Source organism: Cyanistes caeruleus, chromosome Z (genome assembly GCF_971803275.1).
Source record: "Cyanistes caeruleus chromosome Z, bCyaCae1.hap1.1, whole genome shotgun sequence".
Taxonomy (NCBI): Eukaryota; Metazoa; Chordata; class Aves; order Passeriformes; family Paridae; genus Cyanistes; species Cyanistes caeruleus.
Window position 1 is genome coordinate 79,433,092 of NC_141732.1, and position 62,453 is coordinate 79,495,544.

The 62,453-nt window shown below is 47.6% G+C and overlaps 1 protein-coding gene and 1 long non-coding RNA gene across 2 annotated transcripts in view; one reads left to right on the top strand and one right to left on the bottom strand.

Annotated features, from left to right (window-relative positions):
- SKOR2 (SKI family transcriptional corepressor 2) overlaps positions 1-3,812 on the bottom strand; it is a 26,686-nt gene extending 22,874 nt beyond the window's left edge. The window contains exons 1-3 of the mRNA XM_023943931.2: positions 1,583-3,812; positions 652-712; positions 259-333 (exon numbers count right to left, since the gene is read on the bottom strand). Coding sequence (XP_023799699.2) covers positions 259-333; positions 652-712; positions 1,583-3,787 — 2,341 coding nt within the window. The 5' untranslated portion in view covers positions 3,788-3,812. The remainder of the gene's footprint in view (positions 1-258; positions 334-651; positions 713-1,582) is intronic.
- A 30,395-nt stretch (positions 3,813-34,207) lies between these two features.
- Positions 34,208-46,767, top strand: LOC111940964 (uncharacterized). The gene is made up of 3 exons (XR_002869794.2): positions 34,208-34,372; positions 38,498-38,614; positions 46,696-46,767. It is a non-coding gene; the product is annotated as an uncharacterized LOC111940964 (long non-coding RNA).
- The last annotated feature ends 15,686 nt before the right edge of the window (positions 46,768-62,453 follow it).

A 62,453-nucleotide genomic window follows, 5' to 3' on the forward strand; every position in this document is an offset into this window, starting at 1 on the left:
CATTTCAATTATTGTCATTTTATGCTTTTCCAGCCTGTTTCATTGTGTAACCTGATACATTTCAGAAATTTCTGCTGAAATATGCCCAGCAATTAATAATCTTATTCCTATTAATGTCACCGCTTTCCACCTATTTGCATTTCTCTCAGTTATATTTGCTTGGAATTGTTTTTATCTTTACCCTTGTACTAAATATTCAGACATTTGATTATGAATTGAAGCCTCTGTCTCCTTTTCCTCTACTTCTTCTGAGCCTACCTGCTATATCTCTCCAGAAGTCTCCTCCTGAAGGCTCTGAATCTGTGATGAAAAAATTATGCTCCTTGTTCTTATCTGAAATCCAAACAAAACACAGTGTTTAAAATGCTTTTACCACCAGGAAACCTCAAACCAAAATCAGTATAAGAATCCAAGGGAAAAAAGTAAATATATATTGGTACACTCACCCGGCACAGAGAAGCATTTCGGATGCGAATTAATATAATGCTAGATTACCACCATAGAGAGACTATTAGAATGTTTAATGGATTTTTTTAATTGAAATCACGGAAGTGATTTATTTTTGTTTAAGCCAAGCCATAGAGAGCAAACCCACTCAGCTCACAGGACTCCCACCTCGAGGTGAGCGGGCAGATCCGCATCTCTGCTCACCTGAGAAGGCGTCCTCCTTCGTAGGCAAGATGACCTGATTACCCTCCTTGCTCTTCTGATTCTAGAAAAACAGAAAATGGCGAAAACCATGAGATCAGTGTGGAAAATTACAAGGAGCAGTGGGGCAGCGGTTTATCTCAGAAGAGGGGTACATTCCATAGGAGCACAAACAGTGCCCAGGGAAAGGGCACGGGAAATCCCACTGTGGGCACCTTCCACAGCCACTTCAAGGAGCAGCCCCACCGTGGCCTCTTCCAGAGCCACCTTTATGGAGGGTGCATGCATCCTGCTGGAAACTTGCAGGAAACGTGCAGGGTTGGGTTAGGGCACCCATCCCAGAGGAGGGGTTGGATTACTTTCTCCCATGTGTTAATCTGGGTTGAAGGGGTCAGGACATGGAGCAACACCCGGCAGACATTGCCAACGCTCTGCTGGGAAAGGCACACACCAAATGAATTTGACATTTTTGCTAGCTTCCAGGGCTGGTCTGTGGATGGAGCATGCAGGCCTGGCATGCTTGGCACGCTGTACAGCAGTGCCACCACAGAAGCAACGTCCTGTGGGAGTGGGTGTCCCTGGGATGCTTACCTAATTGGGCAAAAGGATTTGGGACACCCTGATTTTGGGAGTGAGGTGAGCCTCTTAACCAGGAGGCCATGGTGGGCCATGTCTGACTGTGGCCCACCAAGGCCAGCTTGGTCTGAGAGGTCACTGGGGACCTATAATCTGACACGGGTGTGGAGGGTACCCAGTTCCCGACCCGCTAGTGGGGGATTTACAGTGCCTGACATGGAGCCAGGGGGTACAGAGTGCCTGACGTGGTGGTGAGGGGTTACAGCCGTCCACGTCCTCGCCCAGGGGGCCCCCTCCCGCCCCGGGGTGGGGGTGTCAGTGGCCACAGACAGGGGAAGGGGCCTGCCAGAGCATTTACATCCTTATAGAGGGGCTGCTCCTCCGGTGTCGGGTGATGCGCTGGGCTGCTGCCGCCGCTGCCCGCCCGCGGGGCCCCGGCAGGCGGCTGCGGTGGGGCTTGACCATCCCCCGGCTTCTCCTCGACGGGCGGACGGGGGAAGGGGCCGGCGGCGGGGCGCTCCCGGCCTCCCTTCTCCGGCAGCCCCCGGGCGGGTGGAAAGCGGCCGCCGGCCGCCAAGGGGTCTCCGCCGCGGGGCTCTTCCTCGCCCTCCTCCTCCTCTTCCTCTTCCTCCTCCTCGGGGGGCTTGTGCCCCTCGACGTCCACCTCGGGCTCGTCTTCCTCCTCCTCGTCCTCCTCCTCCTCGCTGCTCTCTTCGCTGGCGAAGCTGCAGCTAGTGCCTCCGGGGGAGAGGAGGCGGTGCGCGGCGTGCGGAGGATGCGGGTGCCTCTCGCACCCCGCATCCTCGGGGGCCGGCGGCGGCGGCGGCGGCAGCAGCAGCTGCAGCGGCGAGGCGGAGCGCGGGGGGCCGCCGCCGCCGCCGCCGTGCAGCTTGGCCAGGCTCTCCGAGTCCTCCTTGCCGCCCACCGGGCGGAAGGCGCTGGAGTGGTGGTACCCTCCGCCCGCCTTGCGCCCGCCCGCCGCCTCCAGCAGGTGCGGGTGGTGCGGGGGGACCCGCCCGCCCCCGCCGCCGCTGCCCCCGTCGGAAGCGGCGGGCGAGGCGGGCTCGGCGCTGCCACCGGGGGGCGACTCGAACAGCGGGTCCCGGGCGGCGGCGGCGGCGGCGGGCGCGGACGGGGGCGCGGCGGCGGGCGGCGTCCCCAGCCCCGCCGGCCCCGTCCCCAGCCCCGCCGGCCCCGCCTCGCCGCCGGGTTCCGACAGGTCCAGGAAAGCCTGGCGCAGCAGGCCCGCCCCGTCCCCCCCCAGCGAGCATCCCAGGGCGCCGGGGGGCTGCGGAGGCGGCTGCAGGTAGGTGGGTACCGGCAGCCCGCCCGGGGTGCGCGGCGGCCAAAACATGCAGAAGGGCGGGTAGAAGGCGGCGTCCTTCCTGCCCGGCCAGAAGAGCCCCGAGAGCCCGCCGCCCGCCGCCGCCGCCCCGCCGGCCTTGTGCGCGGCCGCCCCGGCGAGGGCGTCGCCGCCGCCGCCCTCCTCCTTCTTGTGGCAGAGCCCGAAGGCGGCGGCGGGGAAGCCGTAGGGGTGCGGGAAGAGCCCGCCGCAGCCGGGGAACTTCTGGAGCATGCCGCCGAAGGAGCCCTTGCTGGGCACCGGGATAACGGGGTAGCTCCGCGGGCTTTTGCCGCCGTGCGCCGCCGCCACCGCCTCCTGCAGCTCCTCGTCCTCCTCGAAGCGCGGCCGCTTCTGGTGCAGGTCGGGCGGGGCGGCCAGGAGGTGCGGGCTCAGCAGTCCGCCGCCCACCACCGCCGCCGCCTTCACCGAGCCCAGCGGATGGCAGGCGGCGGGGGCGGCGGCGGCGGGGGCCGGCGGGGCGGGCGGCAGGGCGCGCTTGCGGCTGCCGCCGTTGAACATGGCCTTGACATCCTCCCAGGCGAAGACCAGCTCATCCTGGGGGCTCTTGTCGGTCAGCTTCAGGTGGCGGCGCCAGGAGTTGAAGTTGGCGGCGTCGGGCTGGGTGTACTTGGCGTCGGGGGTGCGGTGGGAGTGGAAGATGAACTTGTTGGGCGAGAAGTACATGCTGCAGTAGCTGCACTTGATGCACTTGGCCCGGGAGCTGTTGTAGCGGGCCGGGATGAAGCTCCCGCGGCATCCCCAGGCGCACTCGTGGGATACGTCGAAGGCGAAGTTATCCGGCAATTTGGGGGGCCGGTTCTCCCCCAAGAAGGACTTGCAGAGCCGCTCCGCCTCCCTCTTGGTGATCATGCCGCAGCGGCGGGAGGAGATGGGCATGGCCCCGGCCCGCCGCAGGATCTCCAGCTGCACCGGCGTGCACTGCACGCAGGTGATGCCCAGGGCCACCCGCCGGTTGTGGATCTCGTTGTAGCTGAAGTTTTTGAGGAGGGTGTTGGAGATCTGCGCCAGGCACAGCCGCTCCTGCCCGTCGATGACCAGGGAGACGATCGGGATGCCGTAGAGGATCACCTGCCCCACCTGGTTGGGCTTCATGGCGGCGTGGCCGGCCCTCGGCTGGTTCATGGGGTCCGGCGGGTAGGCGCTGGACGGCGACGGCAGCAAGATATCGGTGGGGCCGGGCAGCGGGCTGGTCGCCATCGTCTCAGCGCCGGGGGGGCTGCTCTGCTCTAGCTGCGGGAGGGGAGGGGGACAGAGACACAGCGCCGTCAGCCGAGCGCTCCCAGGGATGGGGGTTCCCCCCCGCACGCACTGCCCCGTCCTGCCCCCGCTGCTCCGGTCTGCCGGCGTGGGGAGGCGCTACCCGTGGGGAGGTTTGCTCAACGACCCCGACTCCCCCAGATCTCCTCCGTCTCCGCCGGGGGTGTCCCCGGAGCTGTCCGCCCCCGCGCATCCCGGCTCTCCGACGCGCGCATCCCGCCGCGGGTGTGGACGTGACGGTACACGGGCGAACCGTCCACGCTTGGAAGAATCCCCGACCCACGGGCGCTTCCGCCCCAAACACGCAGCAGAGACGCGTGTCCGTCTCCCCGTCCTGGAAACCCGCCGCCACCCGGGAGGACTCCCCGCGGAGCCTCCGCGGGCACACGGCGACCGAGGTGGGGTTCCCTCTCCTCACGCCGCGGGATGGGGAAAGCACGGCAGAGAGGAACGGAAAAAACCCCAAAGTTTCGGTGCTCCCCGCGGCTGCCCGGGCATCCTCCCTCCCCGCCCGTTACCTCCGCGCTCCAGCCGTGCCGCCGCCGGACCTTCCTCCTCCTCCTCCTCCTCCTCGTCCTCCAGCAGCCGCCGGGAGGGAGGGAAGCGCATCCCCGCTCCCGCCGCCGCGGAGCCGCGCGGCCGGACAGAGCCCCCCGCCCCCGGTGCGGCGGCCCCCGTGGGCGCGCTGACGTCAGCGGCCCGGGGGGGCGGACGGGGCCGGAGCCACCGCACGGCCCCCCCCAGACGGTGGGTGGTGAGCGGGGATGGGGGCGGCTCCCCCATCCCTCTCGTCCTCCCTCTCTCCCTCCCCGCACCGGGAGGGGATGCGGGCGCCCCGTCGGGGCCCGGCCTCCCGCCGCCGCCCCCGAGCGCTGCCCCGCTCCGCGCACGGTTTCCCGGCAAGAGGCCGGAACGGTGGAAGGTGGAAGGCGCTTTGGCTTTTTTTTTTATTATTATTATTATATTTTTTTATATATATTTTTTTTTATTTTTGCCTTTTTTCGCCTTTCCCTCCTCCCTCCGCCCCTTCACGGTCTGAGACAAACCGCTTCCAGGAAAAACTGAATATTCTCCTTATGTACCCCGCGTCTTTTCAGAAACGGTATTTTTTTAAGGGATCGGGAGAAATTACAGCGCAGGGGAGGAGAAAGGGAGAAAAAGTTGATTACTCGCCACAACCGTGTCCTCAGGAGCACGGACATCTCCCCTGTCCTCAGTGCCATTCCCAAATACACCGGAGTCATTCACTAGAACCACTTTCACAAGCACCTGGACCCACATTCTCGCTCCCGCAAACACCAATACGGCTCAAATATGTTCTGCTTGGCTTTTTTTAACTTCTCCCCCTTCCCCTCAAAAGGTTTATGCCCCCAGCTAAGGAAAAAAGAAAACAAACAAACAAACAAAAAAACCACCCAGCAAATAGACTGCAGCACCGTTGGGGTTTCTGCCTTTTTTTTTTTTTTTTTTTTTTTTAAGTGAATACAGTGAACTGAAAATGTACATTTTTTTTACACGATTCACCTCCTAAAGGTTGTGGGTCCCAGCTGCCTTTCTCCGCAGCGCTGGGAGAGGACGGGGCGACCCCGCAGCGACCCCCCCGCCCCAAGGCAGAAAGCCAATACTGCTCAACGCTGCTGCTTTCCAGGGAGGAAAACTGCAGAAAAACGGCTAAAACACGGGAAAATTAAAAACTCATTCCTAGCCAAAACGAGAAGACAACTGGACCACCAAGTGTTTCCTAATACCCTTCTGATTTATTTTCCTGTCACAAAAATATTTGTATCTCGCTTTTTCTCTCCATGCACATGACCAGTACTTGGTATTTCTGCTCATTTAGCGACGTAAACTTGGTGATTTTTTGAGTTGTTGTTGTTTCTCTGGTTTTTCTCTCGGGCATCACATATCCAGATGGAAATCTCTACATCGACCTTTCCCAGAACATCCACACTAAAGCTCACATCTTGTGTCCTCTATCCGAGTATTGCTCGGGTCCTCGCTAAATAAAATAGTAATAGTAATAGTAATAGTAATAGTAATAGTAATAGTAATAGTAATAATGATGATGATGATGATGATGATGATGATGATGATGATAATAATAATAATAATAATAATAATAATAATAATAAATCTCTCCTTATTACTTCTGTCACTTCTTATTAAACCTTGCTCTTCCCTGTCTCGCAACTGTCATAGGGAGACTTCCCCCTTTCCCCTCCCTCCTACTTTTTCCCGATCCTGTTTTGCACGGAGCCTGCTGCTTTCGTGTGAGCAATGGCTATAAGCCTCACATTGGTGACATTTTAATCAATGCTTCCTAGCCAGACTGACATGAATTTTACACTTCAAAACTCTCCTCCGTCAGCTAATTGATTCAAATTGTTTTATTGGTTAAACCCGTGTCACACATTGTATGATCTATTACCACGCCTCGGAGAAAATCTCCCCTCCTGTCTTGGCTCCCAGGTCGGCACCAGGAGGGTCGGGGGCTTTTAGGGAGAAGCCGCTTGCTCCTGCGGATGCTCAGTGCCTGCATCCCCGCAGCGGCCAGACCTCTCCCCTCTGTCGTGGTCACCTCGGCTTTTCCCCGACAGCTCCCGGGAGCACCGGGGATGGGCAAATTCGCCCCAGGCTCTGAGCCCGGCGCTGGAAGAGGACGAGAAGCGGTTGCAGGAGGCGAAAGGGATGAGAGGGTTTTGCAAAACACCTTCAGCGAAGGGAGAGGCGGAAAACTCAGGCTCGGGACAGGGTCATCGCTAGCCAGCGATTACGTTTTATTTTGTGGTGACTAAACGAAAAATAAAACTAAACTGCTATTATTATTATTATTAATTATTATTATTATTATTATTATTATTATTATTATTATTATTATTATTATTATTATTATTATTATTATTTTATTATTTTATTATTTTATTATTTTATTATTTTATTATTATTATTTTTTGTCACCTGCTTGGTGCTCTTGACCCTCCTGAATTCTGTTGTAAAAGCGGAGTAGCTTCCTCCATTCCCTTTAAAGGGAAAACTCAAACCCACGGGTCGGGATGTCTTAGTTCCCGCGGAGGGAGGAAGTGCCAGGGCCACCGAATTTGGGACAGAGACTGACCCACGCCAGCACCGTGGAGAAGCGGGGCAAGAATGCACCATTCCCTACTTTTTCTGACTTAAGCCTGTTGGGAAACCTCACGGGGTAGCACAACCTCACTACGGGCACGGCGAGGGTGGTCTGGCAGAGAAAGGCTGGCCCACGCAGTGGCCGGGAGCATCCCGCAGGTGTCCCCGGGCGGGCGAGGCCCGGCGGGGCTGCTCCGGCCCCGCCGATCCCACCGGGGTCTCCGCGGGTCGGATGAAGCCCACCCTGACCACGACGAGGGGCGGAAGGGAATCCCCGCTGGAGGTGGGGTGTCCACACTCCCCCTCATGGGTAGGTGCAGGTCTGGGCTCCTGTCCTGATGGCGACCCCAATTTCCCCCTCTCGTTTCGTTGTTTGCTGTTGCCGGTTGGCTTGGAGTCCCCTCTCAGCAGAGGTGTGGAAAAGGTAGATAGGCTTCTCACAGAAGCCTGGAAGGGCTAAGCAGGAGTTCCTGGCTCCTTTTCCATCTTTCCTTCTCTGTCGCGATTCTGCCTCGGAGCTGCGACAGCAGCTCGTTCTCCCGCCGCGGATCGCTCGGTGTGGAAACGAGCAGCAGCGAAAAGCGACCAAGTTTAAACCACCTCAACCCACCCTCATGGCCTTTATTTGCTTCCAGAGAGCTTAAATATTGTAGCAGAGAGGCCACGAGGAGCAAGATAACCTTGGTGCGTTTAAAAAACCACAAAGAAAACCACCCCCCAACGCGAATCCATTCCCTCCTCCCCTCCACATCCCATTGAAACTTCCAGCCGTGTAAGTAGCAGGCACACAAGGTATTGTTATAAAACCTCTTCTCCTAACAAAATTTGGACAGCAAAGTTTGTTTTTTTTAAAAAAGGCACTTTTGTGTAGATGTCGCTTGCATCGCCTTGTCTAGACCGAAGCTCTTTTCTAAGTAGGTTTTTTGCTTTGTTTTTTATTTTAATCGCACTTTATTATATTAAGCAGAAAGGGCATTTGGAATAGAGGTGGTCCCATCTGGAAAACCCCGGAGCTCATTTAGATCACATCACTTCGGGCTTTTGTCTCTGCTCTTGAATAACCCAGCTAGACACAACAAAAGGGCAGAGATCTCTCTACGTGGAGTTTTTTCAGTAGCAAAAGGACGCCTCGGAAAGATGCTTCTATATTCATAATAATGAGGGGGGAAACGACTCAACGGGATCTTCTCTTGGCTCTCGAAAGACACCAGGAGAGTTCAGGGATGGGGCATTTTTGGATAGTTTTTTTACCCCATCGGTGGCTGAAAACCAGCACGCCGGCTAAAGGGAAGGAACAGAGAACGGCACCTTTTGTCTGATGGAGGTCTCTTAAATTCTCAGTTTAATATGCTCGGAGCGATCCAAACGCGAGGTGGTCCTCGCCGAAGGTACGTGCAGAGCTTAGCCGGGAGGCGCGGATACCCCCGCGGGGGGAAGGCTGCCCACCAACCCCCCCGGCATCACTCACCCGATAGAAACAGCACCTCGGAAAAAAAAAAAAAAAAAAAGCGATTTATCATTTAATTTTTTCCTACGGGAAGGGAAGGGACTGGCAGCCCGGGAGGAGATGGGCGCTCCCTAACCCTCTATTCAGCTCTTCAAAACACGAGGGTGGTTATTTCTGTTCTGCCTGAGGATGGGGTGGCAGGGAGGAAGAGAGCTGCAAGTTTAGGTGTACATGAAGTATCACCCCAGGGGGTGGTGGACTGTGGCGGGGGGGAAAGATCCCAAACGAAAAAAGCCGCCTCAGCTATTGAATTATTTTTTTTTTTTTCCCCAAATGCATAAAGAGCTCTGAACATCTTGCATCAGAAATGTGCCTGCTCCGAAGTGTTTAAACGAGCAACAAATTTCCACGGTGGCGAAGCAGGGCCCCAGTCGGGCTGTGATGGGGAGCAGCGATCCCAAACTTCCAAGAGAAACGTGACGAAGAGTCATCACGTCAGTAAATAATTCAATTTTGCGTCTTTCAGAACCCAGTAACCTTGGGTGTCTTAGAAAGCAGATTGTACAAACAGGCAATTAAGATGAGCACAGAGACTTTCAGAGGAGATATAATGAACCAGCTTTAATTACTATCTTGAAATTAAAAATGTAATATACAGATTTAAATTTATTTTCACCTAAATTGTGTATAAAATTATATGGCGTTCTCCACCCCCCCTTCCCTTTTTCCCAGGCTAAGAAACGAATTGCCACCAAGCTTGTCACTAAAAAGTCTGAAGTACTTTCCAAACCCTGCTCCCCAACACGCAGTAATAATGATACATTTATCATTACTGATGACCGCCCACTGGTTTATTATTGCTTTGTTGCAACTATTACAATCAAGAGATTTCTTTATTTACTGTTAACATTCACTTAAAGCTGAATGTTAATGACTCTTCTGAATTCACCGAAGACTTTTCCGTTATATTTCAGGAGTAGTTACGGTTTGGGTTTCAGAAACGGCAGAAAAGGAGGAGAGATGCTGGGTGGTGGTTTGCTCCTGGTTTTTATTTATTTATTTTTTTCCCCCTCTTAAAAGGCTGTTTAAGAGGATTTATCTAAGTCGGATTTTCAACAAAGAGTTGCAAAAGCCCTGGCATAATGTACGTACTTGACTGCAGCTAATTATGAGTGTATTTTATTACAGGAGATTCATTCATTATTGATAAATGTTTGCAGTAACTTCCTGCTATGTAGAGTTGTATTTTACGAGGAATAAACAACCTATGGGGATTGGGAGTGTTTGGCTTTTACGCTTCTGCACTCTTTGACAGTTCCCATTACCCACTTCGGGGTCTGGCTTGTCACCTTCCCTCTCTCTACACCCAAAAAGCAACTTCTTTCCTCTTCCCTCACCGCCGCATTCCTCTCATTCCCTTACTCCTTGCCATGATTATCATTTAAAAAATATAAAATAATAAAAAAAAAAGTGATTTGTGTAGCGCAGGTTTTACCATAGGCACTCTTCCCTAAAGCCAGGTCCATATGGATGCCTCCAAAGGGTTTTACAGACCGGGATGAGCTCCTGTTTCGGGCCAGCCGATGGGCAGGAGCTGTGCAACAAGCAGCCAACGCGCAGGAAGGGTTGGAGGGCGGGGAAAAGGGTTTCCCCGAGGGCTCCCCGCTTCGGCTGCAGCTCTCGGACCCCCAAAGCTTTGGTGTTGCAGACAGTAAAACAATACTAACTAATAATAATTTAAAATATTATCATTTCCCCCCCTTTTTAACATCGGAGCCGCTGCTTGAGCGGCGTAGACGCCTCTCACAAGCTGGTGGTCGCCTCTTATCCCGCCTCTCCCTCAAAACCAGCCCCTTCCCAGACAAGGAGGGTCGTTCCAGTGGGGAAAAGCCGAGCTGTCCGGGGCAGAGGCGCAGCGCTGCGCACACACACCCACGTTCCCCCGCTCCATCCCGCTGCCGCAGGACGCGCAGCGCTGCGCGGGCGCCCGGAGCTCCGTGCCCTCCCCTCCCCAAGGCGCCTGCAGGTCCCCGCTTCGGACCCGGGGAGCTCTGCTCGTCCCTTCCGATCTCCAGGCCTGGCCCAAAGCTCACGATTTGTAAGGAAAATTAAAAACTATATGTAAAAGTACGCACATGTGTAAGAGACGCGGGAACGAGGAGCCGCGCATCCGGAGGGGATGAGCGGCGCGGCTCCAAACCCTTCCCTCCGCCGCAGCCCAAACTTGCGGGGGGCTCCTCTTTCCCATCGGCGCTCTCCCAGCCAGATCCCACCAGGCACCGAACAGCCGCCTTCCACTCCCCTCCCCGCGACGGCCACCACGACCCTGCGACCTATCGCGACAGCGAGCGACGTCGCTATTTACCCCTGGAAGGGATGGTTACACCCAAATCAAAAGGTTCCCACTGACCCCATGGGGCCCCAGCCCCACGCTTACCTGGACAGCCGGGCTCCATGGGCTCTCCGGGGCTGCGGCCGGCTCGGGGCCGCTCTCGCTCCGCGGCAGCTCCGCGGTGCCCAAGTTTGGCTGCCGCGTCTGCCGCGGCGGCTGTGCCGCGGGTGGGTCGGGTCTCGGACGCCTTCTAGCAGCCAGGCAGCGCCTTGCAAGCGGTGCGGGGAAGCCGCCCCCTTCCCCGGCCCCCTCCCCTCGCTGGGGGGAGAACCGCGGCCGCCCCCGCCCCGCCGCTACCCCGGGGCAGGTCCGCCCCGACGGCTGGGGAGGATGGGAGGAGGGTACCCCCCACATTCTCCCCGCCGGGAGGGGGGGCAAAAGGGACCCTGTTGCAGGGGCGGACTCTGCTTCCCCAAGCTCCCCCCACCCCAAACTTTCCCCCTCTTCCCCCAAAATTTCCTTTGCTTCTTCCCTGCTTTCACGGCAAAAAGGGAACGTGGGCGAGCCCCCCGGTCCCCCAAATTGTGAGCGCTTTGAGGGACAGCGGGAAGGGTGAACCCACAAGCCCCTGAGGGAAATTAAGGGGTGGGGGGGCACTGCCACCTCCTCCAAGCCCTCGGACTCCCGCAGAGTCCCCGTCCCCAGCAAAACGCTTCCCGCAGATCGCTCGACGTGCGGAACAAGGCGGCTTCTTAAAAACACAAAGCCGGAGCCCTAATGAGTTCAATTACAATGTGGTAAACACATTGCCTCTACGCTTTAATTAAGCCGGCTGTCCAATTTTAACTCATTAGTAATTCATTAAGAGAACAGCCTTTAGCTGGCTGCGAGGAGTTCCGAAGCTGGTGCGGTTACGCGCCGTGCACATCCCAACGTGCTTGAGGATGGGAGAGCGGTGTGTGTCCGTCCTCCCCCAGAAAAGAGGACTCCTGGACCCCAAAGGGAGATCAGCTGTTGTCCCAGCTGCTGTGGGACACCCTTGTAGGGGAAGGGGGCGCGACGGTGCCGGGCAGGGATGGAGGAAAGGAGTACTGATGTTATCCGGGACCCCCCGTCCCTCTTCCCTGGGAAGAGTCCCTCGGACTGATTTACGGGCAAGCGGAGGGAGGCACTAGGGACTGCAGAGTCCCCGCGCCCCGTCTTAACAACAACAACAGCAAAACAACCCAAAAACCCCCCCCACAAAACAAAAAAAAAAAAAAATCAAAAAACAAACAAAAAAAAACTAGCCGGCCCCAAAACGTCCCCCCACAAAAAACCAAGAAAGTGTTTGAATCATATCTGGGCCAAGAAACAGGTCAAATTTGCCCAAGAAGCAAATTTGGTTTGATGAGTGAACCCAGGGGTCTGCGGAGCCGGGTCTCGCCTCTCCTCCCCGCGGAGCTGGAGGGGAGCCGGGGCTCTGCGAGGTGCCGGGAGCGGGCGTGGGAGATACCCCCAAAAATATCCGCCTGGAAGCTCTCGCTGGCTCCGCTCGATGCGGCGGCTGCTGCGGGGGACACCGCAGCAAAACGGGCTGGGGGAGCCCGCGTTTCCCTTCGCTTTTCTTCCGAGGAGCGGCGAGCCGCAGTGCCCCGCATGTCCCGGGGATGACGGTGGCGGTGCGGGGATTTAGGGGTTCCCGCTGCAGCTATTGCCCCGTTGAGGATTAAAGCATTTTCCCTTCAAATTGCAATGCTTGGGGCGGCTCTGAGGCTGTCTGGGCTTGACACCCCCAAACCTTCCCCAAATTCCATCCGACTAGAATCGCTGCTTCCTAAGTGTTTGCATTATGAGCGTAGTTACCATTTTAGCACAGTTCCAATAGGCAGGAGGTTGTATTTATTTTTCTAGATCTATTGAAAGTTTCTTTTCCTTTCTTCGTTTTTTGTTATCTTTCACATTTGAAATCTGAATATGCAAAAGTATTTAGCAGACAGGAGGAGGCTTGGTCCCATCCCCCTTCACTACTGCCAGGTGCTGCAGAGAAACACACACAACACTACAAAAAAAATCTCGCAGAAATAAGTTTGGGTGGGTTGTTCATTGTTTGAGGTTTCATTTTTTTTATTTGTTTGCTTGACCACAGGCATTTGTTTGATCCCAGACAGATTCAGAAGTCTTTATTTTTACTTGCCTCCCTGCTTGGCTGGGCTCCTTGCAGTGTCCCTAGCCTAACACAGGCACTTGTCACCTCTGCTGTCCCCTCTGCCCAAGCCCAGCTCCAGTTCAGTAGAAGAAAGCAGGTTCAGGACCTCTGAGCTACCAAGCAGTAAAAAGGGGGGCTTCAAACTCCAGATCTGAGTTGTAAACGACTAAATCCCTTCTGAAGAAGCCTTTAGGCAGACATCTCAAGAAGAAACCCTTAATAAGAGTTGCCTCCTTTGGGGAGTAGATTTGGAGCAGTTATCTCTTTAAAGCAGTTTTCCCTTTTTCACATCGTGGGCCCTCTCTGCCATAGTCTTGATTTTCATTTGGCTCCAGGCTTGCAAAATCGGATTGTCTGGAATTAAGAGATTTGAATATTGTTCCTCTTGATGTCAAAGAATTTTTTTTTTCCCCGCCAAGAAAGAATATCATACGTACAGGATCAAGCCCCAGTGACAGGCAAGTCTGTGGGCACCCTACTCAGGGCTCAAAAGCAGAGATATTTAACCTGTTGCTGTGTTGCCTTTGTCACCTTCTTTTTATTAGCAGATCTTTTAAAAAAAAAAAATACTCTGGAAGCTATAAGAATATTGCCTATCTATTTCCAGAGAGGTCTTCCACTCCTTTGTCTTGACTAGCAAAGCACTGGCTCCTGGACACCCAGGGGACAATCTTCCTCAAGAGCCTCCTGGTATAAATCTAAAAATAATCTTGAAGCCAGTGGGCTACAATTCATTTTATTACCCCAGTGTTAATCTAGAATAGGTACATAAAAACTGTTAGGACAATTAATCTGAATTAATTTCCAAAGTGAATTCAATTAAATTGAATGAAGACCACCTGAATTCTGAATAAGAACAACCTTCACAGGGGTTTCACGCAGTTTAATTAATCCACTTTTATATTCTCACCTTCAGCTAATTTGGGTTATTTTCCTGAGTGTCCCCACGTAGGCAAAATCTTAGAGGTAAACGTGGCTCAGGGGAATTCCTCTGGATTTACCCAGATGTAATTTAGAACAGAAATGTATCCTCTAATACTCTTTGACCACGGCACAGAAATGATGCAGAAATGAGAGATATATAAATTGTGCTGCTGCATGGAGCTCAGCTTTACGAAGGAAACCTTTCCCAAAAGTAGGTGGATTTTTTTTGGGTTTTTTTTTTTTTTCAATTGTTTTACTGTCTGCTGTCTCCCCGTACCTCTGTGTGTATAAACGCAGGTATGTGTGTATGCAGATGTGCACATCACGGATGTGTGCTCTCTTTGACTTTGCTCTATTTGTTTAATCCATTAAAGCTTCTCCTCTGTGCACCTGGGACTCCCATTGAAGTTAAAGTGGGAGCTAAAGGAACAGCAGGATCAGCTGGCTGGGAGAGAGCTCAGCACTGCACCTTCACAGCTGAAATAGGACGGCAAACCCAAAACCCACAGCCACACAGGGCCCAGCAATCTAGGACAGATTTACAAAAGCAAGGTTGTCTTTCAAGGAGCAAAGCCCCTTCTAGAGGCTGAGGAAGTGTCAGCTTTACAAGGGTTGTGGTTGCAGGGAGTATTGTTGCGATATTTATCACGACATCGCAATATTGCTGAGATAATGGTTGTCTGCTTTTAGTGGTGCTTGGTGAATTGAGGAGAGCAACTGGAGCAGGCACAGGAAGGTCTCAATTCTCTCCTCCTTCCAGCATGTAAGGTAGCTGTACCAGGTGCCTGCTTTTATTTTAAATAGCTATTTTAAAGATCAAGGGAATTATTTTTCCTTCTAAAATCAGTGGCTGTAGGACTCAAGGCTTAAAGCTCCCTATGTTGCATTTCATGACCAATACTATAGAAACATAGAGTGGTTTGGTTTGGAAAGGACCTAAAAGACCACCTATTTCTAACCCCTCTGAGATGGGCAGGGATGTCAAGAGTGGCTCCCTGGTACCTCTGAGGTGAGATTCCACAGGTCAGAGAGTATCTTCTCTGGCACAAGTATCTCTTGAGCAGATACTTGTGCCAAACATCCCAGATTGTCACAATAACAGAATCTCTGAACTAAATCTCAAATAACCCTATCAGTGGGGTAAGGTGTAGCGGTATGATTGTGCCAGAGCACATCCAGAAACCTGGAATTTTACTCCTTACCACAATGAATTACAGCATGACCTTGCAGAGAGCCATTTATAGACCAACGTTTTAAAGATAAGCTCTCAAATAAGAGTGCCCTGTGAGTAATCTGGTGTGCTGCTCATCTGTCCAGACTGAGCATTTCTGAAAATCAATCTCCTTTGGATTGGGATTTCTCAGTTGACATACCTAAGTTGGAAAAATACGACCTCTTCTTCAAGCCTCAATTTATGCACCTGGAAAGGATGTGTGCGTGTGTGAATGTGTTTAGGGAACATCACTCATCTACCAGCATCTCAGAGAGGTTTTATAAAATGTAGTTGAGTTAAAAAACTCAAACGTACCCTAGCCTTCTTTCTCACTTTTTCACAAGGCAGTTGAAAATAGATAAATAAATAACCAAATGCCACAGCTAAAATCATCTCTGGAAAAATCATCTGCATAAAATGAAAGATTCCCAAGAATTTAGAAACTATGGAGTAAACTTCATAGTTTGTTCCAGGTATTCCCAGACTCATCAGGAGATGAGTCAGTCATTCTCCCTTGCCACCCAAATTTTAATTTCATGCACCACAAGATCAATCCACTTTCTGACACATTCCTTTCATAAATTTGGATGCATTTTGGAAAAATTCAAGGCCAGGTTGGATGAGGCTTTGATCAACCTGGTCTAGTAGAAAGTGTCCCTGCCCAAGGCAGGGTGTAGAAATAAGATGGTCTTTAATGTCTCTTTCTTCTGTGATTCAAAGGAAAACACTCCTACCATTCTGTCAATTTTAAAAAAAACATTGCAACAACCCACTGGAGCAAATCTTTACAATGGACATGGGAGGTTTTCAAAACAGGCATCAGCAGCAATTTTTTTGGCACCTACACTTAATACAAAAGCTGAGGATATGGCCTCAAGTTGTGCCAGAGGAAGTTTAGATGGGATGACAGGGAAAATTCCTTCATGGAAAGGGTTGTCCAGCCCCAAAGGCTGCCCAGGGCAGCGGTGGAGTCCCCATCCCTGGAGTGATTGGCACTTGAGGACGTGGATTAATGGTGAGCTCGGCAGTGCTGGGGAAACAATTGGACTCGATGAACTTAAGAGATCTCCTTCAACACAAATGTTTCTGTGATTCTTCTGCCTGATGCTCCCACCTCCTCCTGCTGGGGTTGGGGTCACTCACTTAGGCAAGCTGATGGCTTCTGCCCTAACATCAGCTCACTTAATCACCTCTGTTCCTACCTTGCTAATTCTTTTGTTGCTGCCATCCCCATAATTATAATTTAGGCATTTCCAGAGCCCTGGACTTCACTGGTGTAATAGAGTTTTCAAGGGCTAGTGAAACTTCACCAGTGGAACTTTCATTCCCTTTCCTTGTGTCCTGCCTGCTTTTCCAGCCCACTTATTATGGTTCAGCTTCCTTCTATTTGTGATAATCCTTCTGTCTACAGGGTCACCTTTCAGCCTCAAGTAGTGAAATGCAGCTCAGAAAACAAAATTTTCTACCTCCACAAGAGGGGTGGTCCTCATCACAACAGAAAAATACTGAGAAAAGGCTTACAAATAACTTTAGCTGATTCTGACATCAAGAAAAAAAAAAATTATAAGAATTTGTCCCTGGCATAAACTTGTGAGTAAGTCCCTATATCAGGTACCTTTAAAAAGGACTTTTATTTCACAGCAATGCTAGCACACTTTGATGAGTTGATGTTTAGAAATCAAGCAAGCACAAAACTAATTTCAAAGAAGCACCATTGCAGATTAGTTTGGCCCAGAAATTAAAGTCCTTCCTATCTGCTTTTGCTCATGATTGTTAATTAATTGGTAGGTAATAAACACAGACACCAGTTTTGCAGGAGTAGAAACATGATGATATCATGGACTAGTTTTCCTGCTGTTAATTCCTGTTATTAAGTCACAGTCCAATTTTCAGCAAAAAAAACAACAAACAGAGGAGACATGAGAGGTGTTTTTGAAGAGGTGCCTACAAGCCATCTGCAGCCCAGCTGCTTTTCATACAGCACCGTGCTCTCCTTTGGGGCCTGACCTTGCTGGTTTATCTCTCTCACAGCTGCAGCCCCAAGGTGGGGTGGATGGTTGAAGGCCTTGGCCAGTCTTGGGGTGCACACCAGACCTGCAGGGCAGCTTGATTCAATTCCTTTCTTTGCTACCAGCTGCTGCTCATGGCTGTGTGTGAGACATCCAAGTGGTTTCATCTCTCTTTATGAATTCATAGAATGGTAGAATGTTTTGGGCGGGATGGGACCTTCATAATCACCCAGTCCCACCCCCTGCCATGGGCAGGGACACCTTCCACTGTCCCAGTTTATTCCAAGCCCTGTCCAACCTGACCTTGGACACTTCCAGGGATCCAGGGGCAGCCACAGCTGTGATGGGCACCCTGTACAGGAGCAGCCCATCCTCACAGACAGGAATTCCTTCCCAATGCCCAATCAAAACCTACTTCCTTTCAGTTTAAAATTATTCCTAACTTTCCTACCATCTTCTTCCCAGGACAAACCTAAGTGTCCACAGCTCATCACTGTAAGGCTTAAGGAGGCATCTCTGGTTCTGGATTAGGTAACCAGACCTGTCCATGAATAAATTTGGGGGATATGTATTAATCCATAGGACAAATCCTCAAGATAATATTTTGAAATACGGTAACTATTTTGGAGGACCAGTGTCTTAATTCCACTCCACTGCAGTCACACCAAGTGCACTAATAAGTGAGTAACCAATTAATAGTGATTATAAAGAAGCAGAAAATGCAATAAAAGCTACTGGGACACTGAGATGCAGTGAAAATAGAGGTGCATGGACCACACACTGTGCTTTTAGCCCACAGATTCCTGTCTCAGGAAATAAACCTCAGATATTGCCTGACACCCTTGCACACCAAACTCACCATTCCCAAAATCTCCAGTCCCCACTCTGCCAAGTCCCATTTCTGCTGCAGGGAAGGCAGACACTTGTTCCCCTCAGGGAGGCAGGACAGGTGAGTGCCAGTCCCACGGGGACAAGCTCAGAGACAATCTTCTGGACATGCAGTCAGCCTCCTCTCACTTGAAGGGGTGTCAGTTTCCCAAACCTCATTAGCTGAAGCAACACTATAAATGTTTGGCTGAGTTTTAGGGAGGGAGGAGTTAGAGCATCAACTTTGCCTATTTATATTTGCTGCTGCCAAAGGCCATTAGCAACCCTGCTGGTCTTTCAGCATTGGAACTAAACACCTTTAGCCCCAGAGGGCTTCACAGCAGTAGGAAAAACCTCACACTTGTAAGGTCTCCAGCCCTTTATTACTTTTTTCCATCGTGATTACCTTGGCTCCAGAAAGTTTTAATACCATTCAAAATTCAATCCAGTTTTATTGACAGCTCCTAGTTTTGCCAAACAGTTAAACTGAAGCAGACGGCATGAATTTCAGTCAATCAATATTCATTTAAAACTGGACACCCATATGTAAGCATACTCTCTCCTTGGCAATGAGTAGGGAGGCTAAACAATCAATCCACACTTGTATTTAAACTCGGCAACTGCATTTTCAAAACCCCTCACATAAGGCAAAATTGAATGGTTGAATAAGGCAACATGTGATTTCTGTTATGTTATTATTAATAATTAATAATTCACTTAATAACACAGCAGGAGCCTAATCCAAAACCCACTGATGTCAATAGATTTCTTTCCAGTGTACTCGGTAGCACAAAGCAGAGAAAAAAGCTCAGGTTTTTAACAGCAGTTAAGCACCTACATCCTGTGCTGGACTCAGACACCTTCTGCTTCACGGCCTCTGGGCTCAGAACAAGGCAGTGAAGTGGTGGAGATATGGTACAGTAAATAATGGAGTGTGGTGGATGTATGGTGACTAACAGAGAGCAGATCAAGAGCTGCCCAGGTAATGTGGCAGGGCTGCATTTAAATTTTGGCCTCACAGCACTGGCTGAGTATGCCCACCTCTTCTGTTATGGGTACAGAACATATAAGACTGACATTTATTCTGTTGTACTTCAGTATAACAAGCAGATTGCATCCATTATTGACAGGATGAGAGAGCTGGGGCTGCTCCCCTGCACAAGTATTCAGGCTCCAGGGAGAGCTGAGAGCCCCTGGCAGGGCCTAAAGGGGCTCCAGGAGAGCTGCCCAGGGACTGGGGACAAGGCCTGCAGGGCCAGCACCCAGGCAATGGCTTGCCAGTGCCAGAGGGCAGGCCCAGCTGGGATATTGGCAAGGAATTGCTGGCTGGGAGGGTGGGCAGGCCCTGGCACAGGGTGCCCAGAGCAGCTGGGGCTGCCCCTGCATCCCTGCAGTGCCCAAGGCCAGGCTGGACAGGGCTCAGAGCAGCCTGGGACAGTGGAAGGTGTCCCATGGCAGAGGGTTGAAAAAAAATGGTGGTGAGGGTCCCTTGGAGCCCAAACTGTTTTGTGATCCTATGATTAACAGCTGTCATACATTATCTCCATCCCTGTTTTAGGCTCTGGCTGCATGCAGTCTGATGTGTAAAAGATAAAAAGATTAAACAGCAAGCTGTTAAGTTTACTTAAAACTTTCACTGGCCTTTTCCTGGCTGCCATCAACATCTTTAAGGCAGCTTCTGAGAAGTGCTGTGGCAGCCAGACACCCAGGCCTTGGACATCTGGACCTTAAAGCTAATATTACAGTTGTTATTATTACCATTTTGCCTCCCTAATTAACCAGTTGGGCACTTGCCAGCTCTTTCTCTCTGCATTGCAAGGATTGTTTCCATTGGGTTTAGGCAGACAGTCTTACTTTAAGATCCCTATTGATCAGCTGCCATTCTCACATGGTTAAAGCACTCCTCTTGGGGAACTCTCCAGTGTTTTAAGTGCACACAGTTACTCTCATGACTGGCTTGTAAACAGGTTTTAATGGGGCTATTAGTGTAAAAGGACAGGAAACTTTCAAAAACAGCCTTTTAAATATTCATGAAGATGTTTAATCTGGTGCTTAATCACCACTGTTTGCATATCAGAAAAGCGGGGGGCAGCAGTGCCTCGCTGTTGACTTCAACAGGACATTAATAAACACTCTTAGACCCACGACTAATGCCAAAATGGCAGCCAAACTCTTAAAAAAGCATTCCCCACCTTCTGCAGAAGAGCTTCCCCAAACTGTTGGCCAAAGAGAGTGTTAGCTCCAAGGAGAGGAGGTTCAGGGCCAGGCTCTGCTCTTGCCCATGCTGAGCATGGCATGACCTGTCCGTGTCCCTTTGGGTCACAGGGGCATCAGAGGGGACTTTTCTACCTGAGTGGAGGGTTCAGAGCCCCAGGGGAACTCACAAAAGGTCCCTTTTGAGCTGTACTCAGGTGGGATGTGCTGTGTCCTGTGTCTGTCCCTCACGGTCGCTGGATGGGCCCCCCAGGAGACACCAGTATCTCCCCACTCCCAATGGTGGGTTCATTCACTCTTCTTCCCATTCCAGCAAAGCTCTGGCTCAGACTTTCAGCTGGTCTATGCTGACTGGGCATGAAAGACCCCCTGTTTAAGTGGTTTAAGCAGTGATTTTATCCCGGTGCCCCATTCTCTGAAACCCATACTGACATTTCCTGGCCATTCATGTGGTCATACCTATTCACTCTCTGCTCTGAAACCGCCCCAGGAGCCTCACGACTTGGGTAAAGGCAGAGTGAGCTAGACACAGAATTCTGTGCTGCTTTGGGTATGGATTTTATCCACTTCTTTGGTAATTTTTGTAATACATGTTTTAGTTTCATTTAAAAAGTAAAGGCGGAAAGGATAGTATTTCCCCAGTGGGAGAGACTTCATGCAATTTTAAAAACGTGCATTATTTAATCCAGCAGGCATTAAGATGCCTTGAGCTGTTAACACCTGTTGTGGAAATCCATAATACACTGGCTTAAAAAACCAACAACCCTGAGAGACCCATAAAGGTTCCTGCAGAGCTGTTGTCACCTCTTGTGTCAATGAGTACTTAAGGGCCCTGAAATCTGTGGCTGAACTCACTTACTGAGCACATGCTTTCTCTTCAGCTTGAAAAAAAAAAAAAAAAATCCTTAGGATAATTTCATTGAAGAAAAAAAAAAAATAAAAAAGAATAATGAATATGAAACACCAGTGAACTGCATTTCTTACACAAACCTCTCATGCATTTTTCATACATTTCCTCACCCAGGCGCCTAAATGCACCAGCTTATAGTCTATGTTACTGCCTTGTAAAACTCCATGTAAAACTTCAGCCAACATATTTTTTAGTGCTTTGACATACTGTCATTTAACATATGTCAAACCCAGGTAGCCTGGCCTCAGCTGGGGAGATCACCACTGTCTTCCACAGAAGCAGGTAAAAAAAATCATATTCCCAATAGGAAATGCAAGGGTAAAGCAAAACTCCCTGGGGAAAGTGTGGAAGAAACTCTTAGTGTGATTTCACATTAGCAACACCTGTGCTCACTTCATCTTCATAATCAGCAGAAACCAGTTGTGCTGTGAAGTCCTGGCTGTGCTGGAGCTAGGGGAAGTTTTCCCATTTAAACAACAGGACCCCTCTGATGAGACTAATGTGACCACCTAAAAAATGTAGGTAGCTGCCTTCAACAAGGAGCTGAGAGTCTGGTGCCACTTAAGCCCCTCCAGGGTGAGCTTCTTGGCCTGTCACATACCTTGTTGACCCATGTCAGACTTTTGATCCCACAGGGATGCTTCTCCCATCCTGGGGTGTCTGGGAAGTCCTGGGTGACAGGAAAAAGGGAAAAATAATACCCATCTTTAAAAAGGGGAGAAAATAGCACCCTGGGAATTACCCCCCTGTCAACCTGACCTCTGTGCCTGGGAAGATCATGGAACAGAAGCTGTGCTAAGGGACATGGAGGACGGGGAGGTGGTTTGAGATAGCAGGGCTGTACCAGGGAAAAATCCTGTCTGAGTTAATGCAGTGGCTTTTTTTGAAGTAACTACATCACTGGATCAGGGAAGAGTTACAGATGTTATTTATCTGGACCTCTGTAAAGCCTTTGACATGGCTTTACATCCCACCCTCCGCACTGGAGAGTGATGGATTCCATGGGTGAGCTATTAGATTGATGAGGAAATGGTTGGATGGTCACATCCAGGGGGTTGTGGTCAAAGGTCAGGGTCCCAGTGGACATCAGGGACAGGTGGTGTCCCTCAGGGGTCCATATGGGCACCAGAGTCACTGAATATCTTCATTAATGACACAGACAGAGGCATCAGGGGCAGCCTCAGGGAATCTGCAGATGGCACCAAGCTGAGAGGTGCAGCTGACACACCTGGAGCATGGGATGACATCCAGAGGGACCTGGACAGGCTGGAGATGTGGAACCTCTGAGTTTTAACAAGGCCAAGTGCTGGAGCTGCAGCTGGGTCAGGGCAGCCCCTGGGATCAATCCAGGCTGGGGATGAGCAGAGGGAGCAGCCCTGGGAGAAGGACCTGGGGGTGCTGGGGGGGGAGAGCTGGACCTGCCCCAGCCCTGAGCCCCCTGCCCTGGGCTGATCCCCCAGTGTGGGCAGCAGGGGAGGGGGGATTGTGCCCCTGTGCCCCTGTGCTCAGGTGAGACCCCACCTGCAGAGCTGCCCCAGCCCTGGGCAACACCAGCACAAGGACGTGGAGCTGCTGGAGCCAGCCCAGAGGAGGCCATGGAGATGCTCTGAGGGGTGGAAACACCTATGAAGTAAGGCTGAGAGAACTGGCATTGTTCATCCTGGAGAAGACAATCTCTGGAGTCATCTAACCGCAGCCTTCCAGCACCTGAAGAGAACTTACAGGCAAGATGGGATAAGACTGTTTACAAGGGCCTGGAGTGACAGGACAAGGGGGAATGTCTTCAAGCTGAAAGAGTTTTATCTGATTTATATAATATAAAGATAAAATCTGATTTATATCAGATATTAGGAAAAAAAAGTCTCCCCTGTGAGGATGAGGAAGCCCTGGCACAGGTTTCCCAGAGCAGCTGTGGCTGCCCCATCCCTGGAAGTTCCAAGGCCAGGTTGGATGGGGCTTGGAACACCCTGGGACAGTGGAAAGTGTCACTGGGAGTTTGGACAACATGACACTTAAAAGTCCCTGTCTAATACAAACCATTCCATGATTCTGTGATTTTATGATTCTATGATTCTTTCTATGTGTCCTGGGGGCTGGAGGCACTCCTGTGTCCCAGCTCCCAGCAGAGCCTGGAGGCTGAGCTGGATCAAGCAACTGACCTGTGAGATAAAACATAAATACCTATTGCCATGTGAGGTGTCCAGGGCTATCTGGAGTATCACATATGAGAGGATTGTGAGGGGACAGTAACCTTCTGGAGGAAGAGTTAATGCCAGCTGAGATGACCAGGGTCCCCTCAGACGTGTCTGGATTTCATGGTGTGGTTCATGGGGATGTTCTGTGCAGGGCCAGGAGCTTGTGGGTCCCTTCCAGGGCAGGATACTCCATGATTCCATGATTCTGTGACCTGTTTTAAGGCAGCTGGATTGAATCCTGCGTGTTTGCACCAAAATCCACCCCCCCACCCCCCATGGCAAATTCTACACAGCCTCAGCTACAGGAGACAGGTCCCACCTTGCTGCGGGGTAAGACAAATCCTACAGCTGCAGGAGAGTTTTATCACAGGGATAATTAGAAACTTTCCTACCTGCCATTATTAACTAAATAATTTTATAATTAGTTTGCAGCACTCAAGCCATTTCAGCAGCAGGCACAGAAATCTCTGAGGAAGGCAGGGAATACCAAGATTGTTTATTCATGGATCCTAGGAAATTTTTCACCATGGCTGTCTCCTATGGTGGACTCCTTGGGGACAAGTGAGAATCTCAATCAAGCAATTTTATGAAACTTACTTAACACTCTATCAATGTTCAGATGAGGAGAACAGAAGGCAGGAAGACAGGTGACAACATCCTGAAGAAAGTCAGAGGCCAAGCTGTCACAAATATGGGGAAAGCCATGGTCAGGGTCAGACTGGGAACTCATGCTGATTGCAGTTATATGCCAGGCACAAGATCTTGGAACACCTTTCCAGTTAAAACTTTCCCTCTGTTTCAATGTTGGAATCAATGTATTTTTTTACATCAGAATACAAACTAGGTGTTTTTCAATATTATTCTTGATTCCTAGACATCTCTGTTTTAGCAAGGCTCAGATTAAGTCACACTTAGATTTTGCTTGAATTTTGGAGCTTGGCCCTAAGGTGATGATGATTTTCTTGAAAGGATCTCATGGCATTGACAGAATAATCTTTTGGTTTGACAACACAATTATACTGGACCTTACCTTCAAGTAAAGCTACTCAAATTCATTCAGGCAGAAAATTCTGAGGCTGGAAACATAGCTGTTAATTCTGTTTTGTAAACCATATGTAACGTATTTTTAAAATAACATTGTTTGTAGAAGATAATTATGATTTGTCTTAAAATACTTCTCTCTCCCAGACTTTGATTAATTTCAATTAATTGCTTTTGGAAATATTTCAGTAATAAATGTAGGAAAAATGTAAGATCTTAATCTATTTTGAAAAGCTGTGGAATTAAAGAAAGGTGAATTTTTAATATTTCTAAAAAAAACTGATACTTTCCCCCCAAAATGCAAAGAAAATGTAGGAACACATGGATTACTCAGCCAGAGTGTTGACTCCTTACGATAATTTCTGAGATCTATCCTAAAACTACACACTGCAAAAGAGAATTTTCAAAAAAGGAACATCAAAAAGAGTATTTTCAAAGTTGTTTTTCTAACATAGAACCATAGATTGGCTTGAATTAGAAGGGACCTTAAAGATCATCTCCTTCCACTTCCCTGCCATGGGCAGGGACACCTTCCACTATCCCAGGCTGCTCCAAGCCCCGTCCAACGTGGGCTTTGGCTATCACTCCTCAAGGATTTTCTTTGAAGTTGGGTGTTTCAGACCAAAATAATTTCTTTGAATAATTTCTTTGGCCTCTGTGGCCGTTTCTGGCCGATAATTGTGGGGCTGAGATGAAATCTTTCTTGATCAGCCTTCTTTCCTCCATCCCCTATGCTTCAGGGTAAACCCATGACTCACTGCCCTAGCTCCTCCTCATTAAATGAGATCTGCAGCCCATCATAAAGTCTGCACAAGAAATGACAGCCCTAGGTAATTTTTGTGAGGGAAAAAAAATAAAAATAACCCACATGAGAGGACAATCTCATGGCCATCCTTGCACCTGCAGTGGCAAAGGGCACCGGTGGACAGAACGAACCCAAGAAGGGAACACTTCTGGAGACATCCCTAAATAGATGTTTATTTTTAACCCTCACACCCAAGCCTGGAAGATCCTATTCTTTCTGCAGGAGTCCTGTATTAGTGCTCCAGCTGAGGAACATGCATTAGCAACTCTTAGTCTCTTGTACTGAGCATTATGTCTCATCTTTAGGGTCAGATTAATGGAGATTAGTGGTACCACTTAAGAGTTTAAACATCATTCTGACCCAAATTGGTTGTGCAAGCACAATGTATAACATTGCACATGCAAGGCTCTTACTGTCCAGAAAGTGATTTCATTAATTGTTTCAGGGAAGAAAGCTTGTGTTACTTTCTGCTCTAATCCTGAGGTACTGCCCCCCACGCTTTCCACATCCACTGTCAAACACATCTGGTTATCCATCTACGCAAGGATCCATTTAATAATCAAAGATCATTTTGTTATAGCTGCAGTTGGCCTGTCTGCTTGCCTTCCCTGAATGATTTCATCCATGCCTCTGATCTGTTGGATGTCTGCTCCAGTTTCCACAAAGAGTGACACAGGACTTGAGGAAAACCAACAAAAAATAAACAGGCGCAGCACCGCAGAAATTGCTGCACTGTATTAAAACAAATGGTTTTAATTATTTAAAATTAGATGCCTTGGCAGAAGCCATGCAGAAACTAAAAACAGAGGAAGCAAAAATATTCTTGTTTAAGACTACAGAAATGGAATTGATCCTAATAAGTCAAGTTTATTTTTGTGAAATAATTAAAGAAAACCTCTTGCATTTCTCTGGCTGTGTGACCAAAACCAATTTGGAAACACACTGAACTTTTCAAGAAATCATTCACTTAGTTGGATTTGGTCCTGGCGTTATAAAAAATACAAAGGAATAAAAGAGAAGCACTTTCCCAGTGTTGCTTTTAGCATTTCCCATGGGACTGTCTACTGATGTCAGCTGTTTTTTGGACGGAGCGTTAAGAACAAACTCTCATTTCCCTGTTCATGGGCTTGGCAGCCCTTGGCTGGCTCACAGTCTTTGTTCTACCTCAAGGGTCTGCACAAACACATGAGACCAAGGTCCAATTTATGCCTGTGTTTCAATGAAGTGGTTGTCCTGATGTGTGTGACCAGATTCTCCATCCAGCCCAGGGAAGGACAGAGGTGTCTTTGCGGGAGATTGAGCACCCAAGGCAGGCAGACATTTTCTGCCTTGGTTGGCTTTCAAGAGCACCTCCACTTGGCAGAGGAGGAATTTATGTGGTTATTTTAAGAAGCCTCCCTCTTCCCTAAATAATGAAGATGGAGGTATCTGAGTTAGGCAGGCTAAATCACGGGAGTGACACGTCTCCTGGCTCTGCTGAGGAGCAGCAAGTGTCAGGGTGCCATGGTTTACTGTCTCCTCCTGGTGACTGGCCAGGTGTGTGCTCCACTCTAAATTAACCCAAGTCCAGGAGACAAATTCCCACCTCTCCCAAGAACTGCTCAGGCAGCACTTTTAATAACTTATGTCCATCTCTCCCATCACATACTAGAGACACTGCACCTCCAACACAGGGAGCATTACCTATTAACCACCTTCCTTCAGCACCCAGGGTTGTCCCTTGGGGTTTCTCATCGAAACACTGACCCACCCTGACCCTCTTTAGCTGTCGAGATCTGACAAGATCACAGCCTGGGGTGGTATGGCTGAATTTACATGTGCTTAACAAATTGCCCGTTCACTCAATTACATTTTATTTAATCATCTGTAATCATATAAATTATGCCTGATGGTAGTAAATGTTCGTGTCAGTTCCTAATTACAGATTGATTAATTGACTGCGTTGATTTGTATTACTTATATACGAATATATGAAGATGATGATAAATTATTATTAGTATGCAAAATTTCACATGAAACATAGGGGAAACTTTCCTTTCTTTGACACTTACATTTGGTGTATCAAAAATGTTTTGCATTATCCCATGTCCCAAAAAGGGACACTTTCACTATATTTAAAAAAAAAAAAAAAAAACAAAGAAAGGAGAAATATGGTGTGTATTGCTTGCCGCCTCAGATGAGGCTTCAAGCAACTGCAAAAGGATTCCATCCACCAAGAACTTGCCTGTTGATTTCTACTCACATCAGTATTGATCTGGACTGCACATGAGGGCAGGTTTTAGCATGAAATTCAAGGAAGTGAGGGAAAAAATTGTGTTGATGTCACCTGAGGATGAGCCCTCTTGCTGTGGGGTTTAGTTTGGCCACACTACTGCCTTGACAATTGCTCTGAGTTTGGAGGGCAGATGGTTGAAGCCCAGATTTGCTATTAAGAAGGAATTGTGTGTGCTGAAGAATGTCTACTTTCCCAGAAAAATATTCAAGCAGACCAGGCTGCTGCAAGCCCTGTCCAGCCTGGCCTTGGACACTGCAGGGATGCAGGGGCAGCCCCAGCTGCTCTGGGCACCCTGTGCCAGGGCCTGCCCACCCTCCCAGCCAGCAATTCCTTGCCAATATCCCAGCTGGGCCTGCCCTCTGGCACTGGCAAGCCATTGCCTGGGTGCTGGCCCTGCAGGCCTTGTCCCCAGTCCCTGGGCAGCTCTCCTGGAGCCCCTTTAGGCCCTGCCAGGGGCTCTCACCTCTCCCTGGAGCCTGAATACTTGTGCAGGGGAGCAGCCCCAGCTCTCCCAGGCTGCCTCCAGAGCACAGGGGCTCCAGCCCTGGCAGCAGCTGCCTGGCCTCCTCTGGAACCACTTCAACAAGTCCAGGTCTTTCCACGGACATATCAGTCATGAATGCTGTCAGCACTCGTTCCCAGAGAAAACCAGGAACTTTTAATTTGTCTGCCAGCGCTACTACCCCGCTTCTGTCAATCCATTTCTCAAGGTCACCTGGCTCCTCCCACACAGCATGGCAGTCATCCCCAAACTGATGGCTTTTGTGTTTTCAGAAAACTTAATTAGAAAATGTCTGCCTTCTGTAGCAAGGTCACTCACAGACATCTTAAATGTGACTACTGAAAAAAACAATCCTCGAGGAGCCCCACTAACAAACTGTCCCCAATCTACTTCTATCACTAGAGCCTCTTATTTCCCCTACAGGTAAACACCTCACAATTTTCTTACTAAGCTCCCATTTCTCCATCTCCACTAATCCAGCTAATCCCTCTCTGAAGCAAGGATAAGTGACAGCTTTTTCATTCCCTTATCTAAAAGTTAGGTCTCTTATCAAAGGAATATGCTAAACACAAGTGACACTTTCTGTCTTTAGAAAACCCCAGTTATATTTAAGATCACAGCTATATCTGTAGCCATTCTTCCCTCCAAATTTTGTAGCAGTTTTGTCACCTTACTGAGGAAAAAGCACTTAACAAACTGAAAAATTAAAGGTTAAACTGAAAAATTAAAGGTTTAATTTATTTCCCACCTTTTTGTATCTGGGATGGAGATTTTCCAGTGCCTTCACCTAGACTGAATTAAGCTCTCTATCATTTTCTTACGACTCAAAAGTGGTAATTTTCATTTTTTCTGACTTCTCCCTGTGTGTCCAGCCTGCCTGCGCTGCCCTTATGGATGCACCTCTCTCCCTCAACACTGAACCAAGGTGTATGGTTGGATGTTGAGAAGTAAAACCAGTTTGTGTCTGACAGTCATCAGACAAGAAGCTTTTCTTTAAAAATGCTTCCACTCCCTTGCATTTTCTATGGAACCCCTGGACACTGACTTACAATGTTCTTTTCCTGTTTTGCCAAATTAGGTGTTTATCCTTAGATCCACAGGGTGGTAACCACATTATGGCCATTAACCCATTCAAGGAACCCTTCTCTGAGCTGTTGCTGTGACGATTTATGAGACATCAACGCTTGGGAGTCACATCCAGATAACTATCCTTTCACAGTCTGCTTCTGAAAGGAGGCTCTGGACTACCCACAAAGGATGAGAACTGGAGACCCTCTCAAAACCCTAATTCCTGAGAGCCAAATACCTCATCAGCTTCTTGTTCTCGTTATTGTTATTATCGAAGAAAACATTGAGATTTTGGTTAATATTGGCAGGTATGACAAAAGCAACCCGTTTCTTTCACTTGAATTTCATCCTCCACCTACCCTGGTTCAAACAGGGTGGGCAGCATAAATCAGTTATACAGAGGGTAAGGCTTTTAGGTGGATATATCCGTTTGTCTTCCAGTCTGTCTGTCTGTCAGTGCTGTCAGGTATGAGACATGTCTTGGCATCCCTCTGTTTTGACAGGAGAAGGCCTCTCTGCAAACATGAGTGCTCCTGCATCCCGGGCTTTCTTTCTCCCAAGCCCCTGAGAGAGGCTGGGCAGTGCAGGGAGGTATTTTAGCAGATGTCACTATTATGATTTCTTTCCCAAAATCAGGAATTCTGTTGGATTATTTTGGGACTTTTTTTGTGGGTTTTGTTTTTTTGTTTGGGGTTTATTTTTTGGAGGCTTAATTTTTTTGTCGTTGTTGTTTTGGTTTTGGTTTTGTTTTGTTATGTTTTCTATTTTCTCCCCTTTCCCTGTCATTACACTGTGTCTCTTTCTTAGATGTTATTTTCACCCCTCTGCAGAAATTGTCCCAGTGGATGCCTGACTCTCGCTGGAAGAGAAACACTCTGCTGCCCACAAGTATGTGAGCTCAGATAAATTACTTACCCATCACTACCTTGGCTTCCCTATCAGGAAAAATGGTACAAAATGATTACAGAGTGAGGTCTGTTTAGCTAATGCTGATAAAGAGCCAAGGGACTGGGCATGCAGCATGCAGTAGAAACACCTACCGTGTTGCTGTTGCTAACATGGTCACTTACATTCCTGTGTGTAAATAAATCTTGAAGGGGAAAAGCCTCTGGGATGCCCAGGAAACACACAAAGGCTGGAAACATCTCATCCATTAATGGTGAACTGGATTTCTGAGCTGGAGAGGAGTGAGTTGGGTTGTTCTGTTTTCACTCAGGTCTTTAGGATTTGAGTTCAGGCTTGGTTGTGTGCCCTTTGGGACAGAGAGAATCTTTTTGCTCTGTGCTTCTGCCCTGCAGGCCATGGTGAATCTGCTAGAAGAAGGGGTGCCAGGGAGGGACTGGGAGGTTCATCCACCTCTCCATTCACCTCCCCACCCACCCACCTCTTGGCTGATCTGTCCACTCCCATGCAACAAACTGATCCAAAAAGCACCAAAACTGTATTCCCCACTCCTCTTTTAGTTTTCTCAGCTTGTGAGCTGACAGCAGACTTGCCATAATTATCTCATTTTTACAAATTTAACAGGATCCCACCCTTCTTTTTTTGACAGCCCTCTAATGCTTTCCATGAACAGGGCAGGAAACGCAGCTCAATAGACATTTCCACAAACAGATGTTTAAATCATGATAATTGTTTTTACAAAACTAATCTATTTGGTCAAACATTACGCAGAATTATGCTGGTGCTTTTTAAAAATGTAGTAGATCTGTGGTTGATGCGTTAGTATCAGTTAATTCTCATAAAAGGTCATTAATGGTGCCTACAGTGAAGTGCAGGACTGGACAGGCTGGGTCAGAGAGAGAGGGTATCTGCATGACTGGTGTGCAGTGCTCAGGGTCAGAGCATTACAAAATGATTCTCTTCAATTATTTACATCTTTCCATCAACTGCATGGTGGGCTTGGGCCCGTGCAAGGAGTTTCTGCTGCCCTTGCAGGGCTTTTCCTTTTCCTCAGGAATGGCATTCATTTGAATAAAAATGATCTGGTGGAATCCTGTCCCGTTTCCTGAGGCTGACAAAGGTTCAGGGATGAGAGTGGGTGGAACTGCTGCAGTCATTGGAGGCTGGGGAACCCTGTGCTCCCTGACATGGTAATCACTGCACATAAATCCCCTGAGCCCATCCTGCACGAGCCCCTCACGAGGAGATCTCACCGTCAAGTATAAAAACGAGGCTGGAAAGAAGCATTAAGGCTGCCAAATCCATAACAGATTTTATCCTTGTTATCATCATCATCAACAACAACAAAGAAGTTTAAATGCTTCTCTTTCCCTACCTCCAAACCTTCAGCGAGAGGAACCCAACTTAATTTTATTTTAATTTTTTAAATTCTTTTTATTTTATTTTGCTGATGGCAACAGCATCAGGCATGCTATATATCAGCCATGATATATAGCCTTATGAGCTGACTGTTGACAACTTATGGCTCTTTTGTCTGGGTTTGCCTACTTGGCTGTTTAATTACGTGAAGTGCCTGTTTTTCCGCGCCACGCTCATTCCATACCGGCGGCTGCTGGAATTCATGGATGGTGCTATGTTTACATCAGCCATCAAGCTGATATTTTCAGACACATTAGCATGACCATGCTGCAAAACATGTGGTAGGAGGAGTTGCTATTGCAGCTCTTTGGTTCATCTGCGTGAGCTAAATCAGCCAGAGTATTTCTTAGAATAAAGTGATGGAATTCTGTGATTCTATGGAAATGTTTCCCTTCCTAGTTTCAATACCTCCTTTCATCCCTTTCCTTTTTTCCTTTTTTTTTTTTTTAATGTTAATGGAATTTAAATTATTGACCATAGCAATTTAACTTTTGATGAAAATAGCAATTAATAGAGAGGGCATTAGAGAGAAGAATCCTCGGACTTTATGAGTATGGATTACTGTAAGGCTACATAATAAAATGATTACAGCATGCATAAAAGGTCATTATTGCTGTAATAATCCTGTCCCAAAGTAGCTTTTTCATTCTGCAGGACTGAAACTTGCTACCAAACCTAAATGAAAAGCAAGAAGTTATGTCTCAGACCTCTGTTACCGCAAAATTTAGAAATTAACCCAAAAATCTGATAACCATTTTTATTAATGTTGCTCAGGAATCTATTCTCCCATCCCTTTATCTCCTGAAAGGAGAAAATTTAAACATGGAAAGGGGCAAAATTTTTAAAGGGGGAAGTCTGGAATTTGTGATAGAAATGTCACTGATGTTTTTCATGAATTTCATGTAACTGTAGCTAGAGATCCTTATTAAGATCCATGTCTTCTACCATCTACAATAAGAAAAAAGCCTGAGCCAGAAGATATATCCCATGTCTCTCTTCTCTTTAATATACAGATGGTGCTTGTGAAATAATTCTATCTGAGTGGACATCTTGTCTGAAGAGCTAAATAAAGTGCTGTCCTAGGTTTACTCACATGAGCATATTTGCTTTTTTGACATTATTAGAACAAAAATAAATTTTCTGGTTTGGCTTTGGATCTTTGCACACTCTTCTAAAATGAGAGGGAAGCAGTAAAAATGAAAATTGAAATAAAATAGTTCAAAGTCTGCTAGTGATCCTTGAAAAATGAAGTTTTTTAAGTTTTAATCCTGAAATTTGGGTTGTGTCTTCTCATGTCTGAAGCACCTCAAATGCACCATGCATGTGACAATAGTCTTGGTTGCCTTCCAGTGAGACTGTCTTGCTATTAGATCTTAAAAGAAATTCTGTCTGCTCCACCTAGGATGAAAAAAACCCTCTCCCATCCCACCTCCATTTAATATTTGTCTTCCCACCTTTCTCTCTTGTGTCCTTCCAGCTCAAACCTCTCAGTGGCTGAAGACAATGGCCTTTCATCAGCCATCTTCATGGTGACACTTCTGGCAAGGCCCAAAGTTGACTCTCCACTTTGGGACATCCCTATTCCCACTTTAGTGGATTTAGGAATACAATCCCTATCAACCTCTAAGAGGATTTAGGCCTTCAAATCACTTTACCTTAAAAGAATTTAAGAGAACCTCCACTGAACATTGCAAAACTTGAACAATTTGCCCTTTTGGAAGGGACAGATGTGCTATGGGATTGTGTTGTGGAAAAGGAATGAGGTGTAAATACCAGCAGCCTCATTTACCTTCAGGGGCTTGAAATTCTAAACAAAGAGATGCCCAAAGACCACCAGAAAAAAAACTAGTATTCTTATCCATGTAGCTACAAATGCTCATTTCCCATTTTAATCTCTGTCCAGAGGATGAGGAGGCAGAAGGCATATAATTTCAATTAATCTGAGATCTGCAAGTATAAGGAGCTATAAAAGAGCTTATTATTATTTATTTCTCCAGGCATTTTACCCATGTACCATTAGAGATATACAGCTAAATGTGCCTTCTGTGTCAATGACAGTGGTCTGTGAAATAACAAACATTAAAAACCCATAGGAGAGGTTATCCTTTCATATCTGATGGAGGTTTCAGTAAAATGCTTGGGTGGTATTTCACCTGGATGCCAGAGAGCTGTGTACAGCACACAGCTATACAGACTGCTGAGGCACCTCCAGTGCTGGGACAGCCCTGGGCCCCTCAGCACAGGAGAGACACCGAGGGGCTGGAGCGTGTCCAGGGCAGGGAACGGAGCTGGGGAAGGGGCTGGAGCCCCAGGAGCGGCTGAGGGAGCTGGGAAAGGGGCTCAGCCTGGAGCAAAGGAGGCTCAGGGGGCCCTTGTGGCTCTGCACAAGTCCCTGCCAGGAGGGGACAGCCGGGGGGGTCGGGCTGTGCTGCCAGGGAACAGGGACAGGAGGAGAGGGAACGGCCTCAGGCTGGGCCAGGGGAGGGTCAGGTTGGACATCAGGGAAAATTCCTTCATGGAAAGGGTTGTCCAGCCCTGGCCCAGCTGCCCAAGGGCATTGGTGGAGTCCCTATCCCTGGAGGTCTTTAAAAGCTCTTTGGGTGTGGACCCTGGGGACATGGGTCACTGGTGGCCTTGGCAGTGCCAGGGGACTGGTTTGAATTGGAAATCCTGGAAATCTTTTTCAATCTAAACTCTTCTGTGATTCTCTGCATAACACGGGACATAGCTGGGTTTTGAAGATGACCCGCAACGCTGTCCACAGATGTATTCAGCACCTGAAGTGTCATCATCTCACTAGGGGTGGCAGCTCTTCCTTTCCTTATCCTCCTGCTGCCTCCACTGTGCTGTGGAATGCTCCTTGCTGGGGTTGCCATGCAGCAGTTCCATGGATCATCAGTGCCCCAGCACTTGGGTCCCCAGGCTGCCAAACCAGTGTCTGCTGGCCAGGGCTGGGTGGTTCCTGAAGAGCGGAGTCATGGAGATCACAGAATCACAAAATGAAAAAAAAAAACCTCTTTGGAAGGGACATTTAAAGGCAGTCTAGTCCAAGTACCATGCAAGAAGCAGGAACATCTTTAACTAGATCAGGTAACTCAGAGCATTCTCCAGCCTGGTCCTGAGTGTTTCCAGAGCAGGGGAAACCACCAGCTCTCTGAGAAACCTCTGCTTGTGCCTCACCTCCCTCAGTGTAAAACTACTAATGTCTCACCTGAATCTTTTCTCTTTTCATTTAAAACCATTTCCCACTGTCCTATCACTACATGCCCATGTCAAAGATCCCTCTCTGTTCTCCTGGAGCCCCTTTAGGCCCTGGCAGGAGCTCTGAAGTCTCCCTGGAGCCTTCTCTTGTGCAGGGGAGCAAGTCTTACTCTCTCAGCCTGCCTCCAGAGTGAGCTGTTCCAACAGAAAGTGCTGCTGAACCCCAAGCAGGGTGTGCTGAGACCTGGCAGGGTCCTTCAAATAGGGGCACTGGAGAAGAGAGGGAGGGTGCAGGAAGGTTGGGAAGCTCCTTGAGAAGCTCCTGAAGAAGGACACAAACATGTGATGGTGAGCATGGATGTCAGCAGCACCCCACACTTTACAGGAGTGACAGACAGAGTGATGGTTCATTCCTGAAGACTCACTGCACTGCTATTACAGTTGCTGCTGCTGCCACCCCTCATCATACTTTCCTGCCCCTGCACCCCTCACTCCTCTTTTTAATGATTAAATGACTGCATTTGGTAAAGGCATGATAGGAAAAAAAAAAAAATTAATAGAGGCTCCTTCATCTCCTCCTGAGGGGGGACAATGGCACAGAGGCATCTGTGTGCATGTTTAATGGGTTCAATTTCCTTTCCCTGCCATGGTTTGGTGGCTGACAAGGGAATGCAGCAAGATGGTGGTTACTGCTGCTTTATTGAACGGGACTCCATGAACACCCACTTGGGCATAACACGAGCCGTGCCCAGGCTTCCCTCTCCTCAGCATCTGTGCACGTGGCCAAGGGCAAGCGCTTCTTTGAGAAGGATCATCCCCCCTTTTCTCTTCCCTCCCCCTCACCCCCTTCAAAGTAGCCCAACTGACACAAAGGATGCTGGCAAACTGGATGTGCTGGAAAAGCAGAGCTCCCGGAACGCCCCTTGGAGCGCCATAAACGTGTGTAGAAGGAAATTAATTGAATGCTGTGTATCGAAGGAAATAACAATAACAATAATCACGCACATCCCTAGCAACTAGACAGGGAAAAGATCTATGTGGTTCTTTCGCCTCTTCTCTGCCAAGGAGTGATTATTCTCTTCCCCAGTTAATCCCAGAGGCATCAGGCAGATATTTTGAAGAGAGAAGGTGTTTTTCCAAGGGCAAGTAGGTGCTAATGTCGGAAGAGGAGGCATGATCCTTTTGCACACTCCAAAGGGGATGAGGGAGGTCTCACTCTGGTGCTGATTACTAGATTCAGCAGTCCTGAGCCACAGTGACCATGAGGACCAGGATGGAGGATGGGACTCCATCATCTCATGTGGGCAGCACAACAGACAGAGCTGAAGAATCCCAAAATAATTTGGACTGGAAGGGACCTTTAAAGGCCACCCTGTCCAATCCCCTGCCATGAGCAGGGACAGCTCCTACTAGACCAGGTTGCTCAGATGCAAGGTTGGAGTGGCTGGCATGGACAGAGATCTCGTGCTGGTTCTCTGCACAGGGTATTTTTGAGGCCAGCAAGATTATTATTTTCTTTATAAGATAGTAAATTATTATTATTATCTTTGTAAGATAACTTTAGATGCCACATGCAAGCAGATTTTTGCCTGTTGGTTGAGCTGCTGTCCTCAAATTTGTTTTCTCAGGCAGAGACACCCAGTTTATACTGGGCTGTGAGTATAAACTCACAAGTTTACAAAACAAGAGGTCTCCCCAGAATCTAGGCAGGATTTGCAGCCACACATGGTTCTTCTCTCCTTGCTTTTCAGAATTCCATCTCCCTTCAGGACCCTAGACCAGCTTTGAGCTGAAACATCCCTGCCACAGGCAGGAGCTGATGAGTGGTCCTTCCACTCCTGGGGAGGGAAACCTTGAGGAAACTAATGGCCATAAGAGATTGTGGGGATAGCTTGGAAGAACTGTGCAGGTTGGGGATGGGATCTGATCTACAGGATGCCCTTCCAGCTGTGGCTCACACTGAGGTGTGGGAGGTGTCCAGCTAAAAAAGTGCCTGTGAGTTGGATGGTCTAAATCCATCCCTTTCCTTGAAACCCTGACAGCTGCTTTGCCTCTCTTCACTATCACTCCCCATTTATAAAGAGCTGATGAGAATATGCTTCTGGTCTCTCACACCGAGGCTTCATTCATTAATAGTTACAAAAGGTTTTGAGATCCTCAGATGGCCAGTGTGAGAGAAGTAATTATTTATTAACAGCTTCTGTGAAGGTGTGGGCAGCCATATTACATCTCTCCAGGGTATTTAATTTAGGTGCTGAGCATTTATTGTGAGTCTGAGAAAGTAATTGCTGATCTGGGCAGCGGGAGGTGAAAAGATTTATTTTTTTTTATTTTTTTATTTTTTGTATCTGAATGAGATGCCTATAAATGCAGATCATATTCTTTTACAGTGGAGATAAAGAGCTGATACCAAGGGACCAACAGTCCTTGAGACTTTTACAGAGGCTGAGATGTGTCTTTGTTCAACGCCCTGTTGGAGGGTGCCCAGGGATGGTTGGGGTGATGGAGGCAGGGGTGCCGTGCTGCATCCCGCGGGTGTTGGGAGGCTGGCAGCGGGCGAGCATCTCCTCACGAATTTCCCCTGGGCTGATGTTCACCTTGCCCTGGCCTCCCTGCAGGGGCTGACCCTGCTGCCCAAATCGTGCCCATGCCCTCCGCAGGTGTGTGGGGACAGCGCTCACCGCGCTCCCAGACGCGGCGGTAACACGGGGCCTTTGCCATTAAGCGCCTTCCGTCTCCTTTTCTTTTGTTAAAACCAAATGGAACAATGTAATTAGCTTGTTACAATTAAAGTGACTCGACTGGATAAATTGTAATCACCCAGACTGAAGTTAGGCATCCCTGCAGGTCCCGGCCAGAGCAGCTGAGCTGCCTCATTTGCATAATTAAAATATACAAATGATAATGGATTTTGTACTCAATTTCCAGCGGCTGTAAATTCGAGAAACTATGAAATTAGAATAACTGAGATGGAACCCGCCTTGAGGTAATGAGGATGACAAGTTTTGACAGTAGGGGTGTTTATAACACTAGTTTCTCGCTGCAAAATAAATAAGTACAAAAAAGATTAGACAGTGATATTACTTAATAGTTCCATGGACAGTGGGGAAAGGAGATAGACTGGTGATTACCTCTGCAAATTTACGCTGCCTTTTTGACAAGCTCACTCCTAACCTTAGGGGACACCTTTCTCCTGATTATGAGAAATTGAGAATGAATTAAATGCATAAAAAGGGTTGTCACGGATAGACAAACTAAAGGAAAAGAAATGAAATTAGTCTTGCCATTTTAGCTTGCCGCAGGAGGAGGGGGGCGAGGGAAGGGGAAAAGGCAGGGAGAGAGGTTTCAGTGCTCCTGCAAGGAGGAAATGAAGAGACTGAGTGGACCAGAACCAAGGCTGATTTCACAAGAAATGGAAAGTCCTTGGAACCCCAGGTAAAAACAGGAGAGAAAATAAAATAAAATAAAATTAAATTAAAAAAAAAAAAAAAAAAGAGGTAGAAAATTACTTATGCAGGGAAGCTACAGGTTCAGTCTGGCAAGGAATTGTGGTTTTCTATGAATGGCTTTGCGGTTTTTTTGGTAGTTTTTTTGTTTTTTGTTTTTTTGTTTTTTTTTTGTTGGTTGGTTGGTTGGTTGGTTTTTTGGTTGTTTTTTTTTGTTGTTGTTTGGTTGGTCAGTTTTGGTTTTTTTTAACATTTCTCAGCAGATATTTCCTGCCTCCATTTTTAGGCTTTTAGATCTCCTGAGAACCTGTCAGAGCTGGAAATCTGGGCTGAGCCAGGAGTGGGCATGTTGCCTGGCATTTCTGAGTTCTCTTAACCTACACATCCAAAATAGCAGTGGTTTTATTAATATACACTTGTCCAAAACAATTTTGTCCAAAATTATTCTGCAAAGCCAATTAAAAATGATGGTTTCTGTTGTCCTCAACTTTTCCACTTAGTCCAAAATAATTAATTAACTATTGAATGTGGTGGAAAATGCTTTTTTTGTAATTTTTCTCTCTTTCAGTAGGACATTCAGCAGCCTAAAGAAAACTGAACCTGTTAGGAGCAAGTGTTGAGCAGAAGATCTCCCTGGAATGGTGTGAGAGTGAGGAGCAGAGGGTTGGAGCCAGGACTTGTTCTGGTGAGCAGGATTTACCTGCTAGCAGCTTCTGTGAACAGATCCTAGGATATGCTGATTTTGCTTTTAATTCACCCCTTTTTTGCCCTGGTAGGAACTACACTGGTCAGCTCAGATGGAAATTCCAATCCCATAAATGTCTGGATCTTCCAGGTGGTTAAAAACAGGCATTTTTTTTGTTCTGGAATGAGGAAATTGATTAGGGATTGGTTGAAGGAAAGCTGGCATAATGCTGGTGCTGTTTTCCTTGGCCCCGTGTGGAGACAAGGATGGGACCATGGGGGTGGGGGAGCACTGAGGACCAAACCTGCCTTGCCAAAGGGTTTGGAAAAGGCAATGGAAACTCCACCTTCCATCTCCCTACTCCAGGATCCTATGGATCCCATGCTCAAAAGCTTATAAATCCTCTGTACTCCAGTGAAATTCTAATAATGTCACTGATGACAGTGACATTTCAGAAGCCTGAAATGAAGGAGGTGGAAGAAGATGAAGGGAGGTGAGAGTGATGGGAAAGGAGGAGAAAGAGGGAGAAAGCACAAGGGTAAATATGAGGGGTAAGCAGGGAAGGCAAGAGGTACCCAAAAAGCAAAGAGTGCAGAGGTGCTGAGAGAGATGGGCTGGGGCTGGGGGACTGCAGAGGGTCCCATCCTCAACCATAAGTAGCAGCAGGAGCACTTTCTCACCCTGCATGGAAATATTTTCACAGAAACTCTGTCTCCCTCTTCTTGCACACAGCCATGGGTCAAAACAGTGTGGTGCTCTATATTTATCTTTTGAATATCATCTGAATTAATCCTGCTGTCCTCCAAAGAGTGCTGCTTGCTTTCAGACCCGTTGGGTACAACTTTCTTTCCTCTCTTCCCTTATTCCTAGCTTTCAGTGCGTTTGCAGTTTAGGTACAGCCGTCATTTACATTTTATAGTTTTCTTTACAGCATCTTGTTATTGCGTTATCTGTTAAAGAATGTATTTTTAATGTGTTTTATAGCATGCTTTATAAATAAGTTATTAAAGAATGTACCTGCAGCTAGTGATCACTTAATAAATATTAATAAAGCAATTCCAGATGAGGCCATTATTAGGAGTGCTGCAGAACACCCTTGCTACCTAGAAAGAGTTTCTGTGCTGGTTACCAAAAAGTTCACGAGAGTTAAGAAGCAGAGATGGGAAGGATCAGGGTGCCCAGAGAAGCTGTGGCTGCCTCATCCCCAGAAGTGTTCCAGGCCAGGTTGGACAAGGCTTGGAGCAACCTGGGGTAGTGGAATGTGACTTGGAGCAAAATGATATTCCATGTGCTTTCGAACTGAAACCATTCTGGGATTCCAAGATTCTGTGAAGGGCTCATTTTGCAATGTCCTTCTCCCCCTTAAATCCAGACTGACATGTTTTTTTGTTTTGTAGCAGTTTTATGTTTTTTTTTGTTTTTTTGGTTTGTTTGGGTTTTTTGTTTGGTTGGGTTTGGGGGGTTTTTGTTTGTTTGTTGTTTTTATTTTGGTTTGAGGTTTTGTTTGTTTGTTTGTTTTGTGTTTTTTGTTTTGTTTTTTTAATGAAATACCAATAGCAAGTATTGATGAAGTACCAATAGCAGATATTAAGAAGGGGAAGGTAAAAAAAGAGAAAGGGACTCTGAAGATATAGCTGGTTTGTGTCCATTACAAGTGAGGAACACAGAGATGGCTTTGCAGGACATTATCTCACTTCACTGGCTTTTCCACATCTGACTAAAATGTTATCTTAATACTAAGAAATAGTCCATTGTATTCTTCCATATGACTGAATCTGTATTTTTTGATAGCCAGTAGACAAAGTCCTATGGTAAATATGGTCATTGCCTTCTATTTTGCAAATCTATTTTAGTTCTAGCTAGAGGACACTTAACAGCATCCATGGGTGGGTGATCTGATGACAGACAAGGGCCTTTTGTGTGGGGAGTAAAGCACCTAAATCCAGGCAATTCACAAGATTATTTACTGTAAATAAAGAATTTGAAATTTTATAAACTCAGCTTGCACAGGGTCAGTAGGATTGTGAGCAACAGCTGGATTAGTCACAGCATCACTGGACACTGTGCAGTTGCACAAAACTGTCCTTGGTGTCTGAGACCAGAGCAGGCAGGAGGGTGTTCTCTTCTGTTCATGCAGGTGCTGAGGGAGGAGACCCAGGGGAGGTTTGATATTAGGGAAAACATCTTCAAAAAGGGCTGTCCAGCCCTGGCACAGCTGTGGTGGAGACACAATCCCCTCCCTGGAGGGATTTAAAAGCCATGTGGATGTGACACCTGGAGGCATGGATCACTGGTGGCCTTGGCTGTGCTGGGGGAATGGTTGGACTTCAAGGTCTTTTCCAGCCTAAATGATTCCATGACTCTGTGAGTCCCAAGAACTTCGGATCACTCATCATAGTTCTTATCCATGATCCTGTTCTAGGCTGCCTTCTGGAGCAGCAGACCTCTGACAATCACCTCTGCCAGTCATTGGCATCTGCCATGTCTTTTTTCTATGTGGTGCCACAGTTCATTGTGACCATTGTGGATATATTTGTTTCTCCATTAACATCCACCTCCTTCTTTAATCACATGGAAGCTTCCTCCCACCCTCATTTCCTTGCCCTACTCCATGGCCCTTTTTCAGATCCGTGTTTCCAGCAGATCAGAGATGCTCCCAAAGGAAAGAAAGTGCTTCATGAGGGAAGAGGCAGCAAAGCTGGCTTCCTCCTTCCACCTCCCCTTTTCTGCTCTCATTAGGGGCCAGGTACCCTCCTCCCAAAGCCCAGAAAGCAAAGGATAGGTTTGAAACTTCCCTCCTCTCTCTGCAGCTCCCATAATTGCCTTTGACACTGTTTATCATCTGTGATAATACAGCTGTGCCCTGTTACCTCCAGCTGCCCTAATTCGTGTTATCAGTCTGGCACCAGGGAGAGGGAGGTGAGAGGTACAGAGGAGAGGTGAAGCCATTACAGAGCTGACAGGGCAGTGAGAATGGAGGGTGGTGATGGACTAGCCATCACTTGACCTGAATGCAAACATACATCCTATTGGATTGACCTTTCCCTGAGAGTAATGGATCTCCTCGTGCATCATTTTTGCTACATTGCTGGCCATTCCAAGGAGATGGTTTCTGGTAATTAAGATAGATCCCTCATATAATCCACCCACAGCGACAATCAATAGGCGCCTCCAGAGGGATATTTCCAGATTATTGCTATGTCAGCGCAACTTGTGGGAGCTTTGTAGATCTTACAGTGAGGAGCATGACCAGGAAAGCAACACAGGGGCGATTTCTGGGGAGGCAAAGGGTTTTCAGGAGCCATGCAGGGTGTTTGCAGCTGCACATGGGTCACTGTGCCCACTCTTGTTTGGGATGGCAAACACGTAAGAATTATGAACCCCAATACAGCTGTAAGGAAATGTCAGTGCAGAAACTCTGCAGTCCTACATGAACACAAGCCTGTAATAAGCAGACTCAGAATGGAATGACTGCAGCAGGGTGCTGAGGTGGCCTCTGGTGCCGTCCTGGCTTGTATCTGCCACAGTGGGGCCAGCAGGACCAGGGAAGTGATTGGAAGTGATTGTCCTTTTCTACTGCATGAGGCTGCACCTTGAGTTCTGGTTTCAGTTTTGGACCCCTCAAAACAAGAAAGACATTGAGAGGCTGGTATGTGTCCAGGGAAGGGAATAGGGCTTGGGAAGGCTTACTAGAGAGTAAATCATTAAGGAGTGGCTGAGAGAACTTTCTGGCTCTGCACAAGTCCCTGCCAGGAGGGGACAGCTAGGTGGGGTCGGGCTGTGCTGACAGGGAACAGGGACAGGAGGAGAGGGAACGGCCTCAGGGGAGGCTCAGGTTGGGCATTGGGAGGAATTTTTTCATGGAAAGTGTGGTCAGACCTTGTCAAGGTCTGCCCATAGTGGTGTTGGAGTCCCCATCCCTGTAGATGTCCAAGGAATGCCTGGATGTGGCACTCAGTGCTCAGGCCTGGGTGGCAAGGTGGGGATCAGTCACAGGTTGGACTCCAGCTTGGAGGTCTTTTCCGACTTTAAACTTCCTCTGATTGTATAAATCAAACTCGTTCTCTCACTCTTCTCAGTTGAGGAGGTGCTTTCCTGCTCATGCTTCCTCCTTTTTTATGTGTTGTTTTGAGTACCCATAAAGCAGGGAACAAAGCTCCCTGCACTGTACACAGGTACAAGGCTACATGTAGTGGCACTTGCAAAGGTGGAACTGGGAAAAAAATCTTTGTTTTCATTTGAAAATTGAGCATGTTTGATGGAGGTGTCCTCCCAGGAGTGCACATCAGAGGAGGATACAAGTGCCTCTTGCTCCTCTTGATTCAGCCACTTCTCTAGTTGTTAACCAAATACAACAGTGTCTTCAAATTCCAAATATGGACCTAGAAATGAAACCCCTGCATGCTGCCATTGTACAAAGCAAGAAGCTACCCAGCTTCTGCTGCCCCCACCCCATTTGTGCTGCCCCCTTTGGTGGTACAAAATCCGTCAGTGGAATGAGGAAATTCAGAATGTTGAGTGTGGTTCAATTCCCTGGTACTTTATCCAGCTATGCGAGGACACTCCCCTGGAGCTTAAGTCTATTAGAATTTAAGAAAAGACCTGAGAGCTATGGAGTCTCTGCATTGCACCCTTGAATCACCCATCAGTCCTTGATCTTCTTGAGAATGTCTTTTTGCTCCTTTTTGACTCCTTTTGAGCAGGTCTGGCTATATATTCATACCCCACCATGGAGCCTAGGAGAGAAATACTAATTCTAAAGGAACATTCTGAGATACCAAAATGCCAGCGATGGTAATACATAGCATATTTTATGGAGTCTCACACTGTGCATCATTTGCTGCAAGAAATGACAGTAAAATACATATTTTTGAATATTGGGTCTTCTCCAGTACCTTTTTGTGGGGTTCAGTAGCCCATCAAGTTGGTAAGACACATCAGCAGCATTGGTGTTTTGGAACTCCAGAGTGAGGGCTGGCTTTGCAGCTCCTGAATCATGTGGTAAAACCCCTGCTGATGACAAGAGGCTCTGAAATTTATTCCCTTAGTCATATTGATCTAAGAAATGCAGCCAAACACGAGTTGGGATATGCGCTTTAAAAATGTCAAGGGGAAATTATTTCAAGCTCTGAATATATATGAAGTTAATAACTTGCCTCTTCCCATTTCCCTTTTTAGCTTTCATTCTGGATTGCTGACCTGATTTTCCAGAAAGGGATATTTGGTGGGTCAGTGGTAGGGAGGGATGAAAATGATTCCTTGTTCAGAGCCCATTTTTTGCCACCAGAGCCTGGTCTTGCAAAGTCCTCTGAGGGCTTCTGGGCTGAGAGGAAACCTCCAGAGTGTGACTTTTTTTCTCTTACTGAGTGTTTCACATTTACCTGATGCACATTTTTCATCTGAGTCTTCTTCTAATTTGTCTTCATTCTGGATATAATAGGATCTTCAGATGTTCTGGTAAAAGGGAAATGTAGGAACACCCTCTTTCAAGAAAAAATCTCTTATGGAGGACCTCAACCTTTGAATTACATTCCAAACATTGAGACATACTCGCTCATCTCCAGGTTTTGTTCTTTATGTTTCCATGAATTTATGGAACACTTCTGCTCTTTGTCCCTCCTAATCTTTTAAATCAGCTTTACATACCTTCCATGGCCAGTTTGATCTTCACGGCTTTTCATGTTGTGGGTTTTTTCGTTGCCTTTTTTTTTTTCATTATAGCTTTCCATTTCACGTTAGCACATAAAGAAAAATGCATTTTATTGGAATAGCTATGTCACAGCAGAGATTATTTTTTCTCCCTGTGGATGAAACCAGATACTGTTTTTCATGTGGCTCATGTTATAACAATCTCACTCTGGCTGTATGGCCAAAACCTAATTGTAGTATTTTGAGAGGAAATTCTTATTATTTAAATGCAGTTTCACCCATGATACATTTTAGAGCTATAAAAGAACATTAACTGGTTCTTATTTTATTTGTTTCATAATACTAAGGGTTTATATGAATTGATAAAGCTCTTAAAAAGTCGATTATATTTGTACCTCTCCACACTACTGTGTGCAAAATTTGTAAACAATAATAAAAAGAGATCTGTCCACCACTCAGCCAATGTAATATCTTTTTTAAAAGGTATGGGTGCTTCTCTGATTGGACTTAAGAAAAATAATCTGATGAGTGATTTCTCTTAGGCCAAATCAGCACTGTCCCTTTGGGGACAGGGAGGCAAACGCTACCCCAGCAGAGGTGCGTGGCATTCAATATAGAGAAGTCTTGAACTTCCATTTGGGCAAAGATATGCAGTACCAAAACACAGCTACTTTGGAGGAAGCAGGTGATTGAAGTTTTTATGGAGTAACTCAAGAGTTTTTGAGACTTCCAAGTCTCCAAATTATTTCCCACCCCCCACACCCCCTGCCCGCTCGATAATTTTCAAAGAGTTGTAGACTGGTTTAGGTTGGAAGGGATCTTAAAATCTCATCTCATCTCATTCCAACCCCCTGCCATGGGCAGGGCCACCTTCCAGTGTCCCAGGCTGCTGCAAGCCCTGTCCAGCCTGGCCTTGGACACTGCAGGGATGCAGGGGCAGCCCCAGCTGCTCTGGGCACCCTGTGCCAGGGCCTGCCCACCCTCCCAGCCAGCAATTCCTTCCCAATATCCCAGCTGGGCCTGCCCTCTGGCACTGGGAAGCTGTTTCCCTTATCCTGTCATTCCAGGTCCTTGCAAATGGTCCCCTCTGTTTTTCTTGTCAACTCCTTCAGGTCCTGGAAGGTCACAATTAGGTCACCTTGGATCTTCTTTACTTCAGGCTGGAAGATCCCAATTCTCTCAGCCTTTCCTTATAAACAGAAGTGCTCCAGCCCTCTGATCATATTGATTTCCATGTGAGAAACTGCTTCCAGCTCACCTGGGTGCAGGATTGGTAGCTCCCCACTAATTCCTGGTTCAGTGTCACAAACTCACTGGTCTGCCATCACAGGCTATTGGCAGCAGGTACCAGACCATCAGACCCACCATAAGGATGGGCCTTGGAACAAATCCCCTAAATATTCTGAGATTCATTTAATCTGATCTTAAAAATAATTCCTAGTAAACAGAAGACAATGAATATCTTCAGATCTCGAGACACCTTTAGTATGTATGTGTATGTGTGATTGTGGATTAATATCTTTCTGAGCTCCAGTGAAAGGGGCCATTATAAAAATGAGGTTGGCTAAGATGATTAAACATTATTTACAGAAAAGACATGGGTCTGATTAAATCATGGGAAGGGGGGGTCTGTTTTATGGTGACAGGAAAAAATACACATCATTCAATAGAGGTGCTTGCTTCATTTCAGTAATTAGAGACTAAAGCAACTTGGACAGTCTGTCAGCTCCAATATCGTGGCATTAACTAGTAGATCATGTAAATAAAAGCTGTGTGATTAGATCAAAAATTAAAAGCCTGTAATTTTTCCTGTTGCCTTGCAGTTTACTATTGAGGTCTGTTGAAATGCTCTCACCAAGCACACACCTCCAAGACTAATTATTTATAGGGCTGCATTTTTTAAAACTCCTTTAATAGTTCCCCCTCTAGAATCCAGTTAAGCGACCAAATTTTGGGAGGCTCTTGTTAGACAGCTCCACAAAGAGATCTCATGGTGGCAGAGCTCAGAATCTGAGGTTCCTATAAGCTGCTCTTTTCAAAATCAGACCCTAAAAATTTCTGCTATAAATATTTTTTTTTTACCTAGTCTTGGGTCCAGGTTTATTTTATTAGTGTGGGCAAGAGAGAAAGAGATTTCAGTGCTTTTCCAATAAACTCCTTGGCATGACAGAGGTATAAAATGCAGCCAATCCCATCTTCTATGCATCCTGCCCAAGGTTTGGGCTACGCTGGAATCATACTGAAATGCAGAACTGGGTGAGTGAGACTGGAAGTCCATGTCAGGCACCTTACTGAGGGTAAGTGTTAGCAAATTATGGGAACTACAAAGGGAGGAGGAACCTTTAAATAACCAAGTGTTCATAGAACCATAGAATGGTTTGAGTTGGAAAGCCTCTTTTAGATGTCATTTATTAAACACCTTCTTTTCCCAGGGTAATTTCTTCCTGGAGGACACCTGACTATTTCTGGGGGCCTCAGAGCTAAACTATTGCTGGGGTATGGAGACAAACAAGAAATCTGTTTCATCCTTCCATAGATGGTAAGAGCAGGTAGGGAAAAATGGACTCAAATAGGACCCATTTCTCTTGCCCAGCCAGCAGGGCCGTGGCAACCCATGGGCAAGGAGCTCTCTGCATCTCCAGGTGTACAGTCACTGTATTGCCTGGTGAAGTTAATTTTCTGCAGCAGCACATTTTTTTGAAACTCACTGAGTGTGGCCCTCTGTCACTGTGATTGTGCCACCCTTGGTAGTCTTCTGCTGTGGACAGCCACAGCTCTGTGCTTGGATCCAGCACCAGCATCACCAGCCCAAGACTGATGTGGTTCCACAAGTGTGATCTGGACAGAATCCAACTTCCTGCAGTCAGCACAACCTGAGGTGGGCAGGATACAGCTGGATACAGCTGCCTGGTCTTCCAGGGCTTTCTGGCCCTTGGGAAAGGTTGCAAAAAACAAACAGGTATTTGGGGTCTCTGTCAGGGAGGTCTGTTGGGATGACACCTCTGACTCTTTCCAAAGGGATAAAAAGCTTTTCCAGTGGTTTTATATTTACAGTTGCCACACTAAAACTGTTGCCTGTTTGCACTTCCTTTTGGGCATGTTCTTAATGTCTGTTTAATCAATACCTGAAGCACTGAATTTGTCTGCACTGTGCTTCCAGAACAAGCGTGGATATTGGCAATGGGGAGATGCGAGGCAGGTGTGTGCCTCTCTGCCATCAGGGAGTTCATACCAGCTACTTTTTATCTTGCTTTTTTCTCCCTTACATGGCACATAGAGGAATTTTGAATAAGTTGATGAGGTTTAGTGGTCTCCTGTGATGCAACGAGGTACTTCTTCAAACCCATAAAAAACGAAATGGGATTAAAAACACCATTTTAGCAATACCACTCCTGGCAGTGGCACAAGTTCCTTGCTTTCCAGGACACTTTTGTTATTTTTTATTTATTATGCATACTGTAATTCCATCTAAAAGTGCCATTTGGAGACCGCTGCAGAAAGTGCCATGCGTGAGCGCATATCAAAATAGCCGCTTGTTTCAGCGAATAAACCTTAAACACTTTTTCCCACTTGTAAATTTCACTGCCGTTTCCACCGCGCTTTCCCCTCGGACGTGGCACTGACTCAAAAAACGCTATTAAAATTTATTAATATATCTATCTATCTATCTATCTATCTATCTATCTATCTATCTATTTATTTTTTTATCTATTTATTTATTTATTTATTTACTTATTTATTTATTTTATTTTATTTATTTATTTATTTATTGCATTTATTTATTTATTTATTTATTTATTTATTTATTTATTTAAATGTGTGTGGGGTTTTGGGTTTTTTTTTGTGGTTTTTTTTTTTTTTTTTGTTGTTGTTTTTTTGTTTGTTTTTTGGTGGGGTGTTTTGTTTTTTTGTTTTTTTTTTCCCTAAATGCGAATTGCCTGTTTCATCCCTGGTGGGAATGGAGGGGCTGCTCCTGCCCCCCCCCCCCCCGCCTCTCTCCGGGGCTGGGGGGCCGCAGATGCTGCAGAGCCGGGGCAGCTCTCCTGTGCCGATGGGATGCAGAGCACGGGGAGCCCTGCAGGAACCGCGGATCCACCCCCGGCCGCCCCCGGAGAGAGGGAGGCGGTGAGATCCATCTGTCCTGCCTCCCCCGGGCTGTTCCTGGCAGAGGGAGCAGCAGAGACCAGCAGAGGAAGCGTTTTGCTAATTCGTGTCGCCAGTAGGTAGATCCGAGTACCAGGCTGGGCTAGACTGGTACAGCAGGATGAAAAAAGGCAGAATTTGCGCGGAAAAAAGATGTCAGGCAGAAACCTGGATATAGGTATTACAAATTTACCCAGTGTTTACATGTTAATTGTACTTATTCTTCTTCCTATGTGTGCAGCTGTTGGTTAGGACTCTTCCACCTTTGTTTTATCCTACTTGAGTCCCCAAGAGAAACCCATGTGAGGACAACAAGCATGAAAGCACAGGAAGAAGTCAAAAAAAGCACTCCCTCTATTCACATCAATGCCAAGTTATCTCCACATATCCAGAGCCCACACAAGCATGTGGAAAATTCCTTTCTCATACCCTGAATTCTTTTTCTATGGAAAGTAAAAGTAAGGGGAAATTTTATATTCCATTGAGTGACAAACTTGCTTTGCTACTTGAGTCTGACACAGCCAGTGCTTCCAAAGCTCTGTAGTGAATAACTTTGGTTGTGTTTAGGTATGCTGTGTGCAAGGCAACTTGAGATACAGGTTTGGACCTGACTTTTGGGTTTATTTTAGGTGAGAAGGTGAAGTCCATGGTATTATGAACTGGGGTATGCACTTCTCCAAATAACAGAGCCCCACTACAGTGCTGTGTAACCCCTTCATCTCTCCATTAGGTCAATATCACAAAATAATGGAATCATTTAGGTTGGAGGAGACTTCCAGGTTTACCAAGTCCAACCATTCCCCAGCACTGCCAATGCCACCACTGACCCATGTCCCCAGGAGCCACATCCACACAGTTTTTAAATCTCTTCAGGGATGGGGACACCACCACTGCCCTCAACAGCTGTGCCAGGGATGGACAGCCCTTTTCCATGAAGGAATTTTACCAATATCCAATCTAAACCACAGACCAGTTCCCAGCCACTCTGCCTCAGCCTGTAGAGCCACCAGGGGTTGTAGTGAACCTGCAAAGTAACTAAATTTCTTCTTTCAGCCAGGTCTGTCTCTGGCTCCCATGGGCTTGCTGTAGCTATTTACTTCACCTTAAAATTGCCACTTAATCTCCATGCTGTTGTTTCCCCACTGGTGAGATGAGAACAGCACCAATGATCTGTTAATGTTTCTAACGAAAGGGAGGAAAGCGCTGAGTGTAATTTTAATAAATGGCAGTGTGAAAGTTTTCTCTGCTCCACTGCTTTCTCTCGCAGATGATATAAACCACACAAACTATCTGCTCTCCTCCTAACACCCCCTTCACTCCAGTGGAGTTAATGTGATTTAATGCACTTACCATCCTGGCAGTTACAATTTAAGTGGCGCGCTCTCGATTGCAAATGATAACCTTTTAATGACATTTCCCCCAATGTGTGGGTGACTGCAGCTCCCCTGGCAGCCCCCTTTCTCCTCTGGGACAAGAGAGCCCAGACCCTGCCTCAACTAAGCTGAGCCCTGTGGCTCTAATAAGCCCTACTGACAGAAGGTGCACATCCCACCAGGAATGCTTTTCCTGCCTAGGTTTGAATTCCGTGGCTGAATTTGCAGCCCAGGCTCTGGGAATGGGGTTGCTGCCCTTCAGCGCTGTCTGCCAGAGGATGTTTAGCTGTGTTAGCTGGCTCTGTGCTGTGCAGAGGGCTTTTCTCCTTCTGCTGCTGTTACAGTTGGCACCATTAAACTCTCGGTGCTCACTGCCTGGGGATGTGCAATTATTGTGGAGCCTTCTCCTAGTTACAGTAGGAGACACCGCGTTACCGCAGTCACTACGGAGTGACAAATGAGCTTTTAATGACACCTACTCTACCTGGAATTATCTGTAAACTACAATTAAGGAAGTAGCTACTCAAGGAATTAAAGATCAGAGGAAAAATGACATGCTTTTATGGTGACTTATGGGAAGATCTGCAAATTTGAGATCGTTTTCCGCGGAACAGGTTGAGAGATGCAACAGAATGCAACAACTTTAAATGATCTCTTCTCCACCATCGCTGCAGAATGCTGCTGCAGTGCTTCTCAGCCTACATTTCAGCTGAAGCAACTCTGCAGGAGTCAGTCATCTCCAGAACTGGCTGGCCAGTAGGTACAGCTGGTTTTGAAAGACCGGTGTGAATTTTGGTGGATTGGTTAATTCGGAAGGCTCTGCCAGGGTCTGACTCTTCAGAGCTGTCAGGCATTTCCAAGGGGCCCTAAAAAGAAATATGGTCAGGCTGCAGGAGCAAGACCAAATTAGTGAGAGTTAATTAGCAGGAGATTTAAAGTGTCTGGGGCAACCTGCTACTTATTTCAGGGGTCCCAAAACTGGAAGGTACCCAGTGCAGTGGAAGTGTGACCCTGGATCAGATATTGTCTTGTGGTAGACAGGACATCTGTGGCCTTCCCTCAGAAGCATGCCCTTGTAGAGAAGTTGTCCCACTGTTTTGAAAGTGGATGAAAGAACTGAAGAAGAGCAAATCAGAATAAAAATCATAAAATCATAGAACCACTTAAGTTGTGAGAGACCTACGAGATCACTGACTCCAACCATTAGACTACCAAGTCCAACCTTCAATATATAGTATAAAAATATATAATTCACCACGTCTGTCTTCAGACAAATATGCTGGAATCACAGGGGTGAAACAAACTCCCCTAGTATTTCACCCTAAAAAGGCATCCAGCTGTGGATCCACATTGAAAATTATCGACTGTCTTTGTGGCAGTTTTATCATGGGAATCACTCTGATAGTGAATCTCCAGAGCATGACCCAGGCAAAAGTTACCAAGTATTAAAAATAGAATTACACTAAGCAATGCCTTTTTGCTTAGTCATCTTTCCTTTTCTGTGGTATTTTATTATTGCTATTCCAATGTGCTGGTTATTGAGTATATGATTATTCTTTCAAATGAGTTTGGACAGCGTCTATAGCTTTGTAGCAATTAAGAGGCCGCAGACTTTAGCAGCTCAGGAGAAATGGAATAGGTTTTAATAGCTTTATTTATCTTTAGCTTCTGCAGAGCTGTTTGTACTTCCTCAATGGTGGGCAGTTTTGTATCAATAAAAGGATGCTGGAACTTATTTCTTGTAAATGCAAGTAGGTCATTATCAATGGCATGGGGAGCCTTGCACAGGGCTCGAGAGAGACGCTTTCTCTCTTAACTCTGTCATCAATTACAAGTCTGCCAATGAATCTTGGAAAATGTGAACAAAAGCATTTTATGACCTGCCTCAGTAAAAGTCTGGCAGGCTGCAGTGCTTCCTTGCTGCTGCTAATTGTCTTCCTCACAGTGCCTGCTGCCAGCTTTAATGCCCAATGCCTCCATTTACCTGAGGCCAATGGAGTGAAGCCTGGCCAGGTAGCTGGTGCTGTTAACTTTTTTAGTTAACTTTATAATCATCTAATAATTAAGTTAGCTCTCAGGCATCATTCTTGGGGCTGTCCTGTGCAGGGCCAGGAGCTGGGCTTTGATGATCCTTATGAGTCCCTTTCAACTCGGGGCATTCTGTGAATCTGTGATTCTTCATTTATTTTGGACAGATCTTTTACACATAACCCACATTGCATGTGAAGAACCCTTAATGTGTGCTGATTGCTGGTGCAGGTTTGGGAAGGGATGAGAGGTGAGCCTTGGTCTCAGAGTCCCAGCTTGTTTTCCTCTTTGAAATGATGAAAGATCAGAACTTTGGTGCAGTCATACTGTTCATCATCTTCATCATCTTCATCATCCTGCTGCTGTCAGAAGATTTTGTGCCTGTCTGTGGCTTCTGTGCTTGAAAGATTGGTAGCAATCCAATGGACAACCAGGAAACAAAGTCTCCTTTTATTCTGAGGAACACATGTTACTGGCAGAAGTTTAAACATTTTGATTAAATTGTCATTAAATTGTGAAGCTGTATAGAAGGAAAGGGAACTGGTCCATTAGCGCCCAGCTTTGTTTCATTTGCTCCTTTCCTTGTCAGGTGATTAAAAACGTGATTTTCCTGGTAACCTCTGATCTATGATATTCTCAACAGTGCACTGATAAGTTTGTTCCTGATCTCTCACTGTTTATTTATGGCAGTTCCCATTGGAGCTGTCAAAAAACTTCACTCCAGCAGCCCACAGGAATCAAAGCCACACTGGGCAGTGTTTGAGTTCAAGCTTAAACACCACTGCAGGATTTCCTGGCACAGTTCTTTCTGTATTTTATTGAGCGAATTTTTCAGCACCCTCAGGTGTTTTCTGACTCAGGACAGCAGAGCAGAGAGATCAGAATAGCATTGAATAATGGAGCACAAGGAACAAACATTTTCCCGAGTTCTGACTCCTTGTTTGATTCCTGGCAGGTCTCTTGAAGTGCATGAAATGCAACAGTTTCTTGCACAAAATGAGGCACTGCTGCCTCATGCTTTCTAATGCAAGAAGTGCCAAGAATCTTCTTCTGAGGATTACAGCTCATGCCAAATCAGTCTTTCTACACTTGTGGTTCAACTGGCACTAGTAGAGCTGTGCATTAATTACAGATACTTGGATCATTACAGGTGCAAATGATGCTTAGGGATCTATTCAAAGTTTCATTTTCCTTTGCCTAGCTGATATTTTTCAGTTAGCCTTTCACTTTTCAAAGAAAATGGAATTCTCACTGCTCTCAGATTCTTACTGGTCAAATGTCCTTTCCCAGTGCAAACCCTAGGACACTTCATACATTGCCTACATGTCTTTTTACACATATATATTAATAAATTGGTAATATAAATATATTTATATATTGTTAAGAGTATAAAATCAAAACTTTGAGGAAAAAAAAGCCTTTTGCTAGGCATTTTTATCTAGACTAAACACACTCCTGTGTTGCAAGGATGGAGATGGGGAGCTAAAGTTCAGCACGAAGTTGTTAAGCCCGTCTGGCAAGATGCAAACCCAAATTTCTCACCTGATTGCTCCTTACTGCCTACAGGGTAAATGTTCCAAATGATGCACAGGAGGTGTGTGGACAAAACCTATTAATAAATAATTGGTTTTGTACCCATGCCTCCTGCACACTTTTTTTTGTTTTTGAAAATTCCCTGCTCTTTCTTGCCTCCAAGTGTCATTCATGGCAGTCTATAGAAAATAAGACTGGAGAGTAAATGCAGGGTAAGAAGCAGTGCTTAAGGGAAGAGCTCTCAGCTGTATTCCCCTCCATCTGAGGTTATGCAGGCAGACAGAATATTTCCTCACACTGAAGGACATTTTTGTTGTATGCATATTCCACATCACGTAGCATTTTCCTTATCATCACACAGTAACAGTCCCTAGAAAGAGGAATATGGCCCTCAGGCCTCATAATATCATCCTTTATTAGAAATAAGAACAAAGAATGCAATTAAAATACAAATATTTCACATCCCAGAGGTCTAGATGCTGTTTGGCAGCTCCCAGGTGGTTCCATCTTTGAGGAAGCGTTACGGATGCGGATGCGCGCAAGGGGAAGCACCGGCGTAATGGGAATGGGAATGTGGCTAAAAAGGGACAGAAATGCTGCTGGGGGGGAAAAAGGAGGAAACCTTTTTAGGGTATTTGCTCTAGAGGGTTAGGAGACCTCCTGAAGGCAGTGCCTGAAGCCCCAGGTGTTGGGGACTTTTAGGTTTTGTGCTGATCAGGGCAGGCAGGGGAGAGATTAACTTGAAGGTCACAGCCTGTCCCTGTGTCTTTCTGCTCTTTGTGCTGTAACCTTGCTGGAGAAGAGAGTCTGGATAGACATTCACTGTCCTGGTCTGTGATTTTACAGCACTGAATAACTCCCCTTTGATTTAAAAACCTCTTCTCATATAACATAATTACAACCATTTACTACTAGCTTTGGTTTTAAAAAAAAATCATCCTGAAGTTCATTAAAAAAAAACCAACCAAACTCCATATCTTCTGAGTGGTGCTTGGCCAAAAAGAAAAGGATAAAGCAGCAATAAATACCTGTTTTTTGCAAGTCCCAGAAATCAGTAATACCATTGTATGAAGCATTATTGATAAATCACATTACCTGTCAATGTTACATGTTTTTCTTTATTAAAAATTCATCCATATTGTCTGACTTCTGCCCCACAGACGCTGGTGTTCAATCCCAGGTGAACAGCAGGTTTTTTTACTTAGATCTCTTTAAAGTGCTGGTTAAAAAAGCTCCAGTGACCAAAGAAATCAGGTGCATTTCTGGATGTTTCTATCCCAGCAGATCCCTCAGTATTTTTTTCAATGTCAGTCCACACTAGAGGAAGACTCAGCTTGGACACCTCTTCTGCTGTGCTCTGCAATAAAGACTCTGGTTTTTGCCCACCATATGTGATCAATTTTTCTCACATTTCCTCTGGGGAAAGAAAGGGAGGATTTGTGCCCTTTCACTTTGCAAAGCTTGGTTCTGGCAGTGTATCCCAGCTCAGGATCTCCCTGCATTTTCATCCACCACTATGAACCTGGGGTTGTTCCTGCCTGTGGCTTCGTGTTCCTATAAAATTCAAGATTTATCATCCCTTGACAATCGATTGGATGTTCCTGGATCAATACTTACCACTTGGGTCAATTAATCTTGATATTCACTTTAAGAGTAGTCAGTATCTACTTATTGATTTTAAGAATAATGAAAAGTAAGTACATGGGACCCAATCCCCAGACTCCTGGTTGGGGCAAACCTCCTACCACAGTCAGGCTTTGGAGCACACATTGGAGCTGACTCCTCAAGGGTAACAATTCCCAATTTGCTTTTTAAATTCTTTACTATCTCTTTGTCCCTTCCCAAAGCTGTCACGACATTCAGAGACACAAGGTGCTCATGCAGCATTTCCAAAGCATGAAAAGTAAATATTTGAACAGCACTGAGCTGAGACAGTGTCTTTGGCTCTCCTGTGGGCTTTGACAGGCTCCTGACATCACTTAATCACTTTAATTTTGAGGTATTCTCAAAATTAAAGATTAAAAAATGTTCTTGCCACACTCGACTTTGATGCTATATGGTTCATACCTCCCATCATTTCTTCTTAGAATGTTCCATGAGTCACTGTGAACTCATAGGTGATGCTTAACCACCAAAATGAAATCAAACAGCTCATAAAGATAAATATATTTCAACATTTTTAAGCAGCTCTTGATTGCCTACGAGAATTTAACCTGAAAAAGCTCAAAGAACCACAAAATCTGCCCCTCTATTATTAATTGATGTGTTTGCAGTAGAGCAGTGCATACAATTTTACGCATGAAATGTAAGAATATATTTCTTTGACTTGAAAACAAAACAATGAAGTGTCAGTAAATTCTTCCCGGACTACAAATTTATATTCTGGAAACTGTTCATGGAATGTGTAGCCATTTGTATTCTCTGTAGTATTATTTCTGTATCTTTAGAATGCTCTGGGAATAACAAATGAGCTGCCAGTTTAGAGTGACAATATGTTCAATAAGATGGAAATGGGCTATCTAATATTTGCAAAAATAAAATAAAAAATTAGTCCCTGGAGGTAATTTTTAATTTTTAGAGTTTTACATAAAATACTGTAGCAGACCAAACCATCGTTGTAACCAAAATGCATTCTTCAACTACTTGTCAGAATAATATTTTTCTTCTGTTAGAGTGCAGAGATCCTTCCTTCCTTCCTTCCTTCCTTCCTTCCTTCCTTCCTTCCTTCCTTCCTTCCTTCCTTCCTTCCTTCCTTCCTTCCTTCCTTCCTTCCTTCCTTCCTTCCTTCCTTCCTTCCTTCCTTCCTTCCTTCCTTCCTTCCTTCCTTCCTTCCTTCCTTCCTTCCTTCCTTCCTTCCTTCCTTCCTTCCTTCCTTCCTTCCTTCCTTCCTTCCTTCCTTCCTTCCTTCCTTCCTTCCTTCCTTCCTTCCTTCCTTCCTTCCTTCCTTCCTTCCTTCCTTCCTTCCTTCCTTCCTTCCTTCCTTCCTTCCTTCCTTCCTTCCTTCCTTCCTTCCTTCCTTCCTTCCTGCCTGCCTTCCTTCCTGCCTGCCTTCCTTCCTGCCTGCCTTCCTGCCTGCCTTCCTGCCTTCCTTCCTGCCTGCCTTCCTTCCTGCCTGCCTTCCTGCCTGCCTTCCTTCCTGCCTGCCTTCCTGCCTGCCTTCCTTCCTGCCTGCCTTCCTGCCTTCCTGCCTGCCTTCCTGCCTTCCTGCCTTCCTGCCTTCCTGCCTTCCTGCCTTCCTGCCTTCCTGCCTTCCTGCCTTCCTGCCTTCCTGCCTTCCTTCCTGCCTTCCTGCCTGCCTGCCTTCCTGCCTTCCTGCCTTCCTGCCTTCCTGCCTTCCTTCCTTCCTGCCTTCCTGCCTTCCTTCCTTCCTTCCTTCCTGCCTGCCTTCCTTCCTGCCTGCCTTCCTTCCTGCCTTCCTTCCTTCCTTCCTTCCTTCCTTCCTTCCTTCCTTCCTTCCTTCCTTCCTTCCTTCCTTCCTTCCTTCCTTCCTTCCTTCCTTCCTTCCTTCCTTCCTTCCTTCCTTCCTTCCTGCCTTCCTGCCTTCCTGCCTTCCTGCCTTCCTGCCTTCCTTCCTGCCTTCCTGCCTGCCTTCCTGCCTGCCTTCCTGCCTTCCTGCCTTCCTGCCTTCCTGCCTTCCTTCCTTCCTTCCTTCCTGCCTGCCTTCCTTCCTTCCTTCCTGCCTGCCTTCCTTCCTGCCTGCCTTCCTTCCTGCCTTCCTTCCTGCCTCCCTGCCTTCCTGCCTTCCTTCCTTCCTTCCTTCCTTCCTTCCTTCCTTCCTTCCTTCCTTCCTTCCTTCCTTCCTTCCTTCCTTCCTTCCTTCCTTCCTGCCTTCCTGCCTTCCTTCCTGCCTTCCTGCCTTCCTGCCTTCCTGCCTTCCTTCCTTCCTTCCTTCCTGCCTTCCTTCCTTCCTTCCTGCCTTCCTGCCTGCCTTCCTGCCTGCCTGCCTTCCTGCCTGCCTTCCTGCCTGCCTTCCTGCCTTCCTGCCTTCCTGCCTTCCTGCCTGCCTTCCTGCCTGCCTTCCTGCCTTCCTGCCTTCCTGCCTTCCTGCCTTCCTGCCTGCCTTCCTGCCTTCCTGCCTTCCTGCCTTCCTGCCTTCCTGCCTTCCTTCCTGCCTTCCTGCCTTCCTTCCTGCCTTCCTTCCTGCCTTCCTTCCTGCCTTCCTTCCTGCCTTCCTGCCTTCCTTCCTGCCTTCCTGCCTTCCTGCCTGCCTTCCTGCCTTCCTGCCTTCCTGCCTGCCTTCCTGCCTGCCTTCCTGCCTGCCTTCCTGCCTTCCTGCCTTCCTGCCTTCCTGCCTTCCTGCCTGCCTTCCTGCCTTCCTGCCTTCCTGCCTTCCTGCCTTCCTGCCTTCCTGCCTGCCTTCCTGCCTTCCTGCCTGCCTTCCTGCCTTCCTGCCTTCCTGCCTTCCTGCCTTCCTGCCTTCCTGCCTTCCTGCCTGCCTTCCTGCCTTCCTTCCTGCCTGCCTTCCTGCCTGCCTTCCTGCCTTCCTGCCTTCCTGCCTGCCTTCCTTCCTGCCTTCCTGCCTTCCTTCCTGCCTTCCTGCCTTCCTGCCTTCCTGCCTTCCTGCCTTCCTGCCTTCCTGCCTGCCTGCCTTCCTTCCTGCCTTCCTGCCTTCCTTCCTGCCTTCCTGCCTTCCTGCCTGCCTTCCTGCCTTCCTGCCTTCCTGCCTTCCTGCCTGCCTTCCTGCCTGCCTTCCTGCCTGCCTTCCTGCCTGCCTTCCTGCCTTCCTGCCTTCCTGCCTGCCTTCCTGCCTTCCTGCCTTCCTGCCTGCCTTCCTGCCTGCCTTCCTGCCTTCCTGCCTTCCTGCCTTCCTGCCTTCCTGCCTTCCTTCCTGCCTTCCTGCCTTCCTTCCTGCCTTCCTTCCTGCCTTCCTTCCTGCCTTCCTTCCTGCCTTCCTGCCTTCCTTCCTGCCTTCCTGCCTTCCTGCCTGCCTTCCTGCCCGCCTTCCTGCCTGCCTTCCTGCCTTCCTGCCTTCCTGCCTGCCTTCCTGCCTGCCTTCCTGCCTGCCTTCCTGCCTGCCTTCCTGCCTTCCTGCCTTCCTGCCTGCCTTCCTGCCTTCCTGCCTTCCTGCCTGCCTTCCTGCCTGCCTTCCTGCCTTCCTGCCTTCCTGCCTGCCTGCCTTCCTGCCTGCCTGCCTTCCTGCCTGCCTTCCTGCCTGCCTTCCTGCCTTCCTGCCTTCCTGCCTGCCTTCCTGCCTTCCTGCCTTCCTGCCTGCCTTCCTGCCTGCCTTCCTGCCTTCCTGCCTTCCTTCCTGCCTGCCTTCCTGCCTGCCTTCCTTCCTGCCTGCCTTCCTGCCTGCCTGCCTTCCTGCCTGCCTTCCTGCCTGCCTTCCTTCCTGCCTGCCTTCCTGCCTGCCTGCCTTCCTGCCTGCCTTCCTGCCTGCCTTCCTGCCTGCCTTCCTTCCTTCCTGCCTTCCTTCCTTCCTGCCTTCCTGCCTTCCTGCCTTCCTTCCTGCCTTCCTTCCTTCCTGCCTGCCTTCCTGCCTGCCTTCCTGCCTTCCTGCCTTCCTTCCTGCCTTCCTGCCTTCCTTCCTTCCTGCCTTCCTTCCTGCCTTCCTGCCTTCCTGCCTTCCTGCCTTCCTTCCTGCCTTCCTGCCTTCCTTCCTTCCTTCCTTCCTTCCTGCCTTCCTTCCTTCCTTCCTTCCTGCCTTCCTGCCTTCCTGCCTTCCTGCCTTCCTGCCTTCCTGCCTGCCTGCCTTCCTGCCTGCCTGCCTGCCTTCCTGCCTGCCTTCCTGCCTGCCTTCCTGCCTGCCTGCCTTCCTGCCTGCCTTCCTGCCTGCCTTCCTGCCTGCCTTCCTGCCTTCCTTCCTGCCTTCCTGCCTTCCTGCCTTCCTTCCTGCCTTCCTGCCTTCCTGCCTTCCTGCCTGCCTGCCTTCCTGCCTGCCTGCCTTCCTGCCTTCCTTCCTGCCTGCCTTCCTGCCTGCCTTCCTGCCTGCCTTCCTGCCTTCCTGCCTACCTGCCTGCCTTCCTGCCTTCCTTCCTTCCTTCCTTCCTTCCTTCCTTCCTTCCTTCCTTCCTTCCTTCCTTCCTTCCTTCCTTCCTTCCTTCCTTCCTTCCTTCCTTCCTTCCTTCCTTCCTTCCTTCCTTCCTTCCTTCCTTCCTGCCTTCCTTCCTTCCTTCCTGCCTTCCTGCCTTCCTGCCTTCCTGCCTTCCTGCCTTCCTTCCTTCCTGCCTGCCTGCCTTCCTGCCTGCCTTCCTGCCTTCCTGCCTTCCTGCCTTCCTGCCTGCCTTCCTTCCTTCCTGCCTGCCTTCCTGCCTTCCTGACTGCCTTCCTGCCTTCCTGACTGCCTTCCTGCCTTCCTGCCTTCCTTCCTTCCTGCCTTCCTGCCTTCCTGCCTTCCTGCCTTCCTGCCTGCCTGCCTTCCTTCCTTCCTGCCTGCCTGCCTTCCTTCCTGCCTTCCTGCCTTCCTGCCTCCCTGCCTCCCTCCCTGCCTCCCTCCCTCCCTCCCTCCCTCCCTCCCTCCCTCCCTCCCTCCCTCCCTCCCTCCCTCCCTCCCTCCCTCCCTCCCTCCCTCCCTCCCTCCCTCCCTCCTGCCACTTCCGCCTCTTCCTTCCACCACTTCCTTCCCTCTCTTATTTCCTCTCTTATTTCCTCTTTTTACTTATTTAAATTATACTGGCTACTGGCTACTACAACTCCCTAATCCACTATTCAAAACACCAAGGAAAATAATATAGTCATTGCCACATAAAGGGAAAAAAACACCTCCCTTCAAAGGAGGGGGGTGACAATCAATTAGAAAAAAATTAAGCATCAGTGCATAAAGGAGCAGAAGAGGAAGCTGAGTGCAGCCCGGCAATGGTTTGTTTAGTCTAAGGGATTAATTATTCAACAGTTGCCGTCATGATGAGAGTGTGCACACCAGACTGAAACTGGCACAGAGGTTAATTGGTATCTAAGGGCTGTCTCTAGTCACCTGATACCCTTAAGTAGCGTGGTTGCTATTTTAGTACCTTCTTGGACTTTAGAAAGAACCCACAAAAGAACCCTAAGTCATACGTGAGGAGGTGGAGACGTGATTTCCTGGCATGAGGAGTTCGGGAAATTGGTACCCAGCATCAGCTTACCCAGTGAGGAGAGAGAGATGTTGCGTGCTTGCTGCAGTTGAAAAATGGATTCCCCATTGCTGCTGGTTTAAGCCTTATGGGTGCTATTTAAACTTGGCATGTCATAAATCCAGTATCTACCAGAGCGTTTGTTCTCCATCCCATTTTATTTGGGAGCGTGTGCAGAGAATTGCAGCGGTGCAAACAAAGACGTGTCATTCCAGCCCAAACTAAGTAAGGCCCAAACTTTGTTTCCTCACAAGGGGCAGCAGAGGGACAGGAACAGATCTGTTCTCTCTGGTGGTCAGTGACAGAACCTGAGGGAACATCATGGTGATGTTCAGGTAGGACATCAGGTGAAGGTTTTTCCCAGAGTGTGGTGGGGCACTGAACAATCTCCCCAGGGAATGAGCACAGCCCCAAGGCTGCCAGAACTCCAGGAGTGTTTGGACACTGCTCTTGGGAGCAGGGTGGGATTGTTGGGGCATCTGTGCAGGGGGAGGAGCTGGACCAGATGATCCTTGTGAGTCTCTTCCAACCCAAGATATTCTGTGATCCTGAGATTTGCCAAGGGCCTTCTTTGTTTGAAATTTTGGAGGAGGTCCTCACGATTGCCAAAACCAGTCTGGCTGCTAAGATATGGACTGTGTATGCACAAGTCTCAAAGACTTCAGGGGTGACCTGATGAACCACCAGTAGCTATCAGCAGGGCAGGCCAGCACATGGTGCTGAGCTTAAAAATTACCCTGGCTTCATATTCCTGACTGTCTGTGGGGAGGTTTTGCTTTATGTTCAGAGGACCTTCCCTGATCTGATATCTCAAGAACGACATCTCTTTTTCTTCAGCCCCTGCTTCAGAAACTGGGGTATTAACCCCTTTGGCTTTTGCCTCCTGCATGCAAGGGAATATCTGCAAAGCCCCAAGAGAGAAGCAGAGAGGGCAGTGGTGGTAGAGAATGTCAGAATGCAAACCACATGCAAAGATCTGGCTCTGCCACAGCCCCTGCTGCCATAAAGTCTGAGGGTGTGTACAGCAAATTTTCGACTATCAAGGTGTGCCCAGTGGACTTAGAAACTTTGAATCTTTTCGAGGCTAGGAAGTGGGGTTATTTTTACTATTTTATGATACAAAGACTTTTGGAAAAGGAAACTGGTGCTCATAAGCTAACTGTGGCTTACCTGATGATAGAAAAGCAGAAGATGCTGGGAGCTGTGCACAAGATGGATAAAGCTGATGGAAGGGAATAGGCAAAACCTTTGCAGCAGAAAGAATCCCATCTTTTAAAGGAGCTTAACAATATGTGCTTGTTACACAAACAGTAACTCAGGCTTGGGCAAGAGCTCTCAGGTGGGAACAAAATGCAAGAGGTGCCAGGGGCACACAGGAAAGAAACCATCTCGCTGTCTCACCACCTGGCAACATCTGACACCACCAATGCTTTGCCTGAAAAAGAGCAAGGAGGTGTCCATCATCCACCCATAACCCTGCCTTTGGGGTTTATCAGTCAGGAACTGGTTCCTGACTGACATCTGATGTTTAAGGTCCCCACCTGGGAGCATTTTCTGTCTTTATTTTCTTCCCCATGTAGGCAGCTCCTCTCTCCCATTCCACACCATGGCAGCACCTCTGTGCTGGAATGAAACAACAGCAGCCATTTGAACTTGTAATGTGAGAGCTTAGTGAGAGGAGCTGGGGTGTTCAGGAACTCAGAGAGATGCTTGTTTGCTCTTTTCTAAGTTCTAGTGATGCAGAAATGATCACGTCCTCTGTCAAGGAAATTGGGAAGTAAAACAGTGAGCATCAAGTAAGAAGAAGAAATTATATTTAATGAAATTGGATTCGGAAATGTTTTTGTTCCAGCTACTTTAAAGCACCACTGGCATCCTAACTGAGGAACTGCCAAGAAGATAATGTTTTCTTCTGCTGTGGTATCTTTTCTCCCCCCTTCCCTGGGTTTTTTCTTAGGCACGTTTTGGCAAGTGATAAATCATGCGCTGGAAGAGTGCATGTCTCTTCTATTTGTCTTTAACATTGACCTCAGCCCTAGGGAGCCTCAAACAACAAAAACC